Source organism: Crassostrea angulata, chromosome 1, assembly GCF_025612915.1.
Source record: "Crassostrea angulata isolate pt1a10 chromosome 1, ASM2561291v2, whole genome shotgun sequence".
Classification (NCBI taxonomy): Eukaryota; Metazoa; Mollusca; class Bivalvia; order Ostreida; family Ostreidae; genus Magallana; species Magallana angulata.
The window spans coordinates 2,726,466-2,798,554 of NC_069111.1; the positions used below are offsets into that span (position 1 = coordinate 2,726,466).

A 72,089-nucleotide genomic window follows, 5' to 3' on the forward strand; every position below is an offset into this window, starting at 1 on the left:
TAGTACATATTTTATTATATCTTTCTATAGTACTGCTGATATTACAGTGTAACGCACTTGGTTAAAGCGTTTGATGTGTAATAAAGAATTCGAAATTTTGCCGGGAGGAACCTTACATTCATTTTAAATCTCACAATTGTATTTTACTCTCATCAACATTTAATAATTAGTTTTCCAAAGTATCTTACTTAAGGGAAAACAGGGGGTTGCAGTGTAAAATTACTTGTCAATGAATTTTTTTGAATTTAAAACACATATACATTAAGATATCCACTACAACATATATCATTTTCATGATTAATTTCTTACCTTGTAAGGGAGATATTTTGATAGGAATTATCCCCCCTTTCAGATATAACGAATTTTTTTTTTAATAATTTCAATATTCTGCTATAATTATTTAATTTGATGGAATTTATTTACAAATCATATTCATTATTTTTGAGAACGAAAACAAATTTCAAAATTGTTTACAACATTGGCTTTATTACATAGCAATGTCATAATTCTATAAATATATAGCTGAAATCATCACTTCAAATCTTTAAGTTTTTGATTCTATATTTGAACAAAATGTTATGGCACGTAAATTGTGTCAATGAATTTTTTTTAAAATTTCATATATCAACGTGAATATTTTCACGGCAACTTTCTTGGCATTTAAAAGAGATACAAAAATAAAAATCACGCCTATCCCTTATTCTGGAATTATGACCTTTTGTGGCAAATTCTGTTTAAAACCATCAAAAAAGTAATGCATTATTCAAATTTATCAATGATCATGAACAGAACATTACTAAAATATATATATGATTATATTTACCGCTTATAATATTGCACATTTACATTTATAAAAATGTTTAAATATTAAATTTCCATCAGCTCATGTTTTTACAGAGACTACTTTGGAGCCGTTTGGTACGGGCAAATCCTGTAAGACGTCATAAAGACGAAATGAATATACAATCTTGTAAAAGATTCCAGACAGTCTTTTTGGTGCTAGAACCATTATGGCGTTATGATTGATTTGATGAATCTTTTTCCGTATTCTACGGCTTTAAAGGAATTATTCAGAAATTATAGCAATATTTTGACATTCTATATTTAATCATTGGAAAAGTATTCCCGGTACCTATATTTAATCATTGACATCATTTTAAAGAGGAGCTCAAGAGCTTGTTTAATGCCGTTTTTGGAAAGACTGTAGGCATTCTAGATATATTTCATTAGTCAAACATGAATAAACTCTGAGATTTGTTACTTTTATCCTTCATATTTTATAGAAAATGGTTATTTAAAACATGATTTTTCATTGTGTTTACCAAAAATTCAAGCCCCGGTACGCCCTATGAAACAAACATATTGTTATGAAGCATCATTTATATCTTGAATTTCAGAAACCTGTATGCACCTTTCATTTCCTTGATCTTTACCTTTTAAGAGGTGTACAAGAGTACTTGTAAATTGAATATAAACATTATGAAACAAGAATAAAGAACAACATCCTTGATCAACTTTACGAAGTTTTGTTGCATTAACTGTTTGCGAATCTATGTCCCGCATTAGATAAAACATTTTAAGATTTTTTGTTTTCCATTCTGTTACGTTTTTCGTTCTGTTTTCATTCAACTTTTTTATAACACCCGACTATTAAAGATAATAATGTTATTGGATTGAATCATCGTTGGTCCCATTTAGAAAAAAAAATTATATTTTCTGATAAATAGATAGACTTCAGATAAAATTAATAAGCGTAAAAAAATATATAAAAAATTTATTTTTCATACATGTTTGTGTACATTCATACAAATAACGCAAATGATAAATGAAGCACATTGTCTATCCTTTCTATTATATTTGAAATTCGGTGTAATTTTGGAAACATCAAGAGTTGTAATACTAAAAAAGTCTTTCGTGAAATGAAAAAATGACATTAACAAAGCGTGAACCATCTGAACAATCCATTAAACGAAATGCAAAATCAAAGCAGAGCAATACGGACCTCCAAAAAGATAGAGGTAGGATCAAGTGCCTGGGAGAAGTGAGCATCCTCTGCTGACCGGTCACACCCGCTGTGTGCTCTTTGTCGTAATCGGGAAAAAACAATCGGAAAAGTCCGTCGGCAATTAGGTTATTAATTATGGTCTAACAATTAGTATGAAAAACGTCAGTCAGCATGCGACCCAGTAGAAGATTGAATTTGCTGACAAGGTCGTTGTATCGACCATAGGACTTACAAACAGATGACTTCAAACGAGACTGTTGATAGTCCTGTTTTATCAGCTTGTTTGTCAGTAGGTTGCTTCGTCTAAGAAACTGTCCATACGAAGAGCATACCCTTGTGTATCGAATCAACTGAGAGACAAAAACACCATATGCAGGTGATGAAGGTATATTGCTACATAAGTAAGGAAAGTTTGAAATCTGATCAAATGTTAACAATTAGTGAACAATTAATGAACTCATCTAAATTTGTCGAATATTCTAATATATATTGATATAGAAACACAATATTTGCCTTAATAGTATGTTGTAAAAGTTGAATGAAATATCATAACACTATACGATATTAATTGCAAGTATGTACACCATCTTTTTATAATTATTTGATGTTTTTTTTTAATTTTAAGCTCGGGAGAAATTTCTGTTAACAAGCAAGCTCACATTTCGTAAAAACATAAAAATAGATACTACAGCGAAATAATTTCATCATGCTGTTTTATATCTTATTTTTGCGAGATAATCAGGTCAATTGCTGAATTAAACCTTACTTAAGGATTCAAAATCAAGAACTTGACATTTTATTCTAAGTTTTGAATCGAAATGATCATATGGTCGACATTATTTGTATACATAAATATAAATGATATATAAGCCTTGATTATAGATTTGTTGTTATAACATTTTTAAGTTGATCTTTAAGACAGCTGCTTGATAATATCTCCAACACTAATTATAAAACACGGCACTGTTTCTTTTTGTTACCCCCCCCCCCCAAATTATAATAACAGAGATTTTATGAGTTTCAGTGCAGGGGTCTGTTGTCGGGGAACGCAAACATTTAGCGGCAAGAATAGCAACCAAAACTCTAAATGAATTGAGAACCATAAGATAAAATATGTATGTACATATATTGTTTCCCAAGTTGTTAATGGTTCTTATGATACACTGTGACAATAAAACCAACCAACGAACTACTTTGGTCGACGTGAATAATTCAATGGCACTGGTAACTGACCATTTACCTGAAACGAACAATGAATTCCAACCCTGATCAATTTCACTTTTGTGTAGACATTTCGTTTATTTTTTTACATTACACAATGCAACTTAAAACACCTACTGTTGTTTCAAAATGCGTGTTTCTCTTTTAGCTATCTTTCAACACCGTGTCGGATTTGTATGCTAATGCCGGGGGGGGGGGGGGGGGGGGACACACCTGTCTAAGATGCAAAGTACAAAAACAAATAACTAGTGCTTTGCCTTAAGATTTCTGACCACTGTAAATTTGGATATAACCTACCTGTAACGTGAGATATTTACCTTTCTGAATTTAATTCCAACTGGAGCAGTTTTTGTGGAGAAGAAACAATATTTTGTAGGATATTGAGAATTTTCTTTTCTTTTAAAAAATTATAGATTTTAATGTTTAGAAAGATGAACAAGTTTGTAGATAACATAACCGACGTTTGCTTTTATGTATTTATGCATTAGAATAGGTGTTTTCATTTCATTCTTTCGAAATCTTATTTAATGAATTTGTCATTAAATCCTTTTCCAATTCCAAACAAAGAAGGACATGCAAGAAATGGTTCTCAAAACAAAACGAAGGCTTTTTAACAGAAATCAATCGGAATACATGTAATACCTATTTTTTTATTTCCTTAATTTGTTTTTTTTTTTTTTTTTTGATATGTGGATATATAGAGGATATCTATATTGTGTGATTTTATATTTGCTTTATCCAACGAGTTGAAATGGTGTATATATTCGCGAGGCTTGCCGAGCGAATATAACCATTTCAACGAGTTGGATAAAGCAAATATAAAATTACACAATTATAGATGTTCTATTTATCTCATACAATTTGATTTATATTATGAAGCTTTTGAGACAGTCCCTTGTGTGACCCAAATTGTTTTTTTTTTTCAAAGATTAAAAACGATGATGCAACGTTGTGTTATGCGGCTTTTGTGACCTTGCGCAATACAATTTAGTACGTCATTCCTGAGATAAATCTAACTGTTTTAATGTAAAGTTACACTGAAATAAACCTTAAAATAATTTTTTAGCTCTAGATAATTTTTCTTAGAGCTTATTCACTTGATTAAATGGAAATTCTGATTAGAAGACTTGAATAATCAAGTTTGTTGACATACACAAAGTTGCGAATGCTCGTTAGTTTGAATTGACTCGAACGAGGAACAGTTGCTAGTTGTTGATGCATGATGTTTAATAAAACAAACACTAGGCTAGCCTTATGATTCAAAATTGAAAATAGTGAATAAGGATGCTTAATGGTGGTGGAATAAAAGTCTCATGAAACATTATTTCGGTAAACACAACCAGAGCGCTCTGTTTTCATCGCGTCGTCAGGATGAACTCCCTGATAGTTAACGTAATGTGTAGTTTTATAAACTTCACAAAGCAAATTGAAAGTTGGAAGTGGGCTAAATTTATCAAAAATCTTGACAAACAAGATAAAAGGGTCTTGTGGTTACGGTTATGAATAACTTTGCAAAAAAGGTGTGTGTGGGGGGGTTAATCCCCCCCCCCCCACTCACAATAGTCCCCCGGTTCCGACGCCTGTGCTACGCAGTTATCATGGTTATGTGTTTTCCTTCATATTTGTAATTTAAATCTTTGACAAAATCAATTTTATATTAATTTTTATAGTAGATATAGTTATATTGAAAGTACTAGCAAATCTTCGAAAACATGTCACTGAAGCGTTGAAGCGAGGGGCTGTGTCAAAAGTAGTTCCGACCGGAAGTATTTGATATAGCATCACCCGTGTGATATAGCAAAGGTTTATCACACGGGTAATATACACCACACGTATGAGATAAATTTAATTATCTGAATTTTAGAAATAAATCATTTTGTTGTAATTTTAGTTACTTTTTGATGAATGTTTAAAAGAATATTTTTACTGGGCATAAAATCACACTTGCTGATTGGATATAAAGGTATTTAAACTCTTAAATTTAAACATGAAATAAGTGTAAAAAAATTGTTAGATATTTAAGAAATTAAGAGATGAAGAGCAAAATGAATATTTATCGACTCGAATAGTAAAAGTTATAAAATTCATTTTTGTACCAAGTCGTCCCTTCTTGTGATGGAAACTAAAAGAGATATTCAAAAGAATGTTACAAGCATAAACAGCGACCGAAAACCGTCTATACTACTATATTAAAATGATAGACTCTAATTTTTAAGCTTTAATATCGAGAAATCGGAAGATTACTGTCGTTTGTTTTATACATTTCAACCATCATTGGTACTTGAAGATTTCCAATTTGTTTTTACGGGAGATAACTTTAACTAAGTGCATTTAAAATGAAAAATCCGGAAAGTTTCGAATGTCAAAAGCTTCCTTCGACTTTGTCAAGGTGAGCTGAAAATGAGTGTGGTGTTTTTGCTTGTGATACTAACATCGTTTTTAGTTTCTTCATTTCTATAAAAATGTGTGCTACCCCGCAAAAGACATTTACCGTAACACATTGAATTCAAGATCTGCCAATTACGTGACACAGGTGTCAAAATAGATGTTACAATGGTTGAATATTAACCATCATAATCATTAACTGGTTATCTAAAAATATTGTCATGTGTATTTTTATAATTAAGTAGCCATGTTGTTCTTTTATAAATGTTTAAAATGAATACTTAAAATATCAAATTAAAACTACACAACGACTCGTTGCAGATAACCTCCTGCAGAATAGTCCCGTTGTGGAATCCTTTATTTCATTTCTGCTAATCATTCAACAAAATGAAAACGTAGAGTCATTTAAAGCATCTTTAGTTATCTGATTAATACATTTATTTCATTGTTTGACAAAGAAATGACGTAGATCAAAGGCGTGTTCCATTATCAGGAAAGTATGAAGAGGCCTGTGGATAACTACAAAAATATTTGTCTAAAGTTTAAACAAATTTCTGTTGTTATCTTTAAAGGAAAAGCAGTGGTGTGTCTAAAATATATTGAATTGACTAGCAAGACTGAAATGTATTTTTCAAGCACTCTTTCACTTGTTGGGTTTTGTCTGTTTCCAATCATTACCATATCCTTCGGACTTTAAAGGACATATCGCATGTTTCTAGAGTATACGACATTTTACATTTTTTGGCTTTCTTGTGTATCTAATAATTACTCCTTATAGTTTGTTAACGGCATAAAAGCGGTAATTAGGCATAATATCAATTTAAATTATAGCCCCGATCGTTTAAAAACTCGTTAATTAGATAGCGTGTCACGTGGTACAGTGACGTCACATGCGACCTTCTTCGAACAGCTGATTGTAAACAAATTGTAGGATTAGCATTATCTTCTTTAAATTTTGACATTCATTCACCGTGTAAGTTATTTTTTTTACATGCTGACTAAATTAAAAGAATCTTATTATTCAGTCGTACATGTTTGAGCCACCAGTACAGATAAAATACGATGATATAGCCGAAGAAGCGACGATGAAGTCGGCAATAACGATCAGATTTATCGACGTGTAAACATTGTAAACACAACTTAGTAAGGATTGTAGCTCAAATAAATCTGTTAAAGGTGTTTATTTATCAAAATTTACAACAGTCTTGGTTTTTGGCGTTCCCAATGACTCAGAATGTTCATTATTGTAAAACTGTGGTGCACAAGGAGTTTGTTTCTTCGGCAGTAACTGATCACAACTTTCTAAGGTTGTTTACTCTATATTACACTGGATTATAAAAGCAAGCAAGAACGTTTTCCTTAATTATTGTTTATTTCTGTAAGATCCCATCTCCGTATTTTTTTATCCATGTACGTATAAATGTATATCAACAAACTTTGTCTATTTCTCGCGTAAACAATCAATATCGACAACTCGATCCATGACTTCTCCCACAAAAAATAAGACTCATAGAAATCTAACCTCCCGTCCTAAAATTATGATTTCTGCAGAGGTGAGCTACATGTATGAATGAAGAAATCATGTATAACTAAAAAACCGATGCATGCATGAACGTATAGTTTAACAATAAGAAAAAGAAAACAGCTAATGAAGCGAGGCGGTATCCAAAATGGCGTCCCCTCTCGTTATTTTTCTCCGATGAACTTGCGTTTTGTACACAGGCCCCTGTGCATAAACTTCTATTTTTTTCTTTTTGAGAAATGAATAAGATTTATTTATGAAACTATAATTACAAAAATGTACCATATAATTAATAATATATGAATTGAATGTTTATTAATAAATCCTCTCGTCGACAGATAGACCCCTATTTGTCACAAGATTTCCGCATACTTTCGTAAGGGAAACTTAAACAAACAACAGTTCAAATCCCCATTTTCGGTGGCTAAATCACCCGCAGGAGGCACAGAACACCATCATGTCCCGTTATCGACAATTTAATGGTGATAATTACTTTAATTGTCGTTTTAATCTAATCCAATTACTAAGATGGCTAACAGCACCTTCTCGCTCGAGGTCGCATATGACGTCACACATCATGGCGGGTAGATCGAGAGAGAAAATATGCATATCGCGACATTTGAATTTCATCGCTTTCAAACTCACGAATTAGGCAAAATATTTTATGAAAACGTTCATAAACTTGATTTATAATGAGTATAGAATGATTTTATTTTAAAAATTCCGAAAATTGAAAAACATGCGATATGTCCCTTAAGCACATAGCCATGAACAAAATAAAACAGGGACTAAGGACCACGAGCTTCTGGTTGAACTAGAACAACACTTACAGAACATGACACTGGAGTTATCTTTCCTTCGAGGCGAAGTGGACGACCTCCGGAAAACCAACAAAGGACTGGTCGACGAAATCACCAGTTTGCAACCGAAGTTTTGAGACTGTTGAAACAAAGTATCAGCATGTAACTAGTCTGATGCATGATTTGGCAATAACCATGGATTTAATGAACACAAGCCTCTATCGCCAAGTTCAGCAAACATCGGGTGAGCAAACATAAGATCATGTCAATAGGTTGAATCGTTTTCTGACATGCTGAGGGTGAACATATCATATTTTTGGATGCACACATTTTATCTAATATTCTAATCTTTATATTCCGCGGATGAATGTTTATGTTGTTGGTTTCATAAGAAAGTTCATTTTTCAAATAATGCTATTTTTTTAGAGACAGTTACAGACAGGTAGCATTTACAGCGGGTGTTGCACATGGTGTCCTAGGAGATGAAACGCGCACCGACATCATTTACCGTGATGTCATTACTAATCTTGGAGGCGGATACAATCCGACCAATGGCGTCTTCACTGCACCAGTAAGTGGTACCTACGTATTCTTCACCACTGTTGTCTCCTGGGATGACGGCAATATATCCACCGACATTGTGCTGAATGGTAACAGCACAGTCAGGACATTTGCAGACAGCATAGGATTCCACACCCCCGAGCAGTACGTGTATCAAACTGGGACCAACCTAGTCTCTCTCCACTTGCAAGTGGGGGACAGAGTCTGGGTGAGGAAACATTCCGGCACCGGGTCTATTGTTCATCCTACACCCATGCATACGTTCTCTGGTTATCTATTATAACCATCTTTTAAATGATTGTCTTCAGAAACTGTTTATTGATTAATATTCATAAAACAATTTTTATTTTCTACTAATAAACTTAAGTAAAAAGGTATAATCAACCATACAGTACATAAAAAATAAAGAAGTAAAAAATAAAAATATTAGTGGACTTCATAGTTTGGATTCATAAGTAACATTGGACATACTGATTTTGTAGCAAACTTGAAAATGCAAGTTAACAAACCAATCAGTTATATGCTGTAAAAATCACATCACAATTCTAAACCTTGATTCCTTCAGATTCCTCCATCGTTATTATGTTTAAGTTAACTGAAACTGTCGTCCTTTTGAAATCCTGCACAAACGTGGCATAAAACAGTAAGTAAACAATACAGGTCAGCCATTCACTGACCGCTGCAGTCACGTGGGCGGGGTATCCCTGTTGAGTAAAATGGAATAAATTACTGACTTACATAATCATTAAATCTGGATGTTTGATTAACTAGTACACTTCACAAATTTGTGTAACGAGGTCTGAATACACACAAAATTAGTTTACTTCAGCTGCTATTGCTATGTTTTTACCTTATCTGTAGAGGCCCAATGAAGGGGGTCTGTTGTCGAGGAACGCAAAGATTTTGCGGCAATAGTGGCGATCAAAACTTAAAACGTGTTAAAGAAACATGAGAAAAAATATCCATATCCATACATAACCTCCTCCCTTGTTTACTGTTTTAAATGTATAGTGTACCAATAAATATAGCCAAAAGAAAATCAAAAGTCTTCCTCGCAAAATATACACATGTACTCATTTTCTAATCATAAAATCTTTTCATATTACAAGGTAAATGTCAATGACATTTCGGTAACCGATCAAAATGATTGCTTACATTGATAAAAAGTTGGCCTGTACTAGTAATGTTTTTGTCGATTGGGTGATTTAAAACAGATCTTATGTTTATGATTGACGTGAAGGATACAAGACGCAGCTGTAAGCGAGCAGATGACCGCCATGATAAGCCTAAGTCTGCTGAGAGATAGCGTGTCAGCCATCTTGTAGGACAGCGCCGTCTGTGAGAACATGTAGAGAATACCGCAACCAATCGTCATTGCCGCTCCAGTCATGTGAACACCTTCCAGGTTTGTTTCCTTAAAATGTTGTTTAATTCTATGTATTTGAGTTTACCACAGTTTGATTTGTTAATTATGTTAGTTTTGACAGTCGGTTTTAACATTCGACTTGCTGAATAGCCGTATTTCAAGAAGATAATAAAAAAATGTTTTTATTGTTACCTGGAAGTTTGCAACCAGTGAGAGACCAAGGGCAGATAATCCACCGAAAACCAGGGCCATGATGTTGCAGCATCGCAGTGATCTCTCCTCATTAGATACTAACCGCAGCCAGCGGTAACGAATGTATACTGTACACAATGCTGCAAAAAAACATAGGGGCAATCCACCTTAACAAACGTATATAGTAAAAATGCTTGAAATAACATAGGGGGAATTAACCATACACATAATACAGAAAATGTTTAGGATGTGGATTTCTGAAAACATATCAAAATGTTGATAATAAAACATAAAATGTCAGCAGAACACATGAGGTTGACGACGTCAATTTATTTCAAAAAGAACAATTTTCAATGAACCTTTCTAAACAATTAAAAAGAAAACTGGAAACATAGTTTGCGTGATTGTCTAACACTTTGCTATATAGTAAAATATTTACCAAGAATAGCTGAAAGGTTTAGGAAGAAACTAAAGAAACAGCTCTCGTATGGGGTTGTTCCCGTGTCACTTTAAAAATAAAAAAAATACATAACTAAACATTAAGCAAACCGAGATACCTGTATTCTTGGAAAAAATCAATGAGTTCTAAATGTAAGTTTGTTTTTCCATGTTTAGCGCGGTGTTCGTGCTTCTTTACCTGATGTATGGTAACACTGGATTGACATCGTTTCTTGTGACAGATAAAATATAGGTCAAACAAAAAGTTGTCAGGGAAACGAGAAGTAGACAAACTGGGAGGACATGTAACCCTAAATACATGTTCCTGGAAAAACAAAAATGCGAAAGCATGTTGTCATTCACAGCAAAAAGTTATTTCCAGAGGTCGAATAGCTTTTTCTAGATGATTCTATTATGATTTTTATCTCTTATCAAAATGATGCAGATATCAAACAATGTATTTGAAGAATGTCTATTGAAATTAACAATTTTTCAGTGACTTGAAAAAGATCATAATAATTATGAAATATCAATGAAATATCAATCTTCGGTAATCTAACATCCACAAAAACGTTTAAAGTGTGTTATAACATAATAAAACAAAGGGAAACCTTCTTCGACCTTGATAATAAGGTAATATTATAGTATAAATGGTTTTAATACATTTCCACTAAATGTAAGAAATCGCTTATTCAACTCCTCTGTTGATTAACATATACCTGTATGATTATAAAGTAATAAAATACCACAATTACGATTATTATTGGTGTATAACATGTAATTAGAAATACCCCTAATGTGAACATATCAACTTTTAAAAATATACTTACTGGATTTACCGTTCGTTACCAACGACAATGCGGGTATCCGTTTTTGGCTGATTGTTCTGTAAGGATATTAACGAGACATTGCTCAATATCTGATTGCTCCACGTGCATTTCATCCTTTTTTGAATCACTTCTATATTTATCGATGAAGTGTACACCTGTACATAAATGAAGGCAGATAACAGGTACTCGGCCACACGTGATACTCGTATAATTCAATCAGACAATAAAGAGGATATATCACATGCAACGCAGTTTAATAAATGAGGTCGCTTTATGCCAGGTGTGTGGGAAAAGTGTTGAACGCCATTCGTTTTGTTTTTTCGTTAATTACAGGCATATTAATGTTTGTTTGGCGGGGGGGGGGGGGGTGTGTGAAATTTCCATTTAAATCCTACTCTTCTTGAAATCACTGGAACTATTCCGCTGTAACTTCCAATAACATTTAATTTGTCATTATGACTGTCCAGTGTCTACCTTAACTGTTAACTCAGGTGTCGTGACCTATATATTGTAAGTTTAATGGTGTCAAGCGGCTTTCCCTCATAAAAATTAATGAGGTATAATTGACCAAGTTTGATAAAATGCGACGTTAATATTATGTTTATGAAGAATAGATAAAAACAAAACAAAAATTAAAGTCGTTTTGCTGTGAATCGGAGCAGCATATTTTACTTAACAAAGCCGCCACATTGAACGTCATTCACAAAGTACAAAATTCCCAGGTGTAAATTTTGAAGGACACCAGGAAACATTAAATCATAATTGTCTCGTGGTAGCTGTCTCCGGCGTCTTATTATTCTGCAAAGTCAGTCACAATACAGCCGTCAATCGTACAGTATAATTAATGCATATTTTAATCGTCATTCATTAAATGATAAAAATATATGACTTCTGGGCAAAATCTAGTATATAAAAGGTTCTTACTTTTTAATATAGAATGTCACGAAATTGGTTTTTATTTTACATAATTCCTTAACAGTTGTAAAGTATGGGAAAAAAGATTCATCAAACAAATTATGACGGCATAATGATTCTAGCACCAAAAAAAAGACACCCTGGCATAATATTTCATTTTATCTTGCTCATTCGAGACACAGATAGTTAGAACTTTATATGAAAATATTTTTCGATAAACATTTTCATATCAAATATATCAACCTAAAAGAACTTCAAACCCTCAATTTCCTCTCAGTTGATAAACTTTTCTAGTTAATGTTTGCAAAGTTGATTGCTTACCCATATCAACCTTCAGGGCCAGGGCAAAAATCCAATATTGGTTAAATAGACTTGTAATGGTCAGCATTAATTTTGTTATACTCTTAAAAAAAAAAAGAAACGATTGAAAGTTATTTTGATAAATACTAAAGCAAATAAGATAACATATATATTTTATATTAAATGAATTAATTTAATATCACAAAGTTTTAAATGATCATTTTTAATGAGTTTCCAGCACATCAAAAGTTCAAGGTCACAAATGTTCAATATCTTGTATGCCCACCGTTGACATCAATAACCCTGGCATCGTCTCCCTATTGATGACGTCAAGTTCCTAATCAGTTGCAGGGGAATGTTGGTCCACTCTGCTTATAACGCTTGCACAAGTTGTTGCAGCGACAGGGGTGCAGGTTGCCGCTGTCTGACATGTCTGTTTAGTTCATCCCAAAGATACTCTAGCCTATTGGTTCAGATCTGGTGATTTGGAGGGCCAAGGAAGAAGAGTAATGTTGTTTGTCTAAAGGAAAGTGTAGTAAGTCTTGCTTTATGCGGTCTGGCATAGTCATGTTGAAAAATTCTGCCATTGTTCTGCATTATTGGAACAATGTGTGGTTGCAGTATTTGATCACAGTACCGCTGAGCCGTCAAAGTACCGTTTACGAGTACCAGATCTGTTCTTCCGGTATGGGATATTGCAGCTCACATCATGACACTTCCCCTCCAAATCAGTCGACTTCCTGGACGCAATGAACCGCAAAACGTTCATGTCGTCGTCTGTAGACCCTTGTTCGACCATCTGCGCGGTGCAACTAAACGGTATTCCTGTGGTGCTGTGGCCAGCCATCGTCTCCCTATTGATGACGTCAAGTTCCTAATTAGTTGCTGGGCAATGTTGGTCCACTCTGCTTGTAACGCTTGCACAAGTTGTTGCAGCGACTGAGGTGCAGGTTGCCGCTGTCTGACAAGTCTGTTTAGTTCATCCCAAAGATACTCTAGCCTATTGGTTCAGATCTGATGATTTGGAGGGCCAAGGAAGAAGAGTAATGTTGTTTGTCTAAAGGAAAGTGTAGTAAGTCTTGCTTTATGCGGTCTGGCATAGTCATGTTGAAAAATCTGCCATTATTCTGCCTTATTGGAACAATGTGTGGTTGCAGTATTTGGTCACAGTACCGCTGAGCCGTCAAAGTACCTTTTACGTGTACCAGATCTGTTCTTCCGGTATGGGATATTGCAGCTCACATCATGACACTTCCGCCTCCAAATCAGTCAACTTCCTGGACGCAATTAACCGCAAAACGTTCATGTCGTCGTCTGTAGACCCTTGTTCGACCATCTGCACGGTGCAACAAGAACCTTGATTCATCACTGAACTAAACGGTATTCCTGCGGTGCTGTGGCCAGATTCTATGCGTGCGAGACCACTGAAGCCTGTTTTGACGATGTTGCCGGTTCAAAACAACACATTTTACAGGACGTCTTGCTCGGATACCTGCATCTCGTAGTCGGTTTCTGACCGTTTGCTCAGAGATTCTACGCTCTCAAGGAATGGATGAAGCAGTTGAGGTTTCTGTTCTGAATCGTTTAAATGCTGTAACCTGATGTAGCTGTTTTGAGCAGCAGTGGTGATTCTTGCACCTTGGAAGGTCACGGGTTGACCCAAGCTGTCAAAACCTATTCCAAATATGAGAAATGGTACATTGGGTTACATTAAAGACCCTCGCTACAGCTGTCTGAGATTCACCTGCTTCTAATCTACCAATAACATTGTTGCGCTGGGCTTCACCTAGACGTGGCATAATGTGCGAGTCTACGGTCAAAAGAAACAACCGATTTTCACATCGAACCCCCTTATTTTTAAACGTCCAAAGTGGTTTAGCACGAAAAGCTTGCGTTGTCGATTTAAATTTGCTTTTCGTGAAAAGCGAGTGAGTACAAATGACCAAATCTCAGGACAGTCCCTTTAAATGACCTTGAATCAAAACAGTCTTTTATTATCAATTTTCGTAAAATATAATTTAAACTACACAGTGTTTAAAAACTAATTTTCAAGAAAAAAAAATAATGCTATGCGTTTCTTTTATTTGAAGAGTTTATTTAGTTCTAGTTGTAAGTTTCCACTATATTACGTTCTAATTATACATGTATAGGAGATGCAACACTTTCATTTTCGCTATCCTAGCCAATTACGTCAAATATCTTGTCTTTTTTTAGCACCTATTTACTGCTGTATACGAAAGTTTTAGAATTTTTTGTTTGACATTTATACTTCATTAGTACAACAATAAGGAACATTTTAAAACGAACATTTTGATTTTCTATTTCTATAATACTTGAACTCGATTTTTGACGACAAATTTTAAAAGTTGCTGATTGATGATTGGTTGGAACGTAAAACAAGCCACCATGATCCACGTTTCAAATTTTATGACAGACCAGATGAATCCTTTAACCTTTTATTGTTTAAACAGTAACAACTTGCTTGATCAACAAACCTTAACAGTCAATAAATCATAATGCGTCAATGTGTTTTTATCTTAAATTAGTTCTCGGTGACATACTTTTTACAACTTATATGGGTATTCATTGTCAGATTTAGAGATTCAATATTAATTGTCATCCCCTCACATACTTTACGAGGTTAACAATGAAGAGAGAAAGGCTGCAATAATATATCAATCATGTCTTAGGACTCTGTTAAAAAAGGAAATTAGCGCATGTTTTTGCGTCCTCAAAACTCATTGACTCATTGTTAGTCTTAGTAAAAAAAGGGATATAAATTGTTGCAATAAAGGACCACACACATTGATTTTAGAATAATAAAACTTGTAGAAATACAAAACTTTAAAAAAAATGTTTCCAAAATTCATTGAAAAAATAAAATATAAAAAAGTTATATCTAACGACAAGGCTTTTATGTACATGCTAAGTGTAGAATCTAGATTTATTGTTTAATATGACATTCCGACTTGTAGTGAGACCCAAGAAGATCATTACAGTCTAACTCACTGGAAAAACCTTTGCAGATCTTATTTCAAAAATACAAATATAAAGAATCCTATAATTTTAGAGTTAATTGGGATAGTTCTGATACACACTGCATTGGAAATATGTAATTATCATTACTGGAAAATCACAGAATAGACTCTGTGTCTATAGAAATGCATTAGTAGCAAAAAAGTATATAGCATTTTGAAAGTTTAAAATGTTTTGATCTTTGATTACTATATGCAATATAATACTGCAGTGTATATATATATATATATATATATATATATATATATATATATATATATATATATATATATATATATATATATATATATATATATATATATATACTATTCACACATTCTGTACAAAATATTTGAATCCAAGGGTATTCGCAAAAATATGTATCATTTAATTAAGCATTGAATCTTAATTTTTTGAAAGATATAGTCTCATGACTTCAGCGGTGTGTGCATACAAATTGAGTAACGCGCGCTAGCGCTTTACGAAAATAAATTTACATTTTTTTAACTTTTTGTCTTGTCTGCAAATGTGATTTATAGGTCAAAATTTCTGTTTTATCCTAAGGGTAAGTTCAAATAAATGGAAGAGCCACTGCAACAGCCGCAAACGTGAACTCGCTTGTGACATTGCATTTTACAGCGTTCAACGTTTGTGATGTCATAATAAAACTCGTCATTTTAACCTTTGAGTACCTTGTGTGTGTTACGGTTTGACAACTGCAGCACCTTTTCACACACTTTACATGCAAAAAATATTAAGAATGTAAATATTGTATGAAATTTTCCATGGTGTATTTGATTTAGGGAAATGGTGTATACGTATTTTTGAAATTGACTCCTTGATGTCTTTTTTAAACCTTTAATTTGAAAAAACAACAACCGACCATTGATAAGTATAGAGGAATCAAGTTTAAGTTTGTAATACTAGTATGCAAGCATTCTGGTTTAATGGACGTTTATAGATTCCAATATATACCATATAAGGGAAACTTAGATTCATCTAAAACATATTATTCTATTTTTCGCTAAAAGGGGACTACTAGTTAGACACTATAATGTATGAAGGTCAGGTTTGTAATAATAGTATGCGAACATAGATTTATTTGGAACATATTATTTTATTTTCTTCTAAAACGGGCTCTTTGAAGGATCCACGCTTCAGTTAGGAAATACTAGTACAAGGGAGCAAAACTATATAACACTATTTTGAAAGCATATAAATAAAGTTTAAATTTCAAACTGTTTAACTCCTGACTCTTTTCAAAGTAATTTGAGACAAAGAAGAGGTTATTCTTAGAGTACATGCTAGAAAATCTTGAAGAACTTAACATTAACGTAACTAAATAATAATATTTCGAAAGCATCCTCATAATGTGTCGGTTTTAAACAGTTCAACTCATGACCCTATCCAAAGCAATTTTAAGACAAAATAGGGTTCATTTTTAGAGCACATGCTAGAAAATCTAAACTTCACCAAAGCCATAGTGATACGCTTTGTGATATTGTAATGCAGACATCCTTTTATAGAGTAGCTTCTAAAATCTAAGATCTATTGTGGGCTTCAAGAAAGTGTCAAACTTTTTCATAAGCATTTATAAAGGATGTCTTTTAAGATCATCTTTTTAATAGTGCTTGTTTTGTAATTGTCGATATCATGTTGTTAACATTGTGATTTACCAAGAAAGGGGTTACATCTATTTTGTTTTTCTGTTCTTTTATGGGTAAACTTTGGTTTTGGTCTTCCTCTTTGATAGCTTCATGATCATCATGGTGAATGTTTCCATTCGGTTACAAGCTTTGTTTAAAAGTAAATTATTACGCTTAGTGGTTGAGCATCATTGATCAGGGATAGAATGTCAGTTAAACAGCTTTATATACATATGAATATTTATACTTTTGTGAAACTTACCAAAACAACCAATCCAGAAAATTTGTAAATATCTCTTACTCTGACGACAGCTTTATAACCGCAAAAGAAACTACCTTTTGGTAATTCTTTTTTTGGAGAAAACCCACCCTGTGTACATGTAGAAGTTGTTCATTTGTCCATTAAGTTTGAAAACGAGGACAAAATCTTTCCCCAACACAGCTGCTTAATATAAGATGTAGTTTCAATTAAAAAAATTTTCAAAAGTCTCTTTTTGTTTTTTAAATATCGCCAATTCGCATCACTGTAATCATAAAAGGCGTCTGCGGTTTGAGATTTTAAGGATAACATGAAAGACAAATAAGGTCAAACGCTAACCACAGTATGTAGATAAATCACAAGATCCTTTCCATCAGGAACTTAATTATTACATATTGACTCATTAATAAACCTTCTCTTCTTCTATCTACATCACCATCAGATAATTAACTACTTGGCCAAACTTGATTTAATACTGGTCTCATTCATTATAAAGAGAAAGACCTGAAGTCTTTCATCATGAATTTATTCTTGCAGTCGATTAATTATTAAACTTTTTTTAAGCATATTTTTTTCAAAGTTTGTATCAACGTAGCTCACCTTGTGTCATTTGTTAAATGTTGATAAAATCGTTACTACAGGTAACATACTCGCTATCAATAACTGCTTCATATGCCAAGCAAAATTGAAATCCAATGTGATATGTAAAAAGTTTATAGATAACATAATATTTCATCAGATATCACACTATTGATGAACGTTGTAGAGAAACATTCAGAAAACACTCAACACTAAGTTGCTAGACTGATGAGGAAACGATTAAATTGTATAAGATTCATTACACAATCTTAGTCATTGATTCACGCACTGACACGCTTTTTCACTACTGAACTAGAATTCCAATAACGAAGAAGAAATTGAGAGAAAATTCTTTTTTGTATACTTATCGATGTTTTTTATTTTAAGTTGCAAAATATTGGTATTGTGATCTACATATGTATCCTTCCAGAATCTAAATAGCTCATTCAATAAAATTTCAGGCCATGGTGTTGCCATTTCTAAAACTTTTAAAAGCACATATCTATTGTAAATAGTTTACAATCGGCATTGGACTGCTTTTTATTATTTTCCAGTAAACGTAAGATAAGGGACACGTCTTCTAGCGATGTTTTGGCCAACACAATGTCGTGTCAAAAGATTTATGGTACAAGATGTCGGTGTACAACATACATTTTATTGGTTCCTTTTTTTGTTCTTTGTTTTTAACTAGTCTTTACATATGTTGTGGTAACCGTTTATTTCTATGGAAATGTAGCTGGGTTTTTTTATGATAGTGTGTTGGTTTGTGTGATTTTATAAAATGCGAGGAAATGAATTAATTTATTCATAAATCAATCCACCCAGCTGTTTGATGAAGTTGATGCATACAAAATACGAATGTAATAAAAAAGCGTTTAAAAACATATATATCCCAAAATTTTAACGACGATTAAGTCATCTTTGATTTAGTCCGCCCCCCCCCCCCCCCCCCCCCACACACACACACACTGAACCGCGTGCGCAAATTACTCTTTCTCACTCACAAATACAATGATAAACTATTTCCAATGAAAGACTTTTAAGTTTTAAGTATGATAATAAGGTTTTAAAAAAGGATGACAAGGGATATATCCAGTCCATATTAATCAATCAAATAATTCATCAAGGGCACTTAGCTATGTCATGTTTCACGTTTATAAAGTTCAGAGTCATTAAATCTGTCAACGTTTAAAACAGGTAATTTTTAATATTTTCAAAACCTTATGAGCACTTAAAAACATTAAAGATGTGATCATTTTTTCACACAATTTGTTTGTCGTTGCTAATTGGCATTGATTTTTTTCTTCAAATAAGATTAAGAATTCTTAATACGTTTTATATAAACTAAATCTTAAGAATTCCTAAGTACCGTATTTTGAATATTAATTTTTTCTGTCATTAAGGAAGCGCTCGTCATTAATCAAAATTGTTTTTATGAATAGGTGAGTTTTCGGAAATTCCGTAAAAAATACAATTTGAAAAAAAATGAGGACAACTGAGTTCCAGTATCCTATAAATTGGGAGGATCAAATTTGAATCGGCTGAAGAATTTGTATTTTTTCCAGGAACAAGTCAGGTACTGACAAACACAGCCCCTGTCTTGTTTTGAATGTAAATGATTGTTTAGTGTTGCCGTTAAATTGATTCCTCACTTTGTGTTAACAAGTTCTTTTTACAGGTTGTGAACAGAAGATAGGTCACGTGACCAAATATCAATGTTTTTTTAACTCTATTTTTTCTTAATTAGATCATTTAGGACCATATCGTACGAAGGTAAGGTTTGTTTATTCTACTTGTGACAAATATTACAATAGATAAAAACTAAAAATGTTAGAAGTAAATAATAAATAGGCATTGTTTAATACCTAATAAAAATAAATTCAGTGAAATTGTTTGTTGTAAATAAGTGATAATCTTGTGATAATCTTTCATAAAAAATGATTATTAATGGGTTGCATGAACATGTTTGATTTCTTTTTACCATATATTTTCTTTATCTCGCCATTTGACCAAGTATATTACCCACAATTATTCCTTACCATCGACACAAATTTTTTCCATGGTTTTGAAAGACAAAGAAAGATTGTTTGTTGTATTGTATTCAAAAACAATATAAGAAAGCTAATTTATGAGCACATTTTTTCTTTAAAATAAGTTTCCTATAAAGATTTTGCATTTTGCAGATCGAACAAATTTATCTGACATATTTTTTTCACAGCGCTTCAAACCATTTCTTTCTCAGTTTTAAAATATGAGATATGCATTGTTTGAATTTGCATTCATTTGACATGTTACCTTTCATTTATAAAAAAAATACTATTATAAAGAAGGCAATTTTTTGACTTAAATACAATAAAATATATAGGATTGGTTACATACAATTAATTCTTATGTAACATAATACTGTAATTATGATAGAGCTTGTGAAGTATACATTAGGACGAAACTTTGCTACACTTCACCTTATCACCTCATTTAAAGGACATTAGTAAAATTTAATTCAAACAAACAGTATGGTTATTATGACCTCGTCATATATCGAAACAATGACAAAAATTAGATGCGCAGAAAGTCCGAACTCAACAATTTGACTGTCCAGATTCCAGGACATTTTATTTACGGAAAGAAGGCTTAATTGCTTTTCGAATTGTTCCAAATAGGTGGCAACTTGTTTTTTTGTTATTAGTAAATAAAAGATAGAATTATATTTAATAAAAAAAACCACAGAAATAAACTTACTTAATGAAATATTTAATTACTTTGTGTATTTATGAAAATGATTGAAAAAATCATCTCGCTGATTTTATACCTTAAGACAACTTAAGAATGCGAAATGTTCTATAAAACTTTACCCCCATTTAATGTTACACTAAACTAAAAAATCTTGAGTACAGCACTTTTAACATTCATCCTACCCAAAACAAACTAAAAACCTAGAACGTAAGAAAGTAAAACAAAAGTTATTACATTGATAAAAAGATAATCGAATCAAGTAGTGATAAATTAACTGGAAATGTTGAAATTAATGTTGCAAGTAATTGAAGCTACATTTAGGCAAACTTGTAAATAACTTTATAACTATTTAAATAAAAAAATGGGATAAAATAATGATTTAGTTATATTCCAATTTTTATTTTTAACATGATTTTAAAAAGGCTATAAAATATTTCAAAGTCCGATGGTCAGGTAAAGTCTGATGGTCTGCGTCAAAGTCCAACAATGCGTTACTGATGGTGACGCTTTTTGGCGTTACTGACGCCAAAGTCTGATGGTGACGGAATTACAATGTCTGTGACGTTACGTCTTGACCACGTCATAGTTTACGTCGTATTAGCGAATCAAATGAATAAGAAAGCAGCGGCAGGTCGTTGGCACGATTGGCTGATACGTTTTCGACCATTGAGGACAAAAAGGGAAACTACCCATCCCAATCTAGAGTAGCTTTTTCTGTGTGAAGTGAGGTACAATATATTGAAAAATAAAGATGGAACATTTATTATCATTGGAACGGGAAATTGTTTACGGTGGAGATCTGCAAAAACGAAAAGTTTATTTAGTGTAAAATACCTGATGCACTTTCAAAATGTGCTTTAAATCACTTGATGACGTACAACTCTAACATATATGTAGAGAACTTTGGGTGGGGTCTGTTTGTAAAATATTTTTCACCATAAGCTGAGATTTACCTCTTTAATCTGAATTCAATTTAATTTATTTTATTCATAGACCTACCTTAGTTTATTGTGACGCATACAGACAAACCATATGCATAACGGAAAACAGTTCTTGGTTTTATGAGTCAAATAAGTACCATCGCACTTAGGCATGTCACACTATCGGACGTTGGGCTTTGGCGTCCGTATCTATTCGGGTTAGGCGCATACCAACGGACTTTAGCGTGACTGCGTGATTTTAAAGTGCTATTTATGCGTTATGATAAACTTATCGAGTTTTTGCTATATTTTTTACTTGACATATGTGGCATTTTATCAAGTACATTGTATATCAATAAAACACCCTGATGCAATATAATATTTTTCCCTACATTAAAGCTTACATTCTGGAATATATAAATATACATGTATAAACATTGATACCATTGCAAATTGACAAAACACCATTCCAGTAAGTCAAGAACAAAGATAAAGATTTATTGTTAAAAAGATAATGGATTTGTACTTTTACAGAAATTATGGCGCTATTGATAGAGCACTTATGATTTGTTTTAAACGCATTTTGAATTACAATCAAAATAAAAAAAAATTGCAACATGCCCTAAAAACACAGTAAGTTGTAAATAGCCATAATTGTTGATTTTTGTAAATTAATGTGAAACATATGTACCAGAGATATATTTCTATGATACATTTGTGAATGAACAACTTGATCCTTTTATATTTTATTGTATAATCAAGTATTCTTGTGAAACAATATAAGCATATGGTTAAATAACTGACTCACATGGTAATGGAGATTTACTGTAAATCAGAGACAACAGTACATGTTTTAGTTTTTGTCTTGTGTCAATCAATTCTAAAAAGTGCAAACCATCTTTTTATATAATGTATAATGTATTACTAAACACTTTTTGATTGATCATAGTTCTATGATCCAGAGGGGCCTGTACTTAAATAAAATTAAATGAGTAACCATGCACTTTCACTGGTTGAAGTTTTTCATTGCATTTTTTTCCAACAAAATTGCATTTAAAATGTAAATTAAAGTTCACAATTCGAAGCGCGTACTGTTCAATTACGATATAAATACATATCGTTGATCAATATTCCATCCAAGTCGGTACCGATCTTCTGGTTAAATGTGTATAATCAAGGTAGGTCATTTAACATTCTTAAGGTCAAGATCTAAGAAATGAAAGTTGCCTACAGGTTTATAAACTTAAAGATATTGGTTCTTTCAATGATGCTTCATAACAATAGCTTTGTTTGATTGGGTGTACCGGGGCTAAAATTCTTGGTAAACACAATAAAAAAATCAAGTTTTAAAGTGTCATTTCCAATGAAATGTTAAGAAAACAAGGAACAAAGGACTATATATGATACGGGTCTAAAATGGCCCCCTAAAATGAACATCATCATTTTAATATCATTCTTTGTTTTCTTAGTACAGATATGTATGTGATGTGTTTACATAATATTCATTTTGGTTCAAGTGCTCACAATTTAGAAATATGACATTGTAAACACAACCTTTTCCCGCTATTTTTGCATTTTTAGCCTAAAACAGCTCGTTTTCAATGAGTTTTTCCTTCCGAAAACATAGAGCGCATTCTTGAACAAATAAAATATTTTAATCAGAGATGTATCTAGCCAAGACCAATAAGTGACAAAAATTTTTTCCTTGTTCAAGCATGCGCTCTATATTTCCTATTCGTATATAGTTAAGAAAAATGTCAATTTTTGGCTGATTTTGATTGAATTATAGAAATGGCGTCACTTCTGACGTCATATACTGCCAGTGAGTGCAAATAAATCAAATAAATAGATGAAAAATATATTTTATATCAATTCTTCGAAAAAAATAGTTAACATTTTATTGTACCCGAAACACTTAAAAAATGGCGAATTATGGGGGCCAAATTTAACTCTTATCATATATAGTTCTTTAGGAGTTTCGTCCATTTTTAACTAAAATATATCTAGAATGCCTACAGTCTCTCCAAACGTAATTAAACAAGCTCTTGGTCTCCTCTTTAAAAAGATGTAAAATTGAATATAGGTATCAGGATTACCTTTCCCATGATTTATTATAGGATGTCAAGAAATTGTTTAGTTATCTACATAATTCCTTTAGAGCCGTAAAGAACGGGTTAATATCAAAGAAAAATAATAAAATAGTTTACAGCTGTTTACCGAACTTTCAAAAAGAACCTCGAATATTTATCGAATACAAACCTTTAAGAAAGAGTTTAACAAGATAGCATACATTTGACAGGTTAGATATTTTTACTATTAGTATAAAAGTCGTCCCGACCACGGTTTACAACTCCATCTTGTTGCGTATATGCTTTGAGCACTTGATTTATCCTAGTTTGAAATAGGGTCAACGTATAACAACCCAAAAAATGATGTATAATTATACATTTACTGAAAAATAAAACAGCAGGAAGTAAATTCAGAAAAAACCAAGTTGCTTTAAACATATTCTGCCAACAATCCGCTTGTAAATGCTGGACGACAGAGTTTAATAATTCATCATTTTTTGTTATGTTTAGTATATTGTTTTTAAAGTGTTTTTTTTTTTCAAAGAAAAAAAATCGATTTTCGGGATTATGTGTACTTTCTTTTTTTTTTTAGCAGTTCATGATCCATATTTCACAACGATGCCTCTATTAGATTTTATGAAAAGTGTAATAAATAGCTGGTATGATATGCTATTGTCTGAGAAAATGATTTATTATAACAAATCATTGAACTCTGTCAGACTCCCTCCACATCAGTAAAGAGAAGGAGATGTCCTCTTGAATAAAAAAACCCAACAATATGTCCGTTTAAACAATTAAATCATTCATTGGTGATTCATAAGGAAATAACGATGCAATACACGACATATAAACAAATCACGCGTCATGGGTTTATTTAAATATCATTCCATTTTTTTCCCGTACATAGCAGTTTCATAACCCTATTGTACAGCCAATGACATTGAATCTTTTGACTTGTACTTTCGATCTCCCAAAATTTCATGTGAAAAACCAAAATTAACCACACCAATTTGATTTATTATAAACTTTCAAAAAAAGTAGTAAAAAAAAAGAAAAGAAAAGAATATGTTTTACTGAATAAGCTTTTAAACACTGACTAACAATTACATAATTTAGAAAGACGTGAAGAATATATAATAAGATCGTGCATCGTTCGATATTGTTTTCAAAAAATCAAGAAAACTGCCCCTAAAAATATTTCGAACTGTAAAAGAAACGTCGCAGCCATTTGTGTTTACAAGGAAGCAATCAGCAATATTTATAATAGAAACCAACATGTGTTCAGGATAAACAGGCAATGACCACTGATCAATTCATCATTTATTTAAATACCAATTGATAAAAAGTGAAAACTGTTTATGATTACGTAGTACGTATGAGTAAGACCCTCATTAGCATTGATTACAGATGTGCACAGGAAAACTTCAGCTAACTTTGCTGTGTTTTAAAGATAATTATCATGCTGGAAAGTGTGGTTTTGATGTTAGGCGAAATGTGGCATATTATGAGGTTGACGAATCTGGTCGATGAATCCGACAGAAGTAAAGACAGCGCTACTTATCATTAAGGCATGTTTGGTGATTTAAGCTCTTTCCCAAAGAAACACAGATGCTATTTGATTGTATTGAATTTATTTTTAATTATGGTTTTTGTCACAAACAGGTGAGAGGAATGAAGGTGTCACTGCTGATAACCTTCAGTGTGTGTCTAGTATACGAAACTGTTGCCCAAGGAAACATTGATGCTATTGTAAACGATGCTGTACAGTCCGCCTTTGGGGGTGGGCCAGCACCGGGAGTGGCAGGGTTTGGTCCGGCGGGTCTAACGGGCGCTGGTCCCGCCCCTGCTGTGGGACAAATTCCTGCAAGTATGTTCTTTAGAAATTAGAGGTTTTCATATACGGAATTTGTTAGTTATTGAATCATTAATTCAAAAAAATATGAACTAGATTAAGTGAAAAAGATTGTTTCGTATTGTTGATAATTACTATTTGCTGTTAACCTTTTTTATCGAAACATGAATAAATGGAAGGATTTATTAAAAAGGTTTTGATGGGTTAATACAATGGATAATAAAAAACGATAACTTTCAGGATTCAATTATTTTGAATGCAAAACTCTTATTATTAGGATTAAAGAATCATTGTCTTTATGATGAGGATAATGACTTTACCTTATTCAGCATTTTCTAAAATGCCAAAACTTGGAGTAAAAATATATCTCAGTGAGTCTTGATCAATATTAGAAATAAAATGGTAAACAACTCTCAACGGAAGCTGACAAAAATCATCAAATGCATTAATAGTAAAACAATAAAACGATAACATACTACTTTAGTTTAAAAAATTACAAATACGTATAAAATACATTTTTAATGATTTTTCAAATATATCAAATGTTAAATAAAATTATTAAAGTATTAAAATTTACATACACACGCATACATTAATTTCGCTCGCTTAAGAAGATGAAAAATATGAGAAAAGGGGAAAAAAGAAATAACATAACTAAGTCATATCTTAAACAAGTATTTTTTCTAAACAATATCTTATTCTTTAATGGTTAAGCAGTTAAACACAATTATTCTTTAGTGGTTAAGCAGTTAAACACAATTAAGCATTGAACTCGACATAAACGATATGCAAATATTTTGTTTAACATATAAGATTTTAAAATTCATGACCCTGCTTTTGTAAGACAATGATAGGGCACAAAAAAGCACTCTTTTAGAAGTATTTTATTTTCCATATATGTGAAGACTTGACTTACTCTAAAATGTTTGAACTTTGTCAGAACATGTGATATTGTTTCAACATTTTTGTACGATAACCACAACAATTAGAAGTTTTAAACTTAATCTTTTTTTTTTTTTTTAGAAAATTTCTAACAGGAATAATTGTATGCAAAATTCGAAATTGTAACACTAAACAGAAGAATTAGTTTTAGTTATTTAAAAGATTATTTACTGATACTATGTCTACTCTATATGGCAAAAGTTCTGACTTTCACTCGTGGATTGAGGAAGGATAACTCGATTTGTATCAACAACAAAAATTCAAACCTTTTTAGTAATATAAAGAGGTTAAAAAAACAAAGTTACACATGGCTTATGAAATATTTTGACAGAAGTCGAATGTCTAGAAAATGATTTTAAGTATTTTCAAATAGCTGTCACAATGCTATTATAATATCCCTAATATCCTTATAATATCCTTCAGTTGTCAGTGGGATTGTATACGTTTATAAAGACTTCAAAAATTCAAAAGAATAAAAATTATCATCAAAAAGTCTTTCACAACTTGTGTGTTAGCTACTTTTATATTATAGTAATACCACACTGGAATGATATGTTATTTGTTTGAATGAGAACATGATATCATATAACCAAAAGGTTAAAACATCTTTCCAAAAGTATTGTTCTCCTTCAGCAAGCATCTAAACATAAAACTATCTTAAAATCGTACAACTTGTGTACAAATATCATTAACAAGTAGTTAAAAGAGACCTTTAACCTTGGCTGTCTTGGATTTCTATTAAGAATTTAAAGAAAGTTTTCCCTATAAATGAAACAGTATTCTTTTTGAATTAGAAACTGATAACTATAAATAGTTTATTTTTAGAATAAATAAAGTTTTAATGACAGGGACAAGGCCAATCGTCCAAATTGGCCAAAGGCCAAGTAAACCTTTTTTTTCATTTTTATTGATATTTGTTTTGAAATCGCGTACGCCTGATTTGACTAAATGTGTGACTAAATGTGTTTGAATAAAAGAAAAGAAAAGAAGTAAAGTAAAAGGTTATTTTGGCTCAGATAATCGTTGTTTCATATATATTTTTTTAAAATTTTGTAATTTTTTTAGGTCGAACTTCTGGTGGTGGCATAGCCCCTAGACCGGTGAGTGGACAGGGGTCGGGAGCCGCACGTGCCCTAGCCAGGTTCTCCCAGAGTAACGCCCCAGCTACTAATACCCTTCTCAGTGACCGGTCAGCGAGGGCCTCTCAAGCTGCCAGGACCATAGCTGCAAAGTGAGTTCCTCCATCATTTATTCAAAAAATTGGAAAAGATAATTCAAAAAAACCATTTTGGAGTATAAAACGTTGTTTAACAACTAGATAGTTGGATATCAGGCAAATAGAGAGCTTATTTTAATAAATCGTGTAGCACTGTTTAATCCAGCTGAGCATTTTATTTTTATATAACCAGCCCAGAAGTTGGTGGTTTTGCTGCTGGTGGATTACAAAGAGCAGTTTCAGACCCACAGATTCAAGCAAGCTTTCAGAGAGCCTTCGAGCCATACTGTTTTGCAATGCCTCTATGTGACTTCCGCGACCCCTACCGACGAACAGATGGACAATGTAACAACCCGATCAACCCTCTCCTGGGATCATCTTTCACTCCTCAACAGCGAGTAGTACCGAATGCCTATGATGACTGTAAGAGTTATTTTATTATTTTATAGTTTATGCAAGTAAAGCTTTCTTTTTTTGAGTATTCACTCAAAAGACGATGATAGAGACGTAGTACCTGTATGATTTTTTTCAGTATCTGTTTATCTGATAAACTTAAAAAACATTATGTTTTTCACCGAATTTTTTAGCGTTGTAGCGTTTTGGCGAGCGCAGCAAGAGGCAATAATTCACATGCATCTACCTTACATTAATCTCAGCTTAGTGATAATTTGAAAAAAAGAGAGCGAGAGAGAGAAAGAGAGAAAGAGAGATTTTTTTTATGTATTTCTAGGTTTAAAAAGAATCTTTTAAAATATACATAGACTTGCTTCCTTCTAAAACCCATCTTTACTTTTGGAGAAATTATCAGTCTGTAAAGCGTAATTTGTGTTTAATTTGATTTAAAGTTTAAACTCTAAGTATTATTTTTTTCCTACTTTTTATCTAATTCATAATTTTTAATTAAAAATCAATGTGTTTATTTATGCATTCAAAATACATACGTTGTATCCGTGCCCCGGTCAGTGTTTGTGGGTGTGTCAATAATTACCATTGTCTAATTTAATATGCAATATATTGAAAAAAATGTTTCTGTTTATTTCATCTCTTTATTTATTTTTATATAGTTGAAAATGACGAGGCTTTTACTTTAATAGCAGTATATTTTATAAAGCAAGTAGTATGCATACATGCAAAATTAGCTTAAAATTTGATAAATCTGACAGTCAGTAAAGTATGGCTCTTGCTTGTGTATACTAGTTTACATTTTCTCTATCAGAGCAAAAATAATAATAATTATTAAAAAAAAATTATCTGAGTCATTATCTCAGTTTATACTGAACTAGTTTGTACACACATTACACGTCTAAATTTATTGCGGGGTTAAATCGCGCGAGTTCACTGTGACGTCATAAGTTTAAATCTATAATCAATTGTTCACGTCTCTTGAATCAATACAAAGAGATGGAAGCGTGTGAAAAATTTCTTGGGTCTAACTAAAGCTTTTGCGATAGTCAAAAGGTGTTTTTTGAACTGATAAGAAATGAATTTAAATAAATTTTGATAATAAAAGTGTATTTCGTTTGCTGAAAATTAAACAGACACAACTTTACATTTGATTAAAGTGTTTGTTGTTCACAATAATAAGCAATGCTCGTAAGAAAGTTAATCACCAAAATTCAAAACAGTCGAAGAGCGGCGGTGGTTCTGAAAAGAACTGAAATAAATTCTTTTGATTTTTATACTCTCTTTTGTAGTTATCAGCTTACCACGTACACGGTCTGTGGCTCTTCCCCCGCAACTCCTGCCAAGTGCCCGAACCGTCAGTAACAACGTCTTCCAGTGGTCCTTCGGGGGCATGACCCCGATCAGTGCTAGTTTCTCCACATTCCTCACCCATCACGGCCAGTTCATTGACCACGATATCATCGCAACTCCCTCAGAAACACGTAGGCATTTCCAAAAACTTGAACTGACAGTTTTTAGCAAGTACTGCCTTATCACAGTTTTGTTTTATTTGTCAAAATCTTCTATTTCAGTTCCAAATAATGTACCAATTTTGGACTGCTGTAATCCAGTAGGGTAATTATAACAAAAAATATGTATTATTAAAACAGTAACTAGATCAAAAGGGTCGGATCACGTCTGGCAACAAGTTACTGTTATGATAATAAAAAATTTAATGCCCTTGTTTTTTTTAAAGTTTTGATAACAAAAACTATCTTCTGAAAATCAATTTTATGACGTGTATTTATACAACAAAGTTTTTTTTTTAAATGAACACTTTTAAAACACGTCAAAATAAAGGCTTTATTTAATGTGTCCCACGTCATCAGTTTCAGATCCGAAAATCAGATCTCACTATAAAATTGATAGTATCGAGTAGTCATGTTCAAGACCAACTTTGTCGTCGATATCGACGATTTCGTACGCAAAATGACAATATCGACATCGATATAGCATTTTTAAAAATGCAAGACCAATAATGATGTCGATATCGACGATTTCGTACATAACTTGACGATATCGACATCAATATCGACATACACTGATGAAGTCGCAAAATCAGCTATATTGTCGATATTGACGATATCTTACAAAAATGACGATATCCACATCGATATCGACACTAATAAGCTTCAAGACTAACTTTGTTTAGGCAATATCGTAAACAAAATGGCGATGAAATCCTTTGAAATTATCGGTAATAAAATTAAATCAATAAAAATGAGAAGAACGTCTAAAAGATGGTATTTAAGGATTGTAAAATGATATAATTGCGATCGTCTAAATTGTAAAAATTTTAGACTAGCATGGTACAGTTTTCCTCAGTAGGCCTACTTGATTACATTATGCACAAATGCAAATCGATAACGACACGATTTTTCCAATATCGACATTAAAATGTGATATCGATATGAATATAGACAACTTAAGTTATGGAAAAAAGAAAAATCGATATCAAGACGATATTGACGTTAAATATGGTCAGCTGTAGTTGTGTACAAATGCATTTAAGCTCTATAATATTAGATTTAATAAATCGATATCGATACAATATCGTCGATATTATCGATATTGATAATACCTCGTGTCTTGGACATAACTCTAAATGATGGGTATAAAGGTAAGCTGGCAGATAAACTAATTTATTATATACTCATCGTGATCGACATCTGTCTCTTGTTTGTTTCAAATTCTTTAACTTTTAAAGTTCTTCCTCTTGAAACTTCCTGTCAACTTCAACAAACCTTATAATAAAGCATCTTTAGGTTAAAGGTAATCGTTTTAAATGTTTTCTCTCAAAATTTATCTTATGAACTAAACTTTTTCGAAAGCGTGAATGATGATACGAAGGTGTGAAAATTGGCTATTTATCTTAATCTTTTTATAAGCCACTCCAATAGAAATGTGAGTATTTGTCATGACAAGTTACATTTACGCTTCAAATATAATGAAGATATTAAAATGTTTTTGATTGTTTTATTTTACATTAGCTGTACACAACTTTTAAGGCCTGCCTTGTTACATGCCTTTTCCCGTACTTTTAAACATTCCACTACGAATCATAATTTCGCTTTTGAACATCGTTTGCAATTTCAAGAAGTGTATTTTGTATTAAAGGGTTTTTCGAGTAACTTGCCTTCAGAAATAAATAGTTCCTTGGTTTTTAGCTCACCTGAGCTGAAAGCTCAAGTGAGTTTTTCTAATCACATTTTGTCCGTCGTCCGTCTGACTGTCTGTCTGACCGTCCGTCCTTCCGTCTGTCCGTCTGTAAACTTTTCAAATTTTCAACATCATCTCCAGAACCACTGGGCCAAGCTTGGCACAACGCATTCTTAGCCTTAGGGGATTCAAAGTTGTGAAAATAAAGGATCATGCCCTCTTACAAGGGGAGATAATTAGGAATTAATGAAAAATTTTGAGAAATTTTCAAAAATCTTCTTGTCAAGAACCATTTGGTCAGGAAAGCTGAAACTTATTTGGAAGCATCCCCAGGTAGTGGAGATTCAAATTTGTGAAAATCATGACGACCCCGGGGGTAGGGTGGGCCACAATGGGGGTCGGCTTTTTACATAAAAAATATAGACTAAATCTTTAAAAATCTTCATAGAAACCATTTGGCCAGGAAAGCTGTGTGGAAGCATCATGAGGTAGTGAAGATTCAAAGTTGTAAAAAAAATATGACCATTTAGGGGTAGAGTGAGCCACAATGGGGGGAGGGGGGGTCAATTTTTTACATAGAAATCTAGAATAAATCTTAAAAAATCTTCTTCACAGAAACTAATTAGCCAGGAAAGCTGAAACTTGTGTAGAAGCATTCTCATGTAGTATATATTTAAAGGTGTGAAAATCATTACCCCCAGGGGTAGAGTGGGGCCACGATTGGGATCGAATTTCTACATAGGAATCTATAGAGTAAATCTTTAAAAATCGTCTTCTCAGAAACTAATAAAACAGGAAAGCTGAAACTTGTTTGGGAGCATCATCAGGTAGAGTTGTAAAAATTATGATTCCTGGAGGTTGAGTGGGGCCACAATGGGGGTGGAATTTTTACATGGGAATATTAAGAGTAAATCTTTAAAAATCTTCTTCTCAGAAACTAATCAGCGAGGTGATTATTCAATATTGTTTAGATTTTGGCTCCTGGATTATTCCTGCACGATTGGGTCTCACAAGGGATCCAGAATTTGATGTGGGTTTATATCCTATATATAAACAATTGTTTAAGATCTTTTTGAGAGCTGCAATGCTCAACATGTGATATTACTATAAAATCATCCTGTTAGAAAAGGGACTAATGATAATAAACATAATAATATCCAAGGGAAAAAATTGATTTTTATTTATACAGGATCCACATGTATTATACTACATTGTCCAGATAGTTTTTATTATGACTCCATTAAGCTGATTTTACCATGCCTATTATTGCTCATGTGAGCGATGTGGCACATGGGCCTCTTGTTTTAAGTGTTCATTAAAAACTGTCACTGTTCACAATAATCTTAGAAAGTGTTTTATAATTTTTGTAAATCATGTGGGTTGTCGGCTTAAAAAACAGTATTATAAGCCTAAAAAACATTGCAAATTGCATAATGAAAAATTTATACCCTTTTTCCACCATAATACAATTTCATTATGTTTTTAAAACCTCAAAAATCTTTTCTGCATAGCAACAAGTGAAATATAATATAGCTTTCATTCAATTTGAATAATTGATTAAGACAATTTTTTAAAAAGTATAACTGGGGAAATACCGTCGTTCAATAAGTTTAAGTAAGATTATTAGGTCCGTTATGCTATTGAATTACATTTCAGAGGTATAGTCAAACCGGATGCCTGTTTTATTATCCCTGTTAATGATGGGGTGCAAGACCCTTTCTTTCTACCACATTTAAACTGCATGAACTTTGTTCGACACACAGGAGCGCCACCATTGCGATGTGAAAATGGTGAGTTAGATCGTTCTGTCATTGAAACAAAATAGTCAATGAATTTTATTCGAACAAAAGAAAATGAAATTATATGGGTTTTGAATTCAAATTCAAGATAATTTACTACAATTTTAAAACAAATATGAGTAAAATGCTGTTTATTTGGAGCATGATTTTGTTTTTTTTATCAATATTTTACAAATATGTTAAAAATAGATCGCGGTTAAAAAAGAGACTCAAATTTGTAATAGTACATATCAAAGTAAAACTCTTTTGATTGATAAAGTTGTCTTGCTGATAAAATCAATGTTATTTTCATAAAGATATATAATATCGCAACACGATTAATGATTTATGATACTTATGTTTGTGAAAATTCTATGTTTGAACAGAAATATTTGATACTTTTCGGCTTTTAGGTGTTCGGGAACAGATTAACGAGAGAACTTCGTTCGTGGATGGGTCTATGATCTATGGATCAGATTTTGCGCGAGAATGGCAGCTTCGAGCAAAATGTGAGCATTTTATAACTGTTTACGATGTCCCAATGTCTCATTTTAAGTACATTCATTTAAATTGGGGTAGTACATTTGAATGACAGGGCTAATTTAATAGGTTCTTTTTCATTCATTAAGTGGAGTGTAACATCCTTTAGAATTGAATGTAAGGAAAGAAAAATGGAATTTGTATTAAAAAAAATGCCCACAATAACTATATGTACATGTACTTCTTGAAAATGGAGTAATGTTAGCGGACTTAACATATGCCCAAGATAAATGATAAAGATAAAAGATAAATTGACAAATATTTGACTGATTTTTGAACTATTCACCGAACAAAGCAGGCAATTCGGTTTTAAATAAAAGAGGTAAAATATTTATGTATGGGTTTTTTTTATATTAGATGCGTATCTCATTTCTGCTGCCTTATTTTATAGGATCAGTTGCAGTACTGAAGAAACAGTATGTGCGTACTTTAAAATATAAAGATTTGTTTTATTTCTGCACGTTTTTTTTTTTTAGTTTTGGGGCGACTTGCTGTTAATGGAGAAAATCTATTACCTAACCACCCCGAGGGATGTCCTGATGACATACCTGCCCGCTTACCTTGTTTTATTGCAGGTCAATAATTGTTATCTTTCGTAGAACACACATTTTAAAAAAAGAGGCTGTTACTTTTAGTGAACCACACTTTTTGAAAAATGAGGGAGAGAACTTTCATTTTTCTCTGAGTTTGCAGCAAACGTTTCAATTAGCATGATGTTTCCATTAGTTTTAATACTACACATTGATACACCATTTATCTTGTCTGAGTTTATTTTAATTATATAAGTTGTTTATTTGTATGAATTTTTGAGCTTCAACTCCATGCAGTTATTAAATTATCGCTTTATCAAATAGCAAAAACACACTTTTGAATACAATTTGCTAAACATTAAGTGTTAATGATTTTTAAACACGAACCACCAATCGAAGTATTTGTGTTTGTACAATTAAAAAAAACCCAACCTCAATGGTCCCTTTTTATTTTTTCGAACAGGAGACCACAGACCTAGTGAAACACCAACTTTAACTGTGCCTCACATCACGTGGTTAAGACGTCACAACTTGATTGCTGATGCGTTAAGAGCTGCAACAGGCATATGGAATGATGAAGTCCTTTTTCAGGAGGCCAAGAGAATTGTTGTTGCTGAACTCCAACACGTTACTTACAACGAATTTCTACCGGCCGTACTGGACGATTTTCATATGAATGCGTTTAACCTACGATCCAGTCCATTCGGTCATGCCGAAGCTTACAATTCTAATATTGACCCTAGGACCATCAATTCGTTTGGTGTGGCTGCATATCGAATGGGTCACAGTTTGGTCCGCAATTCCGTTGGACTTCTTGGAAATGGACCCCCAGTGTCCTTCCCTGTTAGTCAACATTTTGAAAATCCAGACATAATGTACAGAGGTGGATACGAACGTATGGCCCGCTGGATGTCGCGGGAACGGAAATCCAGGTCTGATCGGTTCCTAGTGGATGGAATCAGAAATAGGTTGTTTGAAAACTTTGAAAGTAACCCACCCCCAGGCGAAACGCCATCTTTAGATTTGGGAGCTCTTAATGTACAGAGAGGTCGGGACCATGGAATCCCGTCCTACAATGCTTACCGACAGTTCTGTGGACTCCCCAGAGCCAACTTCTTTGCAGTGGTGCAGGGTGGATTAGTCAATCACAACCAATTCGCTGCACAGGCACTTCAACGAACATACAGGTACTGATGTATTTGCTGTAGGAAAATTCAGGTTGACATGCCTTATACAAACAGCTCCAACCGGGAATATGAAACAAAAACTTGCAATCTAAGCCGCAGGAAAACTGGCGCATTTGATTTTTTGACATTCCTTTACCATCCCTAAAAATATTTATACAAATATTTCATAGAAAACTTTCCTTGGACATATTATTACTGATATCACTTGGTTAATATTCTTTTCTTAAACACGCCTACCGACTTCTGAAATTAAAGCATGTAAAATTTAAGTGCTGATCGCATTTTTTCCCTTAAAAATAAATCACACTACTTCACTTTACAGGGATGTTGGGTTTTTCTAAAAATAGTTCAGAGGCATGCCAATCGAATTTTTCCGTAGAACTGTACACCTTTAGCTACGAGTCTATAAATTAATCATCTTAAATTTTGTATATTACTTGAAATGAAAAAAAAAATTAACAGATCAACATCCCCATCGAATTTTAATTGTGACAACATTGGATATTTTGTAATTTCTTACATTCACAATGCCACTATTACTTATTAGGTTATTACTTACTGACTTCATAAATAAATCGGGTTAGTCAGTCTCATAGACGGCGAGGCGAAGCCGAGAAATTTATGAGACTTATCAAACCGATATATTTCTTGGTCAGTCAGTAGGAAACTTTATAAGTGTTTTGTTTTTTTACCGAGGACTATCAAGTGAGGCATTTAATTCACAGGAAACTATGCTTTTCAAAAATATAAGTATAACGGTGGCTTGACGTTACATCTCGTTCAATTAGCTCAGTCATTATCTACAAAATTTTATTCTCACCTTTATATAGTCTTTGAAAACCTTCGTTGCACTCTTGTTCTGTTATGATGGTTTTATTGTTGTTTAGTTTTAAACGTTTTCTCATTTTCCTCCACAGAGGTTTGAGCAAATTTGTATACTGCCCTTTTATGACACAATGTAACATGTCAATAAAGTAACATTAATTAAAAGGGCAATTGCTCTACTTTAAAGTAATTTCAAAGGCAACTTACACAAATGTTTTAATAACATACGGAACGCGGTTTTTGTAATAAATGTTATGAAATGCTGAGATGAGTAGGCGTAGCGAAGGTCATATAGCCGAATATTTATTCTCATTGGATGGATATATATAGAGATATATTCGACAGTGACGTGTCATGTTTAAACCAATGAAAGTGTGACACTTCAATCCGAGAGAAACAGTATGCGATTTTTAAATATATTTTGAACATAGTTTTACTTAAGTTTAGTTTTACTTTGTTAAGTGGACATGTGATATTGTCCCTTATTTTTCGGTTTATTCCATATTTACATTGTATGAGTGCTTTACAGAATATGATTGAAAAGTATATTCACAATTTTGTGATCTCTTCAGACATCCTGATGACATTGATTTGTTTGCTGGTGGTATGTCCGAGACCCCTCTTCCAGGCAGTATTCTAGGGCCTACGTTCCAATGTTTGATAGCCTATCAGTTCAGTCTCTACAAATATGGCGACAGATTTTGGTACGAAAGGAACTTCCCAGAAAACCCACTCGCTGCATTCACTCAAGGTATGCTTTGATACAATTACAATTTCTGAGGGTTTACAGAATTACAATTTCGGTTAATTGAGTCATTGATGTTAACTATCGCTACATCCATTATGAATGCTTTCTGACTCTAATATTTATTCATCGTAAATCAAATTTAGTTGAGCGTTTTAAAATATCCATGACCCTCGGGACCAAAAATTTTGAATAAGGAATAAGACAGTAAAATAGTTTCATTGATATAATCATCGGTGTCGTACTTGCTGCCAAAAAAAAGTAAAAGTACAAAATTGTTTATCTACGTTGCATGTTTTTACTCATTGACCAACAACTTTAATTATGTTCAGATGGTGTGTTTTTATGGTGCATCATATTTTTAAAATACCGTTTACCAACCTGCTGACAAAGTATTCAATTTATCGATATATCTGTGTCATTTTTAGCTCACCTGAGTGAGCTATTCTGATCACATTTTGTCTGTCGTCCGTCTGTTTGTCAGTCAGTCCATCCGTCCGTCCGTCTGTCCGTAAAACTTTTCACATTTTTAACATCTTCTCAAGAACTACTGAAGAACTACTTAGCCAATGTCAACCAAACTTGAAACTAATCATTCTTAGACAAAAAGGATTCAAAGTTGTGAAAATTAAAGGCCACACCTTTTTCTAAGGGGAGATAATTAGAAATTCATGAAAAATTTTGAGAAATTTTCAAAAATCTTCTTCTGAAGAGACTTGTGTGGAAGCATCCTTAGGCAGTGTAAATTCAAAGTTGTGAAAATCATGACCCCCGGGGTTAGGGTGGGGCCACAATGGAAGGTCGACGTTTTACATATATATATATATATATATATATATATATAGTAAATCTTTAGAAATCTTCTTCTCAAAATCTAATCAGCCAGGAAAGCTGAAACTTGTGTTGAAGTATCCTCAGGTAGTGTAGAAATAAGGTTGTGAAAATCATGACCCCTGGGGGAAGAGTGGGGCAACAATGGGGGTCGACGTTTTACATAGGAATATTTAGAGAAAATCTTTAAAAATCTTCTTCTCAGAAACTAATCAGCCAGGAAAGCTGAAACTTGTTTGAAAGCATCCTCAGGCAGTGTATATTCAAAGTTGTGAACATCATGACCCCCCGGGGGTAGAATTGGGCCACAATCAGGGGTCAAAGTTTAACATAGGAATATATAGAGTAAATCTTTAAAAATCTTCTTCTCTAAATCCAAACAGCCAGGAAAGCTGAAACTTGTGTGAAAGCATCCTCAGGTAGTGAAGATTCAAAGTTGTGAAAATCATGACCCCTGAGGGTAGGGTGGGGCCACAATGGAGGGTCGAAGTTTTACATAGGAATATATAGAGTAAATCTTTAAAAATCTTCTTCTCAGAGACTAATCAGCCAGGAAAGCTGAAACTTGTGTGGCATCCTCAGGTAGTGTAGATCCAAAGTTGTGAAAATAAAAAAAAACCTGGGATTGGGGTTGGACCAAAATGGGGGGGGGGGGGGGTTAAAGTTTTACATAGGAATATGTAGAGTAAATCTTGCAAAAATTTTCTTCTCAGAAACTAATTAGCCAGATGATTCCTTATAATTGTTAAGACTTTGGCCCTAGGACAATTCTTCGGCCTCACAAGAAGGTTCAGAGTTTGATGTAGGTTTAAATCCCATATATAAACAATTGTTCAGGATCTTTTTGAGAACTGCAATACTTCATATGCGATATGACTATAAAATCATCCTGTTAGAAAAGGGACCAATGATTATAACATAAGAAATCCAGGGGGGAAATGGATTTTATTTAGGATCTACATGTATTATTGTACATTGTCCAGATGGTTTTTACAGTACCGATCAGACCCAACCTAACACCAGAGTAAACCCCAACTAAACCGTGGGTTTACTTTTAGGTTTCACTTGGTGTTTACTTTGGGTTTATTCTGGGTTTAGTTTGGGTTTACTTTGAAATTGCTTTTGAGGTCAAATGTATGCACTGAAGTGTGAAGCAGACTATTATTTTATCTTACCATCCTACTGCCTGTAATTCCTATCCTTTGTATATTCCGAATACACAGTTAGCGTCTGCTTACAGGGGTATACGTCTGACTAGGTTTACTCTCACTGTCCACTCTAGTAAACCCGAAGTAAACCCAGAGTAAACCCAGAAAGTAAACCCAGGGTTTAGTTGGGGTTTTCTTTCTGTTAGGTTGGGTCTGATCGGTACTGTATTATGACTCCATTAAGCTGATTTTATCATACCTATTGTTCCGTAGGTGAGCGATGTGGCCCATGGGCCTCTTGTTTAAGTTATAAAATATAATCCATTATTTCTAACCAAATAAAAATAAAGTCGATTTTATTTTCTTTACCTAATGATATTGATTTTATTGGTATCTGTTCCTAGATCCTTTTAAGTACTGTGATTATTAAATTGCCATTCTCTGAATCATATTCTAAACTATTGTTTTCCAGCTCAACTTGCTCAAATTAAGCAGACAACATATTCAAAGATCATGTGTTCCGTAATGGGCAATATTAATGTCGCCCACTCTTTCCAACCTAGTTTGATGCTTCGTACCGATATTCCAGGGTAAACATTTCTTGATAGATATCGATTTTTATTTCTTCAAAATATAAAAATATAACTAAGACAAACAAAAATACTTTTTACAAAAACTTTTAAAAAATTAAGAAAAGCCTTTAAAAACAAGAGTTTGTTACATGCTGTTATTGTCTTATTAATAGAAACTCACCGTTGCCATGCAATGTGATTCTTGGAGGCAATCCCCTTGGCTTCGACATAACGCCGTTTGCTCAGCAACTGTTACAATTGGGTGGAAGACGAAGACGAGGCCCCGATCCCTTTAACCTCTCCCCACTGAATCCAGGTATGCGTGGAATTCTTTCAGGTCCGGGTCAGATTCCGGGCAGTGGAAACTTTGTCTCGCCGTTGAATCCTGCTGGTGTCCTCCGGGGCGGACGGGATATGAGAAGACTTTATTGATAAAAAAAGTTCCATAAATGAATAAAGAAAACAATATAGCGTTGACAAAAACGTTCCTATTTTGTTAATTTGTGTGATAAGTATTGTTTATACTATTTTATATACCTCACGTTTCTTTAATTAAAAAATATTGTAAAACGGTTTATCAACATAAAAATGATTTTTATATTTATCCGATATAAGTAAACAACCATTCTGTGTTTCTCATGCAACGAGCTGGATGTAAATTTTTCATTCAAAATATATTTGATATGTTTATATTGATTAAGTTCATAGAAACTAGCATAATACATAGTGAATGAAAATTCAAGTTTGTAATGTTCAATGTTATATGTTAACTTATACGTTATATGTAATTAATGTATTAAATACGATATTGTCAACATTATTTTTTAAAAAAGGTTAGGTCAATAAAACAATATTAAAAAACAATGGTGTTGTTATTAGGGAGCTTTGACAAAATAGAGTAAAAAAAAACAGTTTTAAAACAGAAAAAAAGAAACGACAACTGTCTGAGTAAAATTGGCAGGGACCTAGACACGATTTCCGATGACAATTTTATTTTTGATTTTTATGTATAAATAAGTTTTCTTTTGTATTTTGAATGATTCACCAAAATTAGAATATTAGAAGTCATTTTACAAGCGAAATACAGAGGAAGGAAGTGGCTGTTATGTAAACAAAGCTTGTTTACGAATTCTGTAAAGTAAAGAAATTGCCATTTCCTTGTCAAAATAACTTGTGGAAACAAGATAAACTGATTTATTGGATTCATAAATAATTTCATCAACAAAAAACAGCAATATTAGATTAAAACTTATACCAGTAATGTAAAAAAATATTTAAACATTTACATGATTCGAGTTTAGTTTACCAAACAAAGAATTCTAACCATTGTGCCTATCTTGTAACTCATTATTTGACTTTAAAATGTTGTGCAAGCATTGAAAATATCTATAGTGATAATTCTAGACACAAAAAATGGAAAAATAAATGTTGAAAAGTTTGAGCTCAAATCGTGTCTAAGTCCTTTTAATGATATTTAATCAATTATACAAATTATTTAAATGCAAGATAACGACTAAAAAACAAAAGTGGGTCCTGAAACGCTTGACAATATTTGATCAATAGACGTACACATACAATTCTGAACAGATTTTAGCTTAGGCGGACATTGGCGAAATGTGACAACGATGATCTATATTTCTGATTCTGATTTTCTAATCATCAATTTTATTATTTAAAGTATCCTCTTAATTTTTATTAAAAAAAAAATTCAAAACAATGATTTTTCATCTGAAGTTTCATATTTAAACCAATGTTCAGATTCGTTTATTTAAGGAATGAATTCAATATTCATTTGTTTTATACGATATAAAATGGTTTGGGGCAGTTTACGCATTATAAACCGCGAAGCGGTTTATAAAAAAGCGTAAACTGTTTCAAACCATTTTATATCGTATAAAACTAATAAATATTGAATTCTTGCTTATCATTTAATTTTTTTACTCTTCATTGTAGATAAAAACGGTCATTTGACCTTTAAAATGACGTAAAATTGTACAAAATATTAACGTAACGTCAGGCGTTTTTAATTCGTTTTTGACGTTAGTTTTACTATGACGTAGGCAACATTCTTTAAACGATATAAAATAATTTTTTAACCAATCAGAAAGCGCGTTACAACCAGAATTGAATTATAATATAACAATACATGTACAATTATCTGATTGCAATGTTCTTCAATGTTAACATAGTTATGTTGCGTGTTGATAAACAACTTTTAACGTCACGCTTAAACTTAGATAAGAAATTGTAAAACAATTAAGTGCGATTTAAAGCAGTATCTTTCATCTATCTGGTATATTCCCCACTGATTTTGCAAGCAATTTTTCTTCAATGTCGCTACCTCGGTACCAGCATAAATTAACAAGGAAAATATTCATTCTTTCATTAAGCTGTCAACAGTTCTAAATAGTAACTAGTATTTAAAATTTTTTAAACACCCGTAGAAACCTTATGTTTGTCACATTATATGATGAATTCATTGAATACAATACCATATAATTTAATTTTGGCTGATACAGATGGAGGGATATGTATTATATTGTAGAACATACCTTGGTATGTAGACATACCCCCTTGACAACAACTATCCGGAATTTCTTTTTTACATGTAAACCTTAAATGTACTCTTGTATGCATGTGGATACCAGAGTGTAAATGAAATGAAAATTCGTTTGTTTTATATTAATTAAAATGATAAATAATTTTAAAATGTCTCACAAATGGAAATGAAACTACTTCAAAACAGAAAAAAAAAATTTCTACGAGAAAAGGTTAGCTCAAAGCTGGAGGGGGGGTTGAATTTTTTTTCAAATAACTAAATGATGGATAGAAAAAAAATCAATTAATTTTACACTTTTATACTGTACTTTTAAGCTATCAAGGTTTATGGTGGTATTTTGGTGTGTTTTTGATATTCTGGTGCCTCTTTTTGTAGAAATATTTGGCGCACAAACATATTTCCATCTGACTGAGCTAGCCCCCCCCCCCCCTTATTACTATAGGCTTTTAACAGGTTAAAGAATGTCTGGACATAAAACATAAACTGTAAATATGAATTCTCTGTAAGCAGTTAAAATCTCGACTTTAAACCACTTGCGATAAAAGCGTCTACCATGACCGAACAAAATAACATAAGGTCAAAGGTCAAGGTCATTTATAAATCTTTTAATTAATGGATGTAGTTAGTCACCTTAAATAATTTTAAAGTATAGCCTCTTGGCTCACACCTTTGGATAGTTACAGAGTTATTGCCCCTATTGTACGTTATGCTTGATTTCGCTACTCCTCTGAAACATTAAGAGATAGAGACTTGGAACTTTTAAAAATGTCTTCAGTACAATTAGTGTTCTACAATCTATTCATACCTAAAGAATATGAGACCTCTTTTTTGCAGATATTGCCCCTATAATTTTTTTAACATTCATTAAAAAAACTTTTTTTACCAATCTCCTAGAGACATCGGACGACTTGAAATACCTTCGCTGATCAAAATTTCATAAAGGTCAAAGGTCAAGGTCATTTGAAAATATGTGTTTTAATGAGTTTTTATATTTTATTTTTATTTATGAAGGTAGTGCGATTTTTTGTCATTGATATAGAAGGGCTTCTTACGGCATTTCAAAATATAACCCTTCAGTCCCTACCTTGAAACGGTATTAGAGTTATTGCCCCTATTGTACAAAATGCTTGTTGTCGCTACTTATCATACACCGTAGCAATAGAGACTTCGAACTTTGTAGTAAGGTATCCCACTCCTCAGTGTTCTTGTATCGAGCTTTTCTTGAGAAGCATATCATTGAAATCTGTGGACAAAACAAAATTAAAATATACAAAGATAATGGGAGGTCAGTGTTCATCCCTCTGAGTTATGGCCAAGTTGATTTGACCTTTTTGCACCTAAAATGCGATTTCAGTCTAATTAGATTTTGTTGTCAGTATTTTTGATTAACCAAATTTTTTTCTTGAAATATTGTTTTTAATTATGCACAATGGTTACACTGAATAGAGGGATTACGAAAAAAGTTTGTACCCAGCTGAATAAATTTTGTGTGACCTTTTGCACTTAAAATAGACAATTTCTATTATAGTTGCAATTTGATTTTAAATAAAAACATTTTGAATATCAAGAATTTTATAAGAAGAGCCAATTTGCCTAGATATGTATTCAGTATTATTTTGACATAATAAAACATGGGGGCAGTGATGCCAAATTTTAGTTCTATGGCTTCAAATGTAAAATTCTCGCAAAATTAGGCTCAAAATATTTCAGACATTTTTAATATATTTACATGATTTTATGCTAAAGATCAATCACTCTTTCAAAATATAGTTTTGTACAAGTCATACAGAACTTAAAGAACATATCACAAACCTATCAAATATTAAAAATGTGAATAATGAATAAAGTATAATAAAAAGAAAAGTAAATTGAAAATTCATAAAATTGCTTGTTTCTGTATTGTTTAACTAAAAAACCTTCCGCACAAGAAAATAGTTCCCCCCAAAACTTGTTTGTTTCTTGAATTCAAATGGATTTTCTTTACTAAAGTTGCGAAATTATGAAATGATGATCTTTCTGTGAGGTTGAAATTAATAAAATCCTATTACTTTAAAAAATAATGAACATCTGCGCAATGAAATCAAAACACGTGGAGTGAGATACCTTAATGTGTTCAGTATATTTAGGGCCTCCGTCAATCTATTCATACCGAAAGGTTCCAAGGTCCATTTCTAGCAGTTATTGCCCATGAGAGTTTCGAACATTTAATAAAATCACTAACAACTTTTGAACCAATAATCATAGATACATTAGACCACTTGGGAAAGAATCGTCAACCTTGTCCAATCAAAATGACATAAATGTCAAAGAACAAGGTCAATCATTTTAAAATTGCATATTTGATTTTTTTTAAAAACTCTTTTATGATGTAACGCAGAAAGAAATACTTTATTATAAAACAAACTTGTTTTAATCATAAAACACAATGAGGTGAGAGATCTCTAATTGTTTGAGAACAATTAGTATACTAGTTAATTGTACATATGCTTTTTTGAACACCAGAACTATTAAGTTTCTTCATTTTTTTTAACTGAAGTGCCCATAATTCCGATTAAGGACCTAAAGCAATCTTATCCTAGTGGATGGAATCAGAAATCTTTTCCCGCAATTCTTTCTATTTGGCACAAAACTGCACGGTTTTTTTTTCTCATAAAACGAGTTTACTCAGTCATCAAATATGCACACAATCTGTTCTGGTTTCATACGTAAAATAATATTTCAAACTTCCTGTCTCAGTTATTGTAAATCTGGCCGCGGTAGGGGAATACGGCTAAGTCCATGGATGCCAAGTCCGGACTGTAATGGGGATGCTGAAGGCACTCAAACCCCAGTAAATCCACAGGATAAATTTCTGCGATTCAGTCAATTGAAAGGTGACTGAAAGGTAACTGAAAAGTGACTGAATGGCATATCTATGCCATTCAGTCACATTTCCAGACCATTCAGTTATCATTCAGTTTACTCAGTTTACTGAATGGCAGAGATTCATCCTGTGATCGACCTTTAACTGTGTTGTCTGAGATGTATGGGCGGAGGCATTATCTTGGTGAAGTAAAACTTGATCAAAATGAGTCGCTAGATATAGGCGCTTCGTTCCAGGTGCCTGTACCAAATCATTCCTCAGAACCTAACAGGAAAACAAATCCCTGTTAATACCGCACCAACAATTTAAATAACATTCAATAATCCTAGAATGCAAATTTATGCAATTTTATTTTTGATTTAGATAAACTGAAACATTTAATTTGCTTTCACAAAATCTTACCAAAATCAATAGCATCAAAATGTTCGGTTTTTCAACGCTTTATACAACCATTCCCCAGGACAAATTAAATCTGAGTTTTTTTATATCATCAACAGTTGTTTCTTAAATAAAAATGGAAGCCGTAAAAATGCTTACCTTGTCATTGGAAATTTAAAATCAATCTACTGAAGTACTGACGGGAGTTGATTTTATCGATTATTATTTATCTTAAAATCAACGATATGTTATTTTGCTTGGCAAGTAGTTTATAATCTCTATTTAAATTACGCAAATTTTTATTATATGAGTTCTTGTACTTTTCCGACAAGAATTTCGAGAAACCCTCTTATGAATCATGTTGTGTAGTATTTAAAAATAGAATTTATTTCATCAAACTACACTGCCTGTATCGGTATTCGAAATGTCTCAAAAAAGTGTATGGATCCAACCAATAATGAACTCTAGTCTCGTTCAACCAGATGCTTGGCTGTCTCCGCTAATCTCCGACAAGTAGAGATACAAGGTCACGTGATAGCTTGACGAAGCGACCTCTAAATATAGACTAACTCTCTGCTTGTCGGAGATGTACGGAGACAGCCAATGGTTGAATGAGACTATATTGAACTCTGGCGTAGGAATACAACCGACTGCAAAAAACTTCTAAATTGTTCGTACTATTTAAAATCTGACTATTTCTTAGGTATTTATAGATAAGTTTCCTTTTAAAAAATGCTTCAGCGTACATTACATCGAATTTATCGATTATTTTCAAGAACTAACTCATGTCAGCGGTGATGATTTGTGCTTAGGCCCAAACACTGTTTCGGTTTCGGTTTGCCAGAGTAACTGCATAGGAGAGTTGATTAAAATCAACTCCCAAAAACTATTCTGTTAAAAACCATTCTGATTGCGCACACAAGTACTTTGAAGTTGACATTAAAAAGATGCTTGGGTCTGTATGATATACAACATCTATGTAGTTTTTAGAAATCAAATTTTCCAACAATCTGTTGGAATTTTAATGGGTTCCAATTGTACCCTATTGATAGCCGACCTATTTTTGTATTCTATGAAGCAGATTTTTTTTTCAAATACTTGTATGTGAAAAAATAAATCACTTGCTGTGACCTTCAACTCAACATTCAGGTATATCGACGACGTATTATCAATTAACAATATTTCAATACTTATGTCGACTTGATATATCCCAATGAACTTAAAAAACTATACCACAGAGTCTGCGTCATCTGTTTCATATTTGAATATTTTACTGGAAATGGACATTGGTGGTAACATAACAACAAAACTTTTTGATAAACGCGATGACTTAAATTTTTCTATAGTCAACTTTCCTTACTTATGTAGCAATATACCTTCATCACCTGCATATGGTGTATTTGTCTCTCAGTTATTTCGATACACAAGGGCATCCTCTTCGTACAGTGTATGATCAGTTTCTGAGGCGATGCAAGGTACTTACAAACAAGTATTCTATGATAAATATAGAATACAACACTGTTGTTTTGATCTCAGCCCTGGTATCAGCCCAAGCGGTTGGTATCGGCCAGGGCCCGAAGGGCGCGTGCCGATACCACCCGAGGGATGATACTAGGGATGAGATCAAAACAACAGTGTGATGTTGTTAATATCATATATCTAAAATCAAAGACTTTTATTCGAATTTCAATTTATCATGAAGAAGCTATAGATTTTTTTCAGATTTACAAAACTCGTTCGTTTTTATTTTTTTTTATATGTGTTAAGAACTGTAAGAGTTGTCGGACTTAGTTGACAAACCATTGTCCTTTGAAATAGAGTAGAAGAGAGTCTATTGTCTAAAATGAAGCATTTGTAAACAGATAGCCATGCTATGACCTTGAATTGCTAGTATTACATAATGGTCACTATGATATTTATGTGTACCTAGATACTGCGCACTGAAAGGTGTTAATGATAATTAACAGAATGAACTCTGTGACTCTTGTAGCAATGCGTAGTATTCCTAAATGATGTTATGAAACCAGGTGAATAATACGGGCATAATAATATCCAAATTGAGAGTTTAAAAACAAGTGACATATTTGGAGATTCTGTGTCTGCAACGATAGCTCTAGTACTCTATATTGACTCATGTATTGTGTATTCTATATATTAACCTTTGTAACCTTTTAATTATGCCATGTATGAATGAACGTATTATGAGTAAGCGATGCCTCATACTAGGTGGGGGACTCCGAGACCCAGGACTCGGAGACTCACATCCTGCACTCAGACTCTTTGATTGGCAGTTTTGACAGTTCTGTTACTTTATTTAGAAATAAAATATTAATCTTAATTTTGAACACTAAATGTTCACTGATGATCGTCGTAAATGGGCCGAACTAGTCAGAACTGTCCATCATAAGTAAAATGTTATATATACCCATGTAAAATGATGTTGAAGAGATTTAGATTTAGATAGATTCCGCTTATAGAGATTCTGAGACTCCTGATTTGGGCTGCTATTAGCTGATGTAATTGTAACTATACGATCACGCTTAATAAAACCGCTTGAGAAAGAAATACTGGACTTGTCATCACTAAGTTTGAGCTGACCCTCAATTGGATCCGTAAGACAGAAGGCTTACATGAACTTTCTTGGTGCCAGTGACCAGGACTGAGCGAAGTTCAATACAGAGGAAGGTAAGATGTCTTTTATAGCTATCTCGAAGTAAACAACTTTGTCTAAGCAACCAATATGGCGACAGGTGATGGGTTTGACAAAAAAGAATTTAAAATTCAAATGGAGCAATTAGAAAAACAATTCGCGGGGTGGGGTCAGAACAATGAAAATAAAGGGCAAGAAACAGGTCAAAAGTCTCCAGAAAAAGAGCAGGTTAAACAAAATACTTTTGAAACATATCATGATGCTAGGCCGTATGAAACTCGTGAACCTCGACACCGAGTCCCAGATCAGGATGAGGATAAAGATTTTTTCATTAGTCAAGTTAAAGCTATAACAGCTGTACTCTCAGTGTCCCTATCTTCTGTGATAACGCCTTTTGAGGGAGATGCTCAAAACTTTAAACAGTGGATAAAGGAAGTTGAAAAGTACAGTGTTATGTCTGGGAAACAAGGTCATGAGATCCCCATGCTTGCATACATAACGAGTAAGGGTTCAGTGGGGGATTATATTAAAAGGTATTTAGATGAAACAGATGCGTCTGAAGAAATCCCATCTTGGAACGATCTTAAGGAATCCTATAAAAATAGATTTGCAGAAATAACAGACCCCCAACACGCGTTAGCAGTAATGCGTAAGACTCGACAAAATTCAAATGAAAGTGTCCAGTTGTTCGCCGAGAGACTATTACAAATCGCGGAAGACGCCTACAGTAATGACAGACTAAAAGATCCTTTGATACAACAACAGTTAGTAGATATCTTTTGTGACAGGTTGACATTCGACTGTCTCAGAATGAAAATTTTGCGAGATAACCCTAAAGACTTAGAATCCGCAATTCAAATAGCAATGCGAGAACAAAATCTGAGACAGAGGCTAGCGATAAGAGGGTCAAATATGACAGAAATTGTACAAAGTAATGACAACAGACGAACTCTTTCAAATTTTGTCTTTAAATTTGATACTACTCTTCCCTTATTGAAGGATAGAGCAGATAATCTTACCTCAGTAGAAACAAGGCATGTAGAACCAATGGAAATTGACCATGCGCGTAATAGTAGGTGTTTTAAATGCAAACAGACGGGTCATAGGGTCGATTTTGTACTCAAAATAAACCCCAAGTCAGGTCCCGTCCTCAAATGAATAAACGACCCAGTCAAAACAAACCCGTCCATAATATAGAGCAGAAACCCCGTTCGCCTGTGGAATGTTGGAATTGTGGTAAAGTAGGTCATGTGCGTGCAGATTGTTGGGGCTCGCATATGTATCAAAGAGCGCAGCAGCAAAATCGGGCCAGACCATCAAATCGTCAAGGCCGAACATATAAATCTAGCGACCAAGTAAATAGGGGATCGTCTCAAAATTTCAAATCGCGCTCTTATTTTGACAAACAAAAACAGGAAAACTAAGACGTTCTTCCTTCGTTGAAGCCCGAAGAAAGAACTTTAAACAAAGACCTACATATGAAATTAATTTTACTAACAACCCCAGTAGCTGTTTATTAAAAGTAGGTAAAAATAAATTTAGAGCTTTGGTAGATACAGGTGCAGCTGTATCTCTAATTAGTAAGAAAATGTATGAAAATCTATTTCCCCGCCCCAAGTTGTTTAATAATGATATCCCCTCTTTACAAGCAGCAATTATGGCAATTCTTTAATTGCGATAGGGTATGTAAATATTTCCTTTAAGATTTCAGGGTTAACTACTTTATGTGAAAAAGGGACTCAACCGAAACATGATTCTCGGTCGTGATTGGCTCAAGAAAAACAATGTTCGTTTATACTTTGATCTTGGACTAATGCGTATTGATGGCAAAGTATACGCGGAACTTAAAGAAGATTTACACATCTCAACTATTGTAAGAACTCCTAAGAAACTTATTATGAGACCAAACACGGTGACTGTATTCTATGGAAAAATAAATAACAATTTTCCTCTGGAAAAAAATGACTTGGTTGAAGTGAACAGCATAGACAATAACTGCATTATGGAAGACTCAGGACTATATTTAAAAGACGCCGTTTGTATAGTTCGGAAAGATAAGAAAGTTCCAATGATCTTCGTTAACCAAACTAACAAAAATTATAAAATTCCAAAAGGCTACATAGAAGGACGAATTACCGCATTAAAACAGAAGGAAATCTCAGAAATACAGACTACTCAAGACACAAAAGAAGAAATTGATGTACCTAAAAGATTTGAACACTCAATCAAAAGACTTGTTAGCAAAAACAATGATTTATTTGCAAAGAAAGACAGTGACCTTTGAGTGACTGATACTGTTAAAATGAAGATAGAAACTGGAGATCACCACCCAATAAAGAACAGACCCTACCGTGTACCCTTAAATAAAAGACAGATAATTGACAAGGCCATACTGGAAATGATGGACGCAAAGATTATTGAGAGATCACAATCGCCTTGGTCATTTCCCTTAGTAGTGGTGAAGAAAAAGGACGGACCAGACCGGATGTGCGTTGATTTTAGAAGCTTGAATAAGATAGTGAAACCCGTATCATTCCCGCTACCGTTGATTGATGACATCCTATGTTTACTAGGTAAGGCAAAATATTTCACTGCACTAGACTTAAAGAGTGGATATTGGCAAGTGAAATTAGAAGATTCAAGTAAAGAAAAAACGGCCTTTGCATGTCACAAAGGACTATTTCAATTCAACCATATGCAATTAGGGTTGGGTAATGCACCAGCAGTTTTTCAGGAGCTGATGAACATAGTTCTTCAAGGACAAGAAGAGTTTGCTATCGCATACCTGGATGACATTCTTATATTCTCAGAGACACCGGAAGATCATCTTCGTCATATTCAAGACGTTTTCAACCGCCTAAGGAAGCATGGACTTAAAATGAAGCTAAAGAAATGTAGTTTTTTCAAGAAACAGACTGAATACTAGTATCTTGGTTTCATCATTGATGAACATGGCGTTACACCTGATCCAACGAAAGTCGAAACTATAAGAAAGTTACCAGCGCCCACTACAGTCCGAGAAGTTCGTGGCTTTATAGGTATGTGTAGTTATTACAGGAGATTTATACCGAACTTCTCTAAGATTGCAGAACCATTGATTGACTTAACCAGAAAATATGCAAGGTTCAAATGGACACCATGTTGCCAAAAAGCGTTTGACTTTATTAAAGAAAGTTTAACGGTAGTGCCTTTACTAGCATATCCAGATACTAATAAGCATCCTGTACACCGATGCCAGCGACAATTGTATTGGAGCGTGCCTTACTCAAAAGACAGATGAGGGAGAAGATAAGCCAATATATTACTTATCCCACAAGCTGAGTAAAACTCAAGAAAAGTGGTCAACCATAGAAAAGGAGGCATTTGCAATTCATTACGCCCTTCAGAAGTTAGACCATTATTTACACGGTGCTCAGTTTACTATAAGAACAGACCATAAGCCGCTCAAGTATATCTTAGAATCTCCAATGCAAAATAAGAAAATTCAACTATGGGCATTAAGTATTGCAGGATATAACTGTAAGGTAGAGTACATAGAAGGAAGATTTAACTGCTGTGCAGATCTCTTATCCAGATTACCGACAGTCAACCTCGAGTGTGAAGAGGAAGAACAATCAGAGCATGATGAACCAGATGTTAAGGACAATTTCTTTGAAGTGAACGTACTTAACTCCAATGCCTTTTCGCCTAAGAGATTGGCCAGATGTGAAGTTAAGCAACACGACGAATTGGTCAAACCCTTTATTGATCTACCAGAAGAAATCAACATCAAGGAAAGTCAACAACACGATGAGTAGATCAAGAAACTGAAGAATCGGTTTATAAAGGAACAGCAACGGCAACCGAAGAAAAGATGTTTCTGGAAATTGATGGTTTAATGTACTATCTTTCAGATGGAGACTCAGAAGGCCCAAGACTTCGCCTGTATGTACCACGTGAGTTAGAACTTTTAGTAGTACAGCAGTATCATGACGTAATCAGACAAAAGTACTACATACCAAATTTGTACAAAAGGTTATACTCTTATAAAGAAGGATGTGTAGTATGCCAAACGAGGAGCAATAAGAAAAATCAACCTCCACTTCAAGAGACAGATATACCACCTTTTCCAATGGCTAAAGTAGGACTTGATCTATCAGGACCATATCCAACATCCTTGTCGGGAAACAAGTACATAGTTTCTTTTATTGACATTTACTCTGGTTGGCCAGAAGCTTTTCCCGCTCCTGATAAGTCAGCTGACAACATAGTACATCTTATCTTAGAAGAAATATATCCAAGATATGGCTGTCCTCTTCAAATCCTCACAGACAACGGAACAGAAAATGTGAATAAGAAAGTGGAAGAAACTTTAAAAGAATTGAATATCAACCATATCAAAACATCTTATTACAGCCCTCAAGGTAATAGTAAAGTAGAACGATATCATAGAATTCTACATGACGTGATGGCTAAGAAAACAACAGACAACTCTCAAGCATGGGATATTCATCTTAATCAGACGTTGGCAGCCATTCGTTTCCATCCTAACGATTCGTCAAAGTTTTCCCCATATTACCTTATGTACAACAGAGATGTCGTATTACTTCTTGATACGTTAATGAAACCTCGAAGGAGATATGCGGGAGAAGATCAACACAAGATCGCCCTACAAGAACAACGTAAAGCTTTCCTGCTAGTACATCGTAATATGAAGGAAGCCAAGAAGAAACAGAAAGCTCAGGCCGATAAGAAAAGCAAAGATGAAAATTTTCAGGTAGGTGACCCTGTCTACCTTCAGAACAACAGGAGACAAAATAAATTAGATAAAAAGTGGCTACCATATTATCGAATCATTGAGCAGAAAGGACCAGTTAGTTTCGTGGTGAGAGACCAATTGACTGGATTAACCACCAAATGCCATGCACGACAATTAAGACTGGCAGATATTTCGCACTGGCCCCTTTCACAAACTACTGAAGATGGTGTAAGAACTCTAAGAAAAACTAACTATGTTGTGCCACCAGAAGATGAATCGTCGTCAGAAAATGAAGACATGCAACCAGAACCATTGGAAAGAGCCATACAGTCCAAACAATGGGAAAGAGAAGGATCTTCAGACGAAGAGGATATTCCCCTAGCAGAACTTCAAAGACGTATAAGAGCTAAGAAGATCATGGATGATCAGCAGTATAAACACGAGAATGATCAGACCGTAGATTCAGAATCGGATGAGACCCATGAGTCAAATCAATGTGGTGAAAATAGTGGTCAAGACTATGAAATACCCTTAGATAAACCAAATGTACCCTTAGAAGAAAATAGATGAAATAGCCCCTAAAGTAGGTCTAGGCTTCAAACCAATCCCTAAACCCCGTAAATCTAATAAACAAAAATTTAAAGAGGATTGTTTAGTTGTCTTAAAACAGTTTGTAATAGGGTAGATAAAGTATCCTTTATTTTCAGATGTCAGAATCTGAGTTATTGGAACTGAGATTGACGCCCCCTAGTGAACTTTATATCAAAATAAAGTTTGGAGGAGTCACATTGACAGCAACCTTGAACATATACAGCCATTATTTGAGTGATACAGAGCCATACTCTGATATGGTTATGCTAATCATTAGAGGAGAAATCACCTCTGCGAGCGTTAGGAGGGAGGGCGTCACTCGAAACCGAATGTAGATGTAAATAATCTTGAATAAGCTTAGCTTTGTATATATTGCACGCTTTTAAAAAAGGTATGACTAGATTACCCCTGTGACATTAAAAACAGATAAGGAGATACGCCGACTAGCAAACGCTGACTCAGCACCTCGGTTATTTGTATGTATATGCGGAGTTTAAGAGATTTAACATATATACTCGAAATACATGAGACAGCGACTAAGTAAAGAAAATATAAGACTTATTTTTGTACGTGATTTAAGATTATTGGTGTTGAGTCACGTTATGTCCGCCATCACGTTATGTCCGCCGTCACGATATGTCCGCCACTTTTTTGAAAAAATCGTCACGTTATGTCCGCCATCACGAAATGTCCGCCACTTTTTTGAAAAAATCGTCACGTTATGTCCGCCATCACGAAATGTCCGCCACTTTTTTTTAACATCGTCACATTATGTCCGCCTCCTTATAAATTTCATTATTTTTACTTTTAATCGCCATTTAAAGTTCGATGTTACGAAATATTCGTCTTTCTTAAACATAAATAATCTTTATGTCCGCCGTCACTGAACATATTTGCCAATAATTTTAATCAATAAGAGCGTCACATTATGTCCGCACTGAACATACTCGCCATTAATTTTAATCAACAAGAGCGTCACATTATGTCCGCACTGATGAAGGTACTCTTAAAAAACTGATCGTGTTTTAAAATTAAATTTGTCGGCTTTGTAATGTGTTTATTTTTACTTTAAGATTAAAAGATAAAGGTGAAAATCAATACTACTTCTTATACGAAATGTCATTCCTCATTTAGCATTTGGGATCGAGTCTGTCAGGTAATCCATATCCCTCTAAAATTAATTTTAAAATGATCACGTGAATGAATCAACCAATAGAGAACGTGCTGATTATTGCTCCTGGCCGCAGGTAAACACACGCATACACTTTGACCCCTGCTGCGACCCGTGACAGGTTGAAAAGAAAAATGAAAACTATCAGGTAAGTGCCACATAATTAATATCATCGTGTGTAAAATAATTAAAACAATTTGTGATTATATAAGTTTATGTTTTATTAGTAACTTGATATCTAATCTAAGATAAAGCCTCATAAAATTTCAAGCAGAATGTGAATGTTTATAAGGCAACGATTTCGTAACGGATCGTGTAACTTCAACTTCACTTAATTTATCTAATTTAAAACATTGTCACAATGCTTGCAATTTATAAAACAGTCTTTCTTTAGACAACTCATGATTAAAAATATGGATATCTTCACTTATCTTCTAGAAGAAGGAATGAATTTAACAATCATTAAGTTATTATAATGTTTAGTCTTCCAAGACGTACGCTTTAAGTTTCATTGTCTGGTTTTTCTTGATTTCTGTTTTTAAGTTTTCTTTCATAACTATAGTTCTTTTATTTTTCAATTTTTTTTGCCGATTGTCCACGTTAATGATAATGTACTAACATTTTAAGAAAATACAGATATAAATGTTTTAAATTTCAATAGATTATAGATTGTTTTTATTTGAAATTTTGTAGATATGAAAATTTACTAGTTTAGAAGTGAACGTAATGGCGCTAAAATCATTAAATTTGAGGTACAATTACAATGTCTTTGATTTAAAATAGTGCAATTCTCGTGTGTTTGTCGAAATTGGCTTCATTGTTTCAAAATAACAGGTGTTGCAAATATATTGTACACATCCGGTATTGCCCAGTTTTAAAACAAAAGGTGTGAATCTCTGGTGTCTGTTGAAAATCGCTTCATTGTTCTAAAAACACAGGTGTTGCAAATATATTGTACACATCCCCCCTTTTACCTGAAAGGTGGTCTCTCTGTATCGTTTGATGTGATTATGACAGCCCCCAACCCACCCCGTCAAACAATGCGCTATCCCATACCAAATTCTACTTGCCAAAAACAATTAAAGATATTGGAAATTGGAAATTTATTTATTTAATTATCAAATGATTTTTTTATACAATGTATACAAATGTTGAAAATAATTGTAAGTAATAAATGAAATGTACTAATATTATTAATTAGAGAGACAATTTTACAGGTTGATAAAAATTAGGATTAATAAACGAAAGCCGTAAATTTAAATTAGAAAATAAACTAGAAGACTTTTCATTCTTCAGTTAAATTTCCACATTTTAAAAGGTATTTTTTTTAAAAACCTTTGAGATGGGGCAAAAATTAGAAGAAATAATGCTTTAGATATGTCAAGAGCCGACCAAGAATATTATATTACATGTAACGTTATGCATCATATATATTCACTTTGCCTTAATTTGTTTTTATGAAGGACGGATAACAGTACCTCCGTTCCCCCCCCCCTCCCACCCCTTTCATCGAGAAATAAATTTCGTAGTTATTTATAATCTAATATTTGACAGACTGGTACAACCCGAAAAGAAGTAAATAGATTTTTGGCGCTCAACAGGCATATTCGTTGTTAAATATTTGATTAAAATGGCAATAATAAATATTCGGCGTTGACATCACTTTTTTATTAACATGTAATAAATATAATCTTTTTTTTAAGACATAAAGTTTTAAGCGCCTATTGACATTTTTCCAAATATTTTTAAAAGAGATCTGTTCGTAAAACCATCGTTGTGAGAAATATTTCCACGTCAGTTTAGTTTATGCGTGTGTCGAACTTAAGAGTAATTAAATTAATTTGTAAATTGGGATAGGGAACACACGCATTAGAACCACCTCCACAGCAACCCAAAAAGCAATATCTTAAGATAGGAAGACCAGTGCACTCTGTATTTAATTTTCAGTTCAACCCTTTCATAAAATAGTTATCGCAAACCTTGCATTGTCCATGTTGTTAACAATAATAAGTTAAATTTATCATCCTTAGAAAAGCCATTCATGATCCGCGCCTGTGATTTGCCGAAGCCATATACAATTACACAATGTATACCGACATTAGGGACAAAAGCCTTCTTTAAAGTTTCCAATTCAAAAACATACTTAAGAATACGGGTTCCAGATATATATGAGCGTTCTTAAAAAAAAAAATATTTAGAATTATTCAACTTCAATTCTTTATTCACTAAAGACCAGTTCACTGGTATTTATGGTTCAAAATCAGTATTATGCATTGTATTTTTTTTTAAATCAAAATCGAATTTAATAATGATTTAGTAATACTTTAATCGCTACCACTTAAAAGTATAATTATTCAACTAGTGCATATTGGACATTTAATTATTTCGGAACAAATTGAGAGAGAGAGAGAGAGAATAATATCTAAACAAGAGGCCCAGGGGCCACATCGCTCACCTGAGCAACAATTGCCTTAATTCTGATCAAATTAGCATTACAGTATCAAAATATCTTGACAACTGAGTACAGTAGATCTTGCTGAAAAAAAATTGAAAATCTGCCAATTTTTATCCACCTCTTATTTTTTGGTAAATACCAAGCCCCTTTTGTTGTTGTACCCGTAAGAAGATTTTTCTCTATTCCTATAAACCCCCCCCTCCCCATTTCGTGGCCCCACTATTCTCTAGGGAATCATGGTTTCATCAAACTTAAATCTACCTTTAATCTCATAACCTGTGCTTTCACACTAAGTACTGAGTTTTGGACCGAAAACTTTCCAAGAATATTCTTAAAGATTGTAAAACTTGATCCCCCAATTGTGGCCTCACCCTACCCCCGGGGACCATGATTTGAACAAACTTGAATCTACACTTCCTGAGGATGCTTCCATTTTAATTTGAGTTTTTCTGGCCAAAAAGTTTTTGAGAAGAAAATTTTTAAAGATTTTCTCTATATATTCCTATGTAAAACTTGATCCCCCAATTGTGGCCCCACCCTACCCCCGGGGACCATGATTTGAACAAACTTGAATCTACACTACATGAGGATGCCTCCACTCAAATTTGAGCTTTTCTGGGCTGATAGTTTTTGAGGAGAAAATTTTTAAAGATTTTCTCTACATGTATATATTCCTATGTAAAACTTGATCCCCCAAATGTGGCCCCACCCTACCCCCGGGGACCATGATTTGAACAAATTTGAATCAACACTTCCTCATGATGCCTCCACTCAATTTTGAGCTTTTCTGGCCTAATAGTTTTTGAGAAGAAAATTTTTAAAGATTTTCTCTATATATTCCTATGTAAAACTTGATCCCCCAATTGAGGCCCCACCCTAACCCCGGGGACCATGATTTGAACAAACTTGAATCTACACTACATGAGGATGCCTCCACTCAAAGTTGAGCTTTTCTGGCCTGATAGTTTTTGAGAAGAAGATTTTTAAAGATTTTCTATATATTCCTATGTAAAACTTGATCCCCCAATTGTGGCCCCACCCTACCCCCGGGGACCATGATTTGAACAAACTTGAATCAACACTACCTGATGATGCCTCCACTCAAAGTTGAGCTTTTCTGGCCTAATAGTTTTTGAGAAGAAAATTTTTAAAGATTTTCTCTATATATTCCTATGTAAAATTTGATCCCCCAATTGAGGCCCCACCCTACCCCCGGGGACCATGATTTGAACAAACTTGAATCTACACTACATGAGGATGCCTCCACTCAAAGTTGAGCTTTTCTGGCCTGATAGTTTTTGAGAAGAAGATTTTTAAAGATTTTCTATATATTCCTATGTAAAACTTGATCCCCCAATTGTGGCCCCACCCTACCCCCGGGGACCATGATTTGAACAAACTTGAATCAACACTACCTGATGATGCCTCCACTCAAAGTTGAGCTTTCCTGGCCTAATAGTTTTTGAGAAGGAAATTTTTAAAGATTTTCTCTATATATTCCTATGTAAAACTTGATCCCCCAATTGTGGCCCCACCCTACCCCCAGGGACCATGATTTGAACAAATTTGAATCAACACTTCCTGATGATGCTTCCATTTTAATTTGAGCTTTTCCGGCCTAATAGTTTTTTAAAGAAATTTTTTAAAAGATTTTCTCTATATATTCCTATGTAAAACTTGATCCCCCAATTGTGGCCCCACCCTACCCCCGGGGACCATGATTTGAACAAACTTGAATCTACACTTCCTGATGATGCCTTCACAAGTTTAAGCTTTACCGGCCTAATAGTTTTTGAGAAGAAGATTTTTGAAAAATACCAACAAATTTTCAATAATTCTCAATTATCTCCCCTTTAAAAAAGGCGTTGCCCTTCATTTGAACAAACTTGAATCCCCTTCACCTAGTGGTGCTTTGTGCCAAATTTGGTTGAAATCTGCCCAGTGGTTCTTGAGAAGAAGATGAAAATGTGAAAAGTTTACAACGACGACAACGACAACGACGACAGACAACGGACAAATTGTGATCAGAAAAGCTCACTTGAGCCTTTGGCGGAATTTTTCTATTCAAGAATAGTAGTCGTAAAGTGAAATGCAAGTAACGGCTTTTCCAAAAGCTTGCCTTGCCATTCAAGTTACGAGTAAGCCGGATCTATATTAATTTTTATTAATCCTTTTTTTGTTCGAATAAAATAATAGTACATAATACACCATCTGGATTTGTGGTGAAGAACAGCAAAGCATATACCGGTATTCGTACAGTGCAACACGTCAAGCTACATGTATCACTACATGTAATTCGTTCATGTAGGAATTCCGCATTTTTGATACCATAATTATAGGATTCTGCATGGTACAAACAATTCAGAACACTTAAAATCAAATTACTTAAAGTACTGATAAGATCTGAGGTTGGTTTTTTTTTTATTAGATACGTTGTTTACTCAGGGGTTGAGTTCTCAAACTCAGATTGTTGTAAAGTTCAATGTCATCAGTAAAAATTTGCTCTAAACATAAAAAAGTATATATGAAATGAATAATTACTAACATAATATTCGATATCCTTACTATATTATGCAATTATGTTTGTCTTATATCTATATTTACAATATTTTCTCTTCAGATTCACCCATTCTGAAAATTCAGGCGAGCCTTAAAGTTTCTGATCACACTTTGTTCTTCGTTTTTTTACCTATGTCTGCGTGTACAGCTTTCACAAAAGCTGACGGATCAGGCGAGCCTCTCTGATCACATTTTGATTGTCGTCCCTTATTCTGTTTTTATAACTTCTTTAGTCTCTTATGTACTTTTTACATTGAATTTAAGGATGATCATGCAACAACCTTTAGATAATATTTGTTTTTGTTTATTATATATATATATATATATATATATATATATATATATATATATATATATATATATATATATATATATATATATTCTCAGTCTCATATTCTCAGTTTTTTCCAAAGCTGACAGTCAGTGACAGATCAAGTAAGCCAATCTGATCGCATTTTGTTTGTCGTCCGTGTGTCTGTGAGTATACATGTAGCTTTAACTTAATTTGTCATGTACATGTACTTTTATTTCAGGAGGGTAACGCATTAACCTTTTGTTATTTTTTCGTGTGTGTTAATCATAAATATAATTTTCAGCTTTTACCAAAACTGACAGATCAGGCGAGCCTTTCTGATCACATTTTGTTTGTCGTCTGTTTGCATGACTGTATTGCTTTCACTCAAGCTAACAGACCTGGCCCCATGGCAATAAAACGTAGACGAGCTCACTTTTGATCTCAGCCTCCCTTTTCCACTATATATTCCTAGTGGAAAAGTGAGACTTAGATCAAAATAAATCTCGTTTAAGTTTTATAGCCCCGGGGCCAAGTGAGCCTTTCTGATAACACTTTGTTTGTCGTCAGTTTGCCTGTTTGTATAGCTTTCACCTAAGCGGACAGACCAGGTGGGCCTTTCTGATAATATTATGTTTGTCGTCCGTTTGCCTGTCAGTAAAAAAAACTGACAGATCTGGCCCAGGGCCATAAAACGTAGACAGGCTCAATTTTGATCTCAGCCCCCTTATTCCAATTATATATTTCTTGTGGAAAAGTGAGATTGAGATAAAAAAAAATCCCGTCTAAGTTTCGTGGCCTCGGGTCCATGTGAGCCTTTCTGGTCACATTTGGTTTGTCGTCCGTCTGTATAGCTTTCACCTAAGCTAACGGATCAGGTGAGCCTTTCTGATCACATTTTGTTTGTCGTCTGTTTGTCTATCTGCATAATTTTATTCCAGTTAATAGATCAGGTCAGCCTTTTCTAATTCTATTATGTTTGTCGTCAATTTGTCTGTCTATACTGTATAACTTCTCTTGTCTGCTATATACATGTACGTTTACTTTTATTTCACGAGGGTCATTGAATGACCTTTTGCTATCAGTCGGTGTTCGTTGTCGTCCCTATGGTTTTAACCTAATTCTAACAGAATATGCTTCAGTTAATTATTTTTCTAAATGACCTTTTTATGCTTTATTTATGTCTTATTTCTTGTTTTGTAGTCTACTTTTGCTATTTAGCATTGTTTCCTTTTGGTGGAAGACCTCAGGAGCGCCAGTCGAGAAGACGATTCGACCAATATCGGACGAAAGATATCGCCTCATTTACGGTAACATTAACATGCATGATATACTAATACAACATGTATTCTGCTAAGACACGAACATTGAATGGTTAATCTCAAGATATTATCGATCATAAGATGCGGGCACAGTTCTATAAACAAGATTATTAATTCGATACTCCGATGCGCTACGAGTTACATTGCGATATCTCAGGTGATAACACGAAGACAATGTTGCGATAGCACAATAATGATGTTGCGATGGGACATTGGTATGATTCCTATCAGTTTGTCCCTTCAGTAACAAATTAAGTAATTTAGTATGCTTTTCTAAGGTTACATGTATAAAGCATAAGCAGACTATACCGATGTTGTATACGAGATCGATCGCGCTAACGATCTTACTATTGTCAGTCCGACGAGCTACTGAGTACACTTTTACATTACATTGTGTATTTTTATGCATGTTAATGTTAGGATATAACCAACATATTGCTAAGATCCTTAGATATCCAGAAATATTCCGAATACCGGTACATAGTTTAATGATATTAATTCTATCAATATAATATTTCAGAACATAATTCTCAAATTAAGTTTAATAAAAAACAAACAATAATGCATAAAATCGACCTCCTTCAGCACTTCCGTGCTTGTCTTCCTTCTCTTTTGTCTAAAATTATAAAGCCATCTTATTACGAGGGATTACAATGGCGGCTGTTTACACTTGTATATAGTGAGGCCAGTGAAGACTGATTTGCTAGTTCCGATACGTTAGAAAAATCAAAATTATCCTTTTATAAGTACATTTTAAATATTTTTGTACGTAATTTTTATTGAAAATTATTATTGAGACAATAGCACATAAATCGTGTCTCAGGTTAAACTACTTTAACGTCACAATTGTTCAACGTCGAAAACAGCAAAATCCCATTATAGCCTGAATAATGGAAGATGAAATGTTCAGACTTTACGTAGTAACATATTTCAATCATAAATATATCAGCTACATGTAGTTATACGACTTCAGAGATAATATGAAAATAAAAATGAATGAATAATTTTTTGTGGAGTTCTAAAACGATGGATTGGTACGAAATTGGTATATTTCCAATATTCTTTTCATCGTTTCCGTCTACTTAATTGGTACTCTTGGTACCAACAATTAAATATTACTATCGACATCTTGAATATGGGACAAGGTTGCTCGAGTTGTCATGGTTCATTTTCATTAACCCATGTTATAATCAGGAAAGTAATTTTAAAAACACTGATTTTTTTCAGCATTTTACACAGTATTACAAGATATAAGACAAATTAAAATTAATTTGCAACCCATAAAATCCTTGTCTTGGGTGGGAAGCCCCTGGTTTTATGTGTGTTTAACTTTGGCAGTAACAATAACGATAGGACTTTGTATTAAGAAGCGCAAACTTTTAAAAAATGGGGTGGTATATGCTGTGGTGGTTGCTGGACAGGTTGTCGAAAAAGGGGTAGTGACGGAAATAAGAAAGGTTCTTCTAAAGACACTGTATTTTGTTGTGAGAATCCAGAGAAAAGGACCTCTAGCGACATTATTGAACTTGAACCAATCCCGAAAGTCACTAGGATCCAAGAGAAACCCCGACGAAGCGGAAGAATCGCAACTCGCAAATTGACCAGTAACACGGGGATAATTTCGACTAAACTAGCAAAACAATTTCTTGGAGAGGAGGAAAATGAAGACTATCCATGGACCAAATACAATAGACCAGACCCAGAGCTGGCACGTAAATACCTGGAAGAGAAGGCCGCGATGTCTACGCAACAGAGGAACGCAGGAGCCGGTCCTCGAGAAGTCGCCTCGCCATCCGCGCCGACCCTCTATCCACGGGTGCCGATGATGGATGAATAATTAAGCTACAGCCGCGAAGAAGTTGTGTATTCCTTATAAAAGGATTGTGAAATTTAGCGAAAATTAAAAAATGTGAAATGTGTTAAAATAGAAATGTGCGTTATCTTGTGCTAACGTAAATCTTGTATTTGTTGATTCACTCTGGAGAAATTTAGGAAGAAACCGATGGACTCCGAACTTATGACGCTAACCTCGCCCCTAGGAAGGAAGAGATATTTTTGTGAACTTATAAGCATGCACTGACTTTGTATATATATATATGTGACATCAAGCTTAACCATACTTAGTATTACTTTGATGATAAATTACGATTATATTCAACTATGGTTATTTCATCTTGGTCATTATTATCATACTTTATTCATTATTGTTTTCATGATTGTAATGCGATATAATCAAGCTATATGATTTTATGAACATGTATACATCCTGGTTATAGATTTGTTTTTATAGATGAATGGTGTTCCAAGCCGGAGGTGGAAACATGTCACTTGTTACTATCTCTTAACATAGATGTTCTGACTGGTATGTCACTAGGAAGTTCGTCTGATCAAGGGTAGATCAAGGACGCTTTCCTATTCCGGGCGCCAAGCATGAGAAATCTCCCTTCGGGATATTTCTTTTGTTTGGGGGACGTATGTAAACAGATAGCCATGCTATGACCTTGAATTGCTAGTATTACGTAATGGTCACTATGATATTTATGTGTACGTAGATACTGCGCACTGAATGGTGTTAATGATAATTAACAGTCTCTCTGTGACTCTTGTAGCAATGCGTAGTATTCCTAAATGATGTTATGAAACCAGGTAAATAATACGGGCATAATAATATCCAAATTGAGAGTTTAAAAACAAGTGACATATTTGGCGATTCTGTGTCTGCAACGATAGCTCTAGTACTCTATATTGACTCATGTATTGTGTATTCTATATATTAACCTTTGTAACCTTTTATGCAATGTATGAATGAACGTATTATGAGTAAGCGATGCCTCATACTAGGTGGGGGACTCCGAGACCCAGGACTCGGAGACTCACATCCCGCATCGAGACTCTTTGATTGGCAGTTTTGACAGTTTTGTTACTTTATTTAGAAATAAAATACCCACGTAAAATGATGTTGAAGATATTTAGATTTAGATAGATTCCGCTTATAGAGATTCTGAGACTCCTGATTTGGGCTGCTATTAGCTGATGTAATTGTAACTATACGATCACGCTTAATAAAACCGCTTGAGAAAAAAATACTGGACTTGTCATCACTAAGTTTGAGCTGACCCTCAATTGGATCCGTAAGACAGAAGGCTTACACACTATCTTCTAAAATTCAAAGTAATTGAGAGAGAAATTTCCATCCTTCGCAACTTCGTAATGAGTCAAATCCCTTCACGGGGATTTCGTAAGTTTCCTGTCAGATTCTATTCATTAAGTTGTTTGAGAACTTCATAAGCGCGTCCGTTACTTTAATCACTTAATTTTTACAGTCTAATTCTGGTTTTCTATAATTAAGTCTCGTTCCATCCTTGTCTATATCCTTCATAATTTAAATGTTGATTTATATTAAAGGTATGTGTGGCGTATTTTTTCATGTTAAGAAATATTTGATTGATTTATTTATTTGAATATGTTATATAAAGATATATCTTCACAATAAATTACGCAGTTTATATCAATTGGTTTAAAAAGGTATAGAAATTAATAAATAATTTTTATAATTATTATTGTGTCCATAATAAATACAGCATTTGAATAAACCCCGCCTTAAATCGGCCACGTGATACCACGCTCAATCTATCACAACAACAATGGCGACGACGAGAAAGATAGGTATACCCGTAATACCGTTAAGTTTGACAGATTTGGCCAAGAAAAAAAAAAGAGACAGACTGACAAGGATAGGAACAAAGGGAAGATTGTCATCGGAGACCATATGTAGAGTGATGGAATAGGAATTAAAGCCGAATTAAACTTAAGTTTAATAAGTTTTTTTCATGAAGAATAAATAAACACTCTCAGTACATGCATCCCTCAGGGGAGGGGGTATTCACTCATTTTACCGTGTCGTCGATGCTAAAATAGTGTTTCATCTTTATTACACATAAATTAGCAATTGATATCGTTCTACATTAATGAATAACGGAATAATAATGCTTCGGGTATCATCTGATATAAGAATTATCTAATTTAAGACATGAAAAACGATTCTAATTTGTAAACAAACTGTTCTTCCATCGTGTTTTCAATACTAGGTTTTCCCGCACTCATGAGCAGTGGCGTTACAAATGGCCGATCACATTAATATTCATCAGACGTGTAGCAAAGTTTAGAGACAAATAACTAAAGAAAGAAAATGTTTAATGGGCCTAGAGTTTTTGAAACGTCTAATTATAAGAAGCATGATGTATATTTTTACTAAAACTCGTGTCAAAATTTTGACTCCAAATAGCCACATATACCTTTAAATAAAGAGTGCTATTGTTCTGAATACACAACCATTGTGTAGGTTACCTCCCCTTGCTTAGATACATATCACTCTTTTTTTGATATATTATTTTTCAATCTTCAGCAATAAAGAAAAATATTCAGACGTTTTAGGTGATGCTTTTGTATTATTTATTTGTTATTCTATCTTTATCAGGCACGTAGCATCGTTTTTGAAAAAGGGGAGGGGGGGCAGCCCCATCCAAAAAATCTTGACAAGCAAAAAGAAAAAAAAAAAAGGAAATTTAAAGTTTCCAAGAATCTTCAAAATCCTAATCCGTGATGGGGGGAGGGGGGGGGGGGGGTAGACTAAACTCTAAACTATACTTCCAAAAAAAAATTCTTCCCTATCCAAAAATTTTTTCCCTCCCACTCATGAAATTCCTAATCCGGGGAGAAACTTCAATTTGATTCCTCATTTCCTTATTTTCATATCAATTTTTTACTTACTTCAGAAAAAGTGGGGGGGGGGGGGGCAACTCCGTTATAATTCATTTTTTTATATGTAAATTTTAAAAAAAAAATGGTTGTTGCAAGAAATAGTGGGGGGGGCCAGGCCCCCCCCCCTGCCCCCCCCCCCCCCCCCCCGATGCTACGTGCCTGGTTATTTTACAAACTGGTCTTAATTTAAAGCAAAGATATTTGGGAATAAGCGATTTTAAATTTGAGGGCAATACATCCCTTTGACGACGGGCTGAGACAGAGAAATATCAGCCCCGAGGGCGATACTGCCCTAGCTTCCAGTTGCTGCCTCACCTAGTCGAAAACACGTGTGTCTTTTATTAATTTTCAATCTAAAGTTGAAAATGATTACATGACAGTCACACCCTTTTGTTATTCTTCTTGTTATTTTGGTTATAAACAAAGACTTGGGCAGCTTCTCAACCCAATGGATGTATCCGTTTGTTGAGGCTAGATAGATTAAAAGAAGGCAGGAATAAAGCAAACGTCCGGCTGGTTTTATTCAATGATGAAAAGTGACCAACAAAGCTATAAAGAGCGACTCAAGGCCTTACAAATTTACCAATGTTATTACAAATTTCATTCCATCAAAGTTACTTAATTTAAACATGTTAAAGGTATAATAAAAAGAAATTAAACAACATATCATAAATCAATATCTGGATTAAATCAAACCAAAAATAAAACAATGTTATAAAACAAACCTGACATAACCTTTTTCTATACTTTTTCATGTAAACAATGTAACCAATAAAGTTGGGATCAGAGACTCGGCGATCGATTACGTAATACAAATAACTGAAAAGCTTTGCAAATTCTACTTTACCTGACATTGCTTCAAAAATGCGAAAACATGCATAATGCTTAAATGCTTTTGAGAATATAAATGCCATTATTATGTAATAGATCATTAATAACACATCGGCGATCATCTCACTAATATTTTCTAACAATAATGAAAGTCAGTCTGTCCATTTTTGGCAATAATTTGCACCTCGATCCCGATCCCATTGAACATAACAATTTACAAATTTTACTGTGCAACATAAAAACTATTTCACTACATACCTTCACTCTGTAAACAGGTTTGCATTAGTGATGTATACAAAGGTAACTAACTACACTATAATTATTTCTAACTTAGACAAAGACCAAAGTGAGCAATGACCAAAATTAAAAAAAAAATAAAACTTTTAATTAAATCCTTTACTAAATTAATTTCAAGCTCTAAAATTTCTTAATTCGAATGATTTTAAAGTTTAACCACAATAATTAATTACCTAAGAAAAATAGAACTAAAGTTACCTAGATAGATTAAAAGAAGGCAGGAATAAAGCAAACGTCCGGCTGGTTTTATTCAATGATGAAAAGTGACCAGCCTGGACGCGCAACCTGTTTGAATCAAATTTCTAAGATGTCCTTTTTAACCAATCAAAATGATTCTGGAGATATTGGTTGTCCAAAAAAAAGAATTAGATTACAAAAGAACATTTGGTCAATGCGTGTCCACTTAATCTATAAGTCTTTGTGACGCAACTAATTAAACAACACTTGGCCAGGTAAATAATTCTAGGGGCATCGTTAATCCTGTAACAAAGAACTTATCACTCATGGACTAAATCAAATGGATGCTATAAAAACATTTACAACAAAATTACCTCAAAAATCTTGTGAAGCCCACGTTCGAAAAACATTTATCAGGAGAACAAAGAAACCTTAAGTTTGGCATACCCGATAAAATAAAGTTGACATGTGCAATAAATAAAATGACACCTCAGAGTAACCAGACAAAAGCTAAAATAAAATACATAAAAATTTCTGAACGTTTTTTTCTTAAAGCACCAAAATCATTAAATTCTGTAATAGTTAAATTTATCATAAAATATATTTCAAAGAAATGAAAATTTAACTGTTTGAATTACTAAATTTAAATACATATTTCAGAGATGAATAAGTATATTGAAAAACTGTAAGTTTTTCTCCACGACAAATGTCTTTTATTAATTTTCAATCTAAAGTTGAAAATGATTACATGACAAATTACCCCCCTGGCCACAATAGGTTTGGTCCCCAAACCAAAAATAAAACAAGTAGAGATTAAAATAAAAACCTAATATAAGTATTTACAATTGAGCAATAAAAAAATTGTTGCTGAATATAGTGAAAATTCACAGGTATCATTATGCTAATCAAGTTTCTTCTTTGATTTATTAAACAGAAGAACAGCATTTATAGAACACAAAAATGGTAGACAAATAAAACAAATCAGCAAACAAATAAAACATATATACATAAGATAGAACTACACTACATGTTGCACAGTATGAAAAAAAATATTTATTTGCAGAAAAAGAATTCAAATATCATCAAGTCCTGTTTATCATTCAAGTCAATTAATGCCCATAAAAAGATAAAACTCACTCAGGTTGGTTGCTGAAAATGAAGGTATGATTAGTTAACTAAACAATTGTAAGCAAGTCACAAGAGTTTTGACTTAAGGAGGAGGGAGTTATGATTGTATTAAAACCTTGGTGTGTAACCATAACATATGCACAATATGGTTGTTTTAAAATTTTTGTCACATTTGAATGATTAAGCCAATTCAAAGTAATTACTTTCGGAATTTGGATTGTTTTGGAAGATTGTTTATCAATAACGCCGAATTGATCCCAGTCTGCATAAAGTTTAAAATTTAGAAAATTTGGGGAAGTTGTTAAATTTCTAATGACCGGGCTCTGAAATTTGTAATAAGATGGACACAAAGGCAAGGTCAAAAGAGGAATTATTGCACATTTACCACCAGATGTAATTTCCAATTGTAAAATTGTTTCTTTAGATGGTCTTGATCTCCAAAGGTAAAAGATAATAATGCACAAAATAATAATTATGATGAAACCAACAGTGAAAACTGCATGAATCCAAGAAATCTCAGAAATTAACAACTTTTCAATAGACACTGGCGCTTTCAAAACAGGTGCTGTTGTTTTAGCTTGATAAATAAATGAAGGAATTGTTTTAGAATTTGCTTGTGCCACTTGTTGTAAGATTAATAATTCAATTTTGAGTTTTCTTAATTTGATTAAAGCCAAAACACAGAAAATCAGAGAGACAACTGTTCCTCCCATAGTGGTAAATATTAAAATAGCATTGGTGTCAGGCCAGGAAGAAGGAATATTAATCAATCCATCAATAAGAGGTTCTGATAACTGCTTAAAAATTGTCTCATCTTTCTTTGCTGCTTCAGCCATTTTATTTAAACTTAATTGATACCTGTGATCATCAGCAATGACTTTATCCATGGAATGGTTAAAAATTTTAAACAATGGGACTTTCAAATCAATAGGCTTAGGGAATATAGTATCACCTAATAAATTTGCAAGTTTGTTTTCATCAAAAAATTGTTGAAGTAAAGCAAGGTTGAAAGGATGCAGAATTGTAAAATTTTGCTGGGATTGATAGCAATTCACTAAACGAGGGGGTAAATATAAAGAATCAGTTGACAATGAACACTTGCATGGTACATGAATGATACAAAATGCACAACCTGAAATCACTTTCTTTTCTTTTGGGCAATCAAGTGATAAACTTTGAATCTTATAAATCAATACAGATGTTGGGGATAATTCAATGATGTTGGAATTCAACACATTTGGAATGAACTTAAAGTTACAGAGTTTATGAATCGCCTTGACATCATTGTTAAAAAGTGCAATGGAGCAATCCTTACTGGTTATAGGCTTCAATGGTAAGTTATGATCACAAAGGATAGTGGGACCTGCATGCACACAGTTAAGTAAAACATCAGATTTAAGGTTGAGATAGTAGTCATGGTGCTTGGTAATTGCAAAGTATTTTGGCATGTTAAGAAGTTGGGTAGCATGTGATGAGGAAATATTAATAGGAACAGGAAGGGAGGTAACTTCGTAAAGTTGCATTGGGGCCTTGTGAGTGGAAATGGGAAATTTAACAGATAGGTAGACATGCTTATTATTTCGTGCGTAGAGGAATTTACCATGTGAGTAATAGTACGTGGGATTAGTATGAGTTAGGTAGAATCCTTTGTGTGAAGTTCTGAGCATTTTTGAAATATCTTGTATAACTGATTTCAATTTTTGTTTTGGAATAAGAAAGGGAGATAACTTTCCTTCAATTAAATTTTGAATTGCAGATTGTAAATTGTCCAAATTGCTTCTCAATACATTTGCCTCATTTATTTGTTGAATCAAAAGAGATGACACATTAGTCATGGCATGCTCCATTTGAACAAATTTAGCATCAACTGCAGCAGCAATGTTGTTAATAACTTTAGTATTCAACTGAATTCCTTTAAGCAAGTTAGTAGTGCGATTATTAACAATGGATATGAAAGAAGACAGATGTGCATCATATTGTTGCATAGCAAGTGCAAATTTAGTAGTGCGTGCATTAAGAGCATTGACATGTCGGGCTAATAACTGAACATCTTCTATAGTGGCTGTTCCAAATAGACTTCTTGATAGAGAGCCAATAAAGGGCAAAAATGCTCTTGGGGATTTTTTTGAAGATTTTGTTGGAAAATTAGTTTGAGGAATTAAAGACCTAATAGTTTTCACAACTTCCTTGACATGACTTTGAGTTTCAACATGCAGAGTTTGAAAAACACTAACTAAATCATTCCATTTGTAACAGTGAGACTCATTACGATTGCACCTAGTTGAGACATTGGTGGGCTTAATAGAATTGGGTAGCTGTAGGTGAAAGGTGTGGGTCCAATATTCTTGTGACAAAACTAGAGTTGAGTCCTTCTTAAAGATTACTCCATAGTTGAGGCGATGAATGTTGTCTCCCACTGGACTAAACTCAACTTCTTTGTTTGTTGCAACTGCTACTGGGATTAGGGATAGCATGAAAAGACTGATGAGAGGCAGGAGTTGGTACCAGATTGATGAGAGAGACCCTACAAAATGCCAAAATGGGAAAAAAAAATGAGTTGTGATGATATCATTGACTGCAAGGTGGCCAACCTAACAATCTAGCACTATATAACCTACATAATATAATGTAAAAATGGGGGGCATCATCACAACAATTTTGATATGTTCAGAATTTAGAAAATACACCTAATGTCATCCAAATTTAGTTAGAAAAATAAAATATTAAACTCTCTACCAATGCAATCTCCTCATTAATCTCTTAAAGATCAATACTTATCAAAACCCTAACCTAAGCAGTCAAAAATAAACTGGAAGAGAAGAAGTCCATTGTATTGACACTGTTGCATGTATGGAATAATTATACATGAAGATTTTAGATGTAAGACATGTAAGGAATCATTACATGTAAAGTGGCACAATAAAGATGTGATGTATGGGATATCTACATTCACATAAAGAAATATGAACATGTAGGGGATGTATACATGTCATAAATCAATATCTGGATTAAATCAAACCAAAAATAAAACAATGTTATAAAACAAACCTGACATAACCTTTTTCTATACTTTTTCATGTAAACAATGTAACCAATAAAGTTGGGATCAGAGACTTGGCGATCGATTACGTAATACAAATAACTGAAAAGCTTTGCAAATTCTACTTTACCTGACATTGCTTCAAAAATGCGAAAACATGCATAATGCTTAAATGCTTTTGAGAATATAAATGCCATTATTATGTAATAGATCATTAATAACACATCGGCGATCATCTCACTAATATTTTCTAACAATAATGAAAGTCAGTCTGTCCATTTTTGGCAATAATTTGCACCTCGATCCCGATCCCATTGAACATAACAATTTACAAATTTTACTGTGCAACATAAAAACTATTTCACTACATACCTTCACTCTGTAAACAGGTTTGCATTAGTGATGTATACAAAGGTAACTAACTACACTATAATTATTTCTAACTTAGACAAAGACCAAAGTGAGCAATGACCAAAATTAAAAAAAAAATAAAACTTTTAATTAAATCCTTTACTAAATTAATTTCAAGCTCTAAAATTTCTTAATTCGAATGATTTTAAAGTTTAACCACAATAATTAATTACCTAAGAAAAATAGAACTAAAGTTACCTAGATAGATTAAAAGAAGGCAGGAATAAAGCAAACGTCCGGCTGGTTTTATTCAATGATGAAAAGTGACCAGCCTGGACGCGCAACCTGTTTGAATCAAATTTCTAAGATGTCCTTTTTAACCAATCAAAATGATTCTGGA

At 33.5% G+C, this 72,089-nt stretch overlaps 2 protein-coding genes, 1 long non-coding RNA gene and 1 pseudogene across 3 annotated transcripts; 2 read left to right on the top strand and 2 right to left on the bottom strand.

Annotated features, from left to right (window-relative positions):
* The first annotated feature begins 7,892 nt into the window (after positions 1–7,892).
* LOC128177461 (complement C1q-like protein 3) lies at positions 7,893–8,920 on the top strand (annotated as a pseudogene).
* LOC128177440 (DNA damage-regulated autophagy modulator protein 2-like) lies at positions 8,809–11,473 on the bottom strand. Its single transcript, XM_052844154.1, has 7 exons — positions 11,321–11,473; positions 10,690–10,815; positions 10,492–10,559; positions 10,053–10,192; positions 9,740–9,908; positions 9,345–9,421; positions 8,809–9,198 (listed from the first exon to the last, which is right to left on the bottom strand). Exons 2-7 carry the CDS (start codon positions 10,809–10,811, stop codon positions 9,040–9,042), a joined length of 735 nt encoding a protein of 244 aa, XP_052700114.1. The 5' UTR covers positions 10,812–10,815; positions 11,321–11,473; the 3' UTR covers positions 8,809–9,039.
* Positions 11,474–19,681: 8,208 nt separating this feature from the next.
* Positions 19,682–40,403, top strand: LOC128166575 (peroxidase-like protein). Its single transcript, XM_052831845.1, has 13 exons — positions 19,682–19,807; positions 25,419–25,623; positions 27,616–27,781; positions 27,960–28,189; positions 29,461–29,652; positions 29,743–29,785; positions 33,026–33,159; positions 33,561–33,656; positions 34,164–34,262; positions 34,681–35,404; positions 36,802–36,980; positions 39,426–39,543; positions 39,699–40,403. Exons 2-13 carry the CDS (start codon positions 25,428–25,430, stop codon positions 39,955–39,957), a joined length of 2,436 nt encoding a protein of 811 aa, XP_052687805.1. The 5' UTR covers positions 19,682–19,807; positions 25,419–25,427; the 3' UTR covers positions 39,958–40,403.
* Positions 35,034–39,839, bottom strand: LOC128166585 (uncharacterized). Its single transcript, XR_008241159.1, has 4 exons — positions 39,707–39,839; positions 36,783–36,909; positions 35,301–35,545; positions 35,034–35,162 (listed from the first exon to the last, which is right to left on the bottom strand). It is a non-coding gene; the product is annotated as an uncharacterized LOC128166585 (long non-coding RNA).
* Positions 40,404–72,089: the final 31,686 nt, after the last annotated feature.

Bases quoted from the DNA above. Each gene is read 5' to 3' on its own strand.
- LOC128177440 (XM_052844154.1), bottom strand. From the start codon at position 10,811: ATGTATTTAGGGTTACATGTCCTCCCAGTTTGTCTACTTCTCGTTTCC. The intron at 9,422-9,739 runs GTATCCTTCACG...ACACGTTTTAAG, and splicing joins CTCGCTTACAGCTGCGTCTT to TTTTGATCGCCACTATTGCC. The intron at 9,199-9,344 runs GTAAAAACATAG...TTTACTCAACAG, and splicing joins ATTGGGCCTCTACAGATAAG to GGATACCCCGCCCACGTGAC.
- LOC128166575 (XM_052831845.1), top strand. From the start codon at position 25,428: ATGAAGGTGTCACTGCTGATAACCTTCAGTGTGTGTCTAGTATACGAA. The intron at 25,624-27,615 runs GTATGTTCTTTA...TAATTTTTTTAG, and splicing joins TGTGGGACAAATTCCTGCAA to GTCGAACTTCTGGTGGTGGC. The intron at 35,405-36,801 runs GTACTGATGTAT...TGATCTCTTCAG, and splicing joins GCACTTCAACGAACATACAG to ACATCCTGATGACATTGATT.